The sequence below is a fragment of the Nannobrachium achirus genome (assembly GCF_963921795.1).
Source record: "Nannobrachium achirus genome assembly, chromosome: 8".
NCBI classification, from domain to species: domain Eukaryota; kingdom Metazoa; phylum Chordata; class Actinopteri; order Myctophiformes; family Myctophidae; genus Nannobrachium; species Nannobrachium achirus.
In genome coordinates this window covers 35608961-35679723 of record NC_137817.1, presented here as the reverse complement: position 1 = coordinate 35679723, position 70763 = coordinate 35608961, and the positions used below count along the sequence as shown (strand labels likewise).

The window sequence follows — 70763 nt, the reverse complement described above, 5'->3', positions numbered from 1 at the left end:
GTTATGCAGGGATTGTGTAGAACTATAGGAAATGCCAAAGGAAGAAAGAAAAAACATGTTCGATTTTGGCACGACAAGTACTGCTGGGAATGTAGATTGGAATGTCAGACCACCTTGAGGTTTGTAATCAAGGGTCTCCTCTCCTAAGGCAGAGGCTCCCAAACCTTTCCATGTTAATGACCCCCAAATAGACATAGCCTCAGGCTGTGGCCCCTTTATTCTGCACCAAAAACACGTGCTGCGCTGCAAGACATTGTGAGCATGCAGTGTATATGGTGCCCCCTGGTGTATGGTCCCAATGGGTGCACAATGCAAACAGGCCCCCACTTTGAAAAACTTGCAGGAGATATAGGTGTTCTGTATTACACTAGCCCTTACCCGTTCAAAGATATGAGCTCCGAAATGATGTACAGTGTGCAGGGTTATGGGGTGTGCACTGTGCACACAGTATGAGGGATGGAAAGTAACTTTAACTGGTGCTTGCATGATAATTTGTAGGAGCATCAATGTAAGAAATACCCGTTTTGTTTAATGGCTACAGAGATACTGTGTACCGATCTGCATGATTTTTGGACAACATCTGTAACAGGGCCAGACACCCCCCCCCCACCCGTGTGTGCACACACACACACACACACACACACACACACACACACACACACACACACACACACACACACACACACACACACACACACACACACACACACACACACACACACACACACACACACACACACACACACAGCTGGTTAAACATGTTGCCTCATGCTAGATGCAGAATGGATAAGCCTCATGCTAGATGCAGAATAGATAGTAGATACACATAAAAATGCTAATATACAGCATACGATTTGTGAAAGTGACAAACGGGCTTCACAGTTATGTTAGGTGTGTTCATATGCTAATGGTGATGCGATTTCAGATCAATTGCTCCAGCCACTGAGGAGAAACGCTGTTACAGACACTCAGACAGACAGACAGACAGACAGACAGACAGACTTTTGGAAAATTATATGTTTGATGTTGTGCCACCAGGATAGAAGCTAAGGACCCACACCATGCCCGCCACCACACACAACACACAATTCCTCTATTAACTCATTACCAAGGACAAAGTTCTGCAATGCTTTTACTAGGCATAGTTTCCCATTCATTAAGGCTGAATGGTCAGGGAGAATTTTGAAATGTATATTTTATGTATATTAACGCATATTTGCAACATGATACAGATATCTGAGCTGTAACCACAGTTCAAAGCAGCTACTCTATATGTATGCACGCATACCACATACCTATGTTCTACTCAGGCTGGACTGTCCCTATAGACCTTTACACCAGCTGGAATAATTTTACATATGCTACCACCACTTATAGGACAAGAACAGCACTCTGTCTCCTATAATCCATTTTGGATAATTGCCCTTCTATCCACTTAACTGCTGGACACAAATATCCTAGCTAGCTACATTCATGGAACAACTCACAGCTGATACACGTTGAAATCTGGGGTGCCAATTATAAACATAACCTAGTGGTAAACTGCCGGGCAAAGCCTCCAGCCTCCAGGCCTATGCAGCCTGAAATAGAGGATAAATTGGGTTTTCTGACATTGCCGGCAGCTGTGGGAATTGAATCACACCATTAATTTCACAGTGCTGAGATATGTTTTTATTTTGGGGCAAATTGAAGTTTGATGATCCTCTATCATTTCACACTTTAGTGTGTCTTCATTGTAAATTACTGTTCCAGCTGCGAAGACAGAACTGCAAGCAGAAAAGAATAAATAAATGCTTCCACCATACTGTGTGTGGGTGAATGCGTGTGTTTATAATTCATTGGTACGGTGACGCATAAATAAATGATCTAGTATGTTTTGATGTATCTGCTCAATGCTGACTACAAAATATAACATTAGGAGATTGACATTTGATACATCCTTCACTGTTGTGTTATGTTCTTCTTGTAGTTTGCTATGAATGTGTCATTGAGGTTCAAAGACATCTATCATTGAATTCTGCTTGTAGATTACATCTGGTGGAAAGTGGGACCCTTCCTCCAACATGGACACAGCCACATACTGTACACACAGGTACACACACACACACGCGCACACACACACGCGCGCGCGCCCACACACACACACACACACACACACACACACACACACACACACACACACACACACACACACACACACACACACACACACACACACACACACACACACACACACACACACACACACACACACACACACACACACACACACACACACCCTGAGAAGTAACAGCAACATGTCAACCTGATACAGGGATAATGAGGGTTACCAGTCCTAGAACCAGGACATAGGCTCAACGAACACCAGCTTCCTGGGTCTTCACATACTTGGCAGCTACAGTATCTGAGAACCATTTGAAATTCATTGTTGTGGGGTCAAATCTTGCAAAATGATTAGCCATGAAATACCGGTAAGTGTGAAATAATACAAACATAATTTCCAGAATAGGTGCAACATCAAGCTCTAACACCACTAATATACATTACAACAAACATGTTGTTTCTATGATCAATATAATCTCTCTTTGGATTATCTATTTGAGACACCCATCTTATTCCTTAGCTGGAAATGCTCTTGATAATTGCCTCCCTTGACTTTAATGTTTGTCCGAGACGAGTGTTGCTGAAGTCACTCCGTTGTAACAATTGGTTGTGCTTATCGGGTCTATTTCTGCTGGTAGTTGCTCCCCAGGGACAATGCAAGCAAGGCCTCACAGATCTCATTAGGGCTATTTTTGGTCATTACTTCTCTGTCTGGAACTTTTCTTTGATGGTTGACTGCCTAAACTCTGCAAAGTACAGTATATTCTGCAACCAAAAACAGCACCGTTCTCACCCAATGGAGGGTGATATGTATAAGCATATTGTTCCAAAATAACTTTGTTCCCTGTAGGGGGGTACCATTGTTCCCTACAGGGATCAATAAAGGTTTATCTTACAAATGTTATTCCATAACGAACCTTCATTTACAGGATATTCAGATGTCCTGAAATATTCGTAGTCTATGGCGTATTGTTTACTTGAGCTGTTCAGGCTCTAACTAAATTAAACCAAATACTTAAACATAAAGCATACAATCATCTAAAAGACATTATGTACACATAATGTACTGTATGTGATTGGAATCTAACCCCAAAAACTTTAGAAGTCAACACAGAAAGCACAATATTCTTTTGTTACGTCATGAAAGATTCTATAAAAGAATATATATTACAAAAAAAAAAGAAGACATTATTCAAAACAGTGCTTTATGAGCTTGAAGATTAGCTATTTATGCTGTGTGACACCATTGTACAATGAAGCATAATTCAAGTTTAAATTGTTAAATATTGAACTGCTTCGGTTCCTGCTGGAGTGTGGTTACCTGCAGGTTACAGGTCATAATTTAATCCGGTTTCTGGCAAATGGTCTGCAGGTTGCATTCTTAAGGTTAGTTTTAAACCTGAGGCACTTAAACTGTCAGACCACTTCAGTCTCCAAATAAAAGAGAGGGAAATCCCAGCTACAAGTTGACACCTCATCAGGAAAGAGAAATTGGATTGACAGATTTCATTTTTTAATTATCTTCACACAATAGTGTGAATTGTGTATATTCACACTATACGATATGACTTAGTTTTTAGTTTCTTTCTTTCCTTTTTTTATTTGCACTACCCAACAAATCTAAAGCAATGAAATGATGATGAATAATCTTCAATAATCTTCAAATAACAGGACTGTTTTAAAATCACAAACACTCAGAAACCAAGTACGGTACAATTCCTGCCGAGGGCTATGGTAATCTTTGTGCAAAAATGGATCAACTCAAATGAAGTAAATTGTACCTCAATGGATGTGGATTTATCTGAGGAGGTGCCACAGGGGAGGTGGAGAATTGCCTCTTTTTGAAATATGGCTTGTTATTTCAAACAGCCACACAATGCAGCCCAACATCTATACCTACATTTTAGAACTGCAGCCAGCGGTTTTTGTCAGTTTGTGGATGTGGATCACTCAGACACGACCAAATGCAGCACTCCAATTGGCTAGGACTGATCACGTGGCACACGGAGTTCTAAACCGGAAGTGCGTCCGGCGATCAAATGGGTCCGACCGGAAACGATTTTTTTTTTTTTTTTAACTTTTTTTTTTTTTTTTTTTTTTAAACTAGATGGGAGCGGCCCGAAGGGCCGTGACCCTCTAGTTAGATACATTAGATACAACAATTTTAAACAATATGCTGTGTGGGATAAGAACCTGTATACCCTTGGGTTCCCTGTGAGTTACAAACCCCTCTTCAATAGAAATTGAGGCAATTAAAGGATGTTTATGGAACATGATTGCGCAAGGAAATCTGTGGCTTGGAGATTGGAATAGCACAATACAGGATTTGCAGCACAACTAGAGCATTAAAAGTTTGGTCATTATCATGGTCAGCATTGCAGATCATTTTCTATTATTGGCGATGCTGCCCAAGGGAACAGGATTACCCTAGCAACCTCCATACAACAGCAATTATTTCAACAGAGTGACGGCAGTCTATACAGTATTGTTCCAATAGTTTGTGGAATACCTCAAATATTTCTAAGACCCCCTGCATGGTTATAATTAACTTAATCTTAATCTTTCCATTAACCTCAATGGCCAAAGTCATCTGTCATCTATTAGTTAACTGCTGTAATGAGGTAGGGTTTTTTTCTACGCTTCGTGATGGATGCGTTTTCAGTGTGACTGCAGTGTGTTGTAACCTTCCTACTGTGTCCTCGCCTGCTGACCGCTCTAATAAGTGTCAGTACATGATCTGGCAAGCATTTGCTAATGTTTCTTGACAATTGAACCATAACAAGTGATGAGGGGTTGTTGGTCTTATTGAGTTCTGGAAATTATCCTGCAGACACAAACAGAACCTATAACCTCTACTTATCATCACCCATCTGTGGCGTTAGCACAATAAATTAAACAAATCCCCCATAAGAGCTTACAGATCAATAATACATTTGACATGTAATTGAATAGTAGAGTTTCATTGATATTGATATGTGTTGTTTCTTGTTTGAACAGACTGTGAAGACAAATTTCCCTTCGGGGACAATAAAGATTATTATTATTATTTTCATTCAAGTAAATGCATTTTCTTTTCTTTTTTGTATAACTCGAGTTAGTACTGTATGCATTGTACTGTACAATTCTTTTTTCGTAATTAAAATGTTTTTGTTTTATTTTTAATGTACATTACTTTATGTAAGTGTGTGAGTGTGGTTTGGCATCTATATGTTGCATTTTGTCTGAAACATTAACGATATGAAGTGTGTGTAGCCTGCTTTATTTACACTTCTCAAGTACTACCAGAAGGTGGCAATATGACATAGTACATTTGGATAATATTAGGGTATCTTAGAACAGAAAATACAGTAAATGACCAGACCACACAATTACTGAATGAAGGATAAAAGTCAATATGTAAAAGAAGATATGCTTAATAATTGATATCTTGCATTAAGAGCTGGCAATAAGAGCAGTGAATAATCATAATTTCTTCTACAGAAAGGAACAATGCCAGATAAGAACTGTCTGTTCTTATTAGAGTGGCACTAAAACACAAGTTAAACTTATGATCCAACATTGTTCCTTTGCGTTTCATACAGTATGAGTTGAGTGGGGATTTCATCCCACGGAAAGATTATGAGGTATAATCATGTCAAGACCAAACCCAGAAAATAAAATTACAGGACAAATCCCAGGATGATGGATCATACATAATTGACATATTACAAAACCTAACAGTATTCCTAAATGTTTTCCAGACTCATGTGCATGGCAAGCAGGGACGTGCTGGGCCCCTGATTCAGCCCGGGAAAAAGAGTTGGAGAGGCCCTCATTGCGTGCTATAGAGAGATCTCTCTCTCTATAGCGCTGCTGCTACTCAAAGATTTGTGACAAAGTGACAAGCCAGTGGGCCAATTACATCAGTTATATTTCGACGTTGTTGGGTGGAAACCTTCTATTTATCATTTTAAAAATGAATTAAACTAGTGAAAACAGCAGATCTACAAGCACACAACGCCTCGCGGTGAGAGGCGTTGGCCGGGAATGATCCGGCCGTTCGGGAGTTGTTCCGCTTTTCCCAATGGCCAGCACGTCCCTGTTTGGCAAGAATATAAAAAGTCCCTGTGATGTAAGTGCAGGTGAAGATAATTTACAAGGAAGAGTTTTCCATGGGCACTGATCTCATCATTACCCGACTCTGCTTAGAAGCTGTAACCATAACAGTATTATGCTTGATCATCCAGTGAATCAGCCTGTAAAGTTCAGCACAGTCTCCAAAAGGGGTTAATGCTACCGTACTGTAAATGCCCTGTGTATGGGAACAGAAGAGGTTTGGTCTCCCTGTGTTCAGGTCGGTTCATTTCTTCCCAAACCAAAAGATGCTAGAATGTATCTTGCATGTACTGTATGTATGAATGTAGCTAACATACTCCTGACGGCCCACTGATCCTCCAAACTGGCATAGGTGGAATGCAGAGGATAAACACACTCAACAAATGAGGCAGAGAGCAAACATTTATACTAGTTTTCCATGCCCAAATCCCTACATACAGAGAAAGTCTTACTCAGCCCCATTATCCAATCCAAAATATATTTGGGGGAAACTGCCTAGAAAAGACAGTATTCATGTATGCTGATCAACTGTTCCTATACGACAGGCTCAGGTTAGCAACGTATAATTACACTGTATTTGTTTAATGACAGTAAAATGTTTAAGACTTATATAATATAACTACAGTAATAGGACACAAACTCCATTAACCATAAAAGCTAAAATCTGCAACTTCTGCTCTGTGCAGCGTATTTACTCATAATAACATAATAACACCCCAAAACAAATACTAAGTGGCTAGACCCTATGGAAAAATGTACCCACAGCACGGAGAAGGCTGCAATTGTGCTGAATGTGATTATTCTTTTATCTATGAAAAATGATTACACATTTTCATTTAGGGTGCAGTCAGGGGTGCGGGTGCCATCAAGAATATTAGTCCCCAGTGCTATTAATCAGCCCATATAAGTCTGCATATAGCCTTTGTTATTTTTATGCCATCTATTCAAAAACCCTAGCACTTTGTGTTTGCAAAAATGTAAAGTGTGTTATAAATAAATTGTATTTTGTACAAGCTGTTAAGAGTGAAGAGTTGAAGTACTGTCTCTCTCCCCCCCCCCCCCCCAACAGATTCGATCCCCTCTCCATCATCTGACTCTGCAACCTCTTCCCTTCTCTGCACACAATTTAATCTGTCTTTGACAATCCCTCCCCCCTCTCTTCCATGCCTCCTCAGTCGTCTCCACCAATTCTTTGCTTATCCAATTTCCAAAGCTGAGTGAGCATGTATGTCATAGCGCAACCAAAAAAGGAATTGCAGCAAATCTGGCCAGATGAACTCGCCAACAGTCACTTCCTCTGCTCTCTCCCTGCTCTCTCCCTCTCATTATCCCGCAGCTAAGTCAATTCAGCCCTCTGCCTCTAAACTAGGGGTCTTCAACAGGCGGTCCTCGACCCCGGGTTCCTCAGAGTTACTACAGGGGGTCCACCAAATCCTTGTGTGGTAGGATCATTCTTTTTAATTAACAACTTGAACCCTCGCATCACTATTCTGAGGAGAACTTTAGCCAAAAATAGCAGATCTGAGGCGTTGAGAGCTTGTAGATCGGCTATTTTTATCAAATAGTTTTGGTGTAGAGGTAAATAATCACACCCAATGTGAAGTGAGCGGTGGTCGTGCTTGCATAACGTCTTCAGACTAGAATTTGAGTCTAGGATGTACAGGCTATGCTACACACACACGTTTTGCTATGGCAAAACGCTGAGGAAAAAGGCTACAGACACTGGGTGTGTGTCTGTAGCCTTTTTCCTCAGCGTCCGCTCAAAAAAGAGCAGACCAAGTACATGGTGAAAGGTCAAGTTTACAAAATATTTGACGATTTAAGTGATGGTTAAATGTCTGAAAATACACATTAACATGAATCCAACATAGACTGATTACAGTGCTGTCAAACAAGTCTATGAATCTATCTATGAAATCGATGAAAATCTGCATCACACATTTATACAATATGTAGAGGGGGTCCCTGCTTCATCTCTCTCTCAGCTAAGGGGTCCTTGAAAACGTTGAAGACCCCTGCTCTAAACCAAGGAAGCTCGTCTCCATTTTCTCCTCCCTTCTCCACTGGTTTCCCCCTCATCCCTCTCTGCTGAAGCTTTCATCACATACACAAGATTCTTCTCCCAGCTTCCCACTATTCAATTGATTAACGTACACTGTAATGCTAACCCACATAAAGTATCTCATGCTCTTAAATGAGTCGTTTCTAACCAGCTCTCTCTTCAACTCTCACAGAATAACCTTTTGTGTCCCAGGATCCAAGCAGGCCCACTCCACTGAAACAGCACTTTCAGTGGCTGAGGCACACCATCTTGTCTCCCACTTCTCAGTCCTCATGCTTCACATTCAACCAGCTAGCTTCTCCTGGACACCCTTTCTGACCTTCACTAGGACAGCACCCTATAAGCCATTAACACCTTTAAACTACTACAGAAGGGCGGCACAGTGAGGGATCTGTAATCCAAGATAATTTAATTTCATTAATTTTAATTAATTAATTAATTCAATTATGTATTTAATTATTAGTGATGCATTTCACAGGTCACATTTATCCCAGAAACTTGTATAGATATGTTTCTGTGTGGAGCTTACTAGGTGTGTGGTAGCACCAAAGCCACTACTGCTGAAATGTGATATGTGAAATACGTGAAACCTATCACAACAAATAAATAAAACAAAACATTGACATTTGGTGTCTTACCCAACAACAGGCTTACATTTCTTGAAGAGTAGGTATAGACCACCTCCAACCACTGCAAAATAGGTAGATATTTACACTACAATTTTTGCTATGTGCATTTAGTTATATTATCTCACAGCTTGAATAGACTACAGGTATTTCCCGATGGAAGGAATTTTGCATTCTGTGAGATATATATATATATATATATATATATATATATATATATGTATAGAATAGAAAATGTACAATAGTAGGTACTATGTGTCCTCCAAGTCATACACACAATCATGCTATAGTTGTGTTTGGTTTGCAATCAAAATCACATGATTCACAGTATTCTTAGAGTTAAGATGTTATCTCTGCAATACACTGTCTGTGTCTGTTTCCAGATGCCACCGTATCATAGTCTCCCATCTTCAGCCTCAAGCTTTCAACCGTTATGTTCAAATGTTGGCAGTGTAGGGATGGGACGATAATAGTTATTATCGTTTATCGTGATAAAAAACACTCAGAATAATCGTATCGTGGAGATTTACATTTATTGTGAAATTATCCTCCGCCATGCACTGGGATCAATTCACCTTTTATTTGCAGAGCTGTGCATCATTCTAAAACCCTCTATTGGTAAAAATGTACCTGGAAATAACGTACTTGAAAGTCTTTTTTCCACTCTCTACCAAAAGTCTTTGCTCACAACGCGTAGCAAAGTGAATGTTCCGCCCAGGATAATGGATATTTGGGATAATTTTATTATCGCAATAATATCGTAAATCGCAATTCTTTGGACACAATAATTGTGACATAATGACATTTTCATATCGTCCCATCCCTATGGCAGAGAGTGTAATGGTCTAAGTACTTGGCCCTGTTTATCATGTGTATACTACATTTAACCAATGCTCCCCGAATCATTATCTCTGCCATTTGGGATGGCTGAAGGCTGTCCGTCTGTTTGTGCAACTGTGAAGAGTTAAACTCCGGCATTGGGGGACAGATTGGTGTGAACTTTCCACTTACTAGCTAGCAGGAGATTTTCAAATTTCATGGTGGTGTTGTAACTGTCTGCTTCACATTTGGCCTATAATTCTTGAGCTGTAGGTAGTAAAAGCAAAAAACATATCATAGTTAGAGCTGCAGTTGCAGCTCTAACTAACATTTCCTAATCCTAATATAAACACAACGTTTCACCATCTGTCTACTTCCTTGCAGTACTGATACAGTCCTGGGTAGGCAACCCTGCCAGGTGAAGATTTGTGCTGGTAGAGTAGGCTATGTATCTAGACACATTTGTTGATCTGGCATCCAGTCAGTGTTGGGGAATTTACTTTGAAAGCGTAACTTGTACAGTTACAAGTAACTCACCATGGCAGTAACTTGATCAAGTTAAAGTTATACCCCTGGAGAAATGTAACTTATAAAGTGTCAAGTTACATAGTAAAAGTAACTTGAGTAACTTGAGTTACTTTTTTCAGCATTCAATTCAGAATGTACATTTGATGTACATGAAACAAAATATAATATCCTACAAAAAAAGTCACATGCCAGCAGAAATATGCCTCTCAACTGAGTTTTATGTTTTATTAAAAAAAGGGTGATATTTTCTTTAGTAAACATCTGTGTTCCTAAAATAAAGTTAAAAAATAAGAAAATTATGAAACTTAAATGTAAAATTATAACTTCGCTTGTAACTTCTTGTAACTTGTAACTAGCCAAAAATGTACCAAAAAGTATCTCAGTTACTTGACGAGTTACAGAAATATGAATACAACTCAGTTACCAGCAAGTTACAACTTATAGTTACGTAACTCAGTTACATGCAACTTTAACTTCCCCAACACTGCATCCAGTTTGTATTGTTTCATATACAAAGATTGTTTATTTTATATTATACTGTTTAGACTGATGGGGTTCTTTAATATGATCATTATGATTCTATACAACTAGATTACTATTTTTTATGTAGGCCTCTCCTGTTACCTTGCTGTAAATCGCTCTAGACAGCATCTGCTAAAATTCCTGTTGCTTTGAGGATCGCACTATTACACTTGCTACTCATACACAAGGGCAAGGCTGCTTGAACATGATCCTGGTCTGACTCTGGGCTTGGAGCGGACCTGTATGCCAAAATTGCCAAATGAATGGCTGTTCCATTCTGTGGACATAATAATAATAATAATAATAAAGCTTTATTTGTATAGCACCTTTCATGACATGAAATGCAGCTCAAAGTGCTTTACAGAGCAGAAAATGAAGCACAGTTACTTAACAGAAAAAATAAAATACACATGAATACAATAAAGCAGAACAATAAAAACATAAAACATTGAAGAACAATTTCAGAACAGTGTGGACGTCAATAGCATCAAAGAGATAAAAAAATAATTCAGCTAAAAGCAAGAGTAAAGAAATAGGTCTTGAGCTGTGCTTTAAAGCTATCCACAGAGGCTGCCTGTCTTAGGTGTAGTGGGAGTTTATTCCAAACTGTCGGTCCGTAGAAGCAGAAAGCTGCTTCACCATATTTTTTATATTTCATTTTAGGCACATCGAGTAGGTCAGCACTAGAAGACCTGAGTGGGCGGTTTGGAACGTATCTATGCAGGCAGTCATAGAGGTACGAAGGTGCCAGACCATTTAGAGCTTTATAAACAAGTAAAATAATTTTAAAATCAATCCTAAAAACAACCGGGAGCCAGTGTAGCGACGCTAAGACTGGAGTAATATGTTCTCTCATCTTAGCTTTAGTTAAAACTCTGGCTGCCGCATTTTGAACAAGTTGCAAACTGTCAGTTGTTTTCTTTGGCAGACCAGAGAGAAGTGCGTTGCAGTAATCAAGCCGAGAGAAAACAAAAGCGTGGATCAGCGTTTTTGCATCGTCCAATGTTGGACATGCGGCCGTTGTGTTCTGTTGTGTGACTGTGTTTGTGTTTTCTGTGTCCAGCTGTAGTGTAGCCTACAGATGGACACAGCGCATAATGATTAGCCTGCCCTCCAGGCTACAGCCTAATTAGCCAGAAGGCTAATCATTATATGCGCGCGGTTGTGCATGTGTGCGCGCAATCCATTCATATGCATGCGTGCGTCTCCAATCTTTCTCACAACAAGGCACAATGTTTGAGCATCGACTGGACTGGCAGTGGCACAGATAGTGAGATCTCTGAGTGGGAATACGCATCGTTCCAGTGAAAGGGCAACACGTTTGGAAGGTAGTAGCCTACAATATTCTTAATTTGATTTTCTACAGTTTTTATTACTTTTATTTGTATTTTTATAACGATTCGAACAGAAAATAAAGATATTTAAAATCCGAAAGAATAAATAAGGTGGGTGGTAGGCTAGTCATTAATGCAGCAATGTAATAAAACTGTCTAGTCTGGGACCATAAAATAGATAGTAGTAGCCAGGCCTGTTACCTAATTTTCTTAAAGGAGTATCACCTTCACCCCCAAAATGACTTTTTAGTTCCCTATTAGGCCTACTCATGCCAAGCATGGAGACTTGAGTTAAAAATATACCACAAGAAGACTTTTGGGCTTATTTAAATTGGGGTCCATTTTTTTCCTCAATTCATACATAAATGTTGATTGCGTTCTTGTTTTTTCAAATTACAAATCTAATTGTCCTGACCAAAGGTGTGTGAAACTGAAAACATATTTCAAACAACTTTAAACCACTGTCTCTGACGTCTTTATTTCTCTTTCTTACTATTTTCCATCTATTTCTTCTTCAAACGGTCTATCAGAAAATGTCACAGCTGTATTACCGCAAGGCGAACAACACCGCCTTCAGGGACCGGATTCCCCTGAGGATCGTACGAGCCGAGTCGGAGCTCTCCTCCATGGAGAAGGCCTACCTGAGCGCGGTGGAGAAGGGCGACTATGGCAGCGTCACGCAGGCCCTGGAGGAGGCTGAGATCTACTTCAGGATCAACATCAACTGCATTGACCCCCTGGGCCGCACGGCGCTGCTCATCGCCATTGAGAACGAGAACCTGGAGATCATTGAGCTGCTGCTCAGCTTCAATGTGTACGTGGGGGACGCGCTGCTTCACGCCATCCGCAAAGAGGTTGTGGGTGCAGTGGAACTGCTGCTCAACCACAAGAAGCCCAGCAGAGAGAAGCAGGTAAACATCATTATTCTTAATTATTATAAATAGGTCTATATTATAAACATTATTATTTTTAATTAGGCCTATATCTTTTTTTTAAGTATTATATACAGGCTATATATATATATATATATATATATATATATATATATATATATATATATATATATTTCTTTTTTTTTTGAGCCTACAACTGTCTCCTATACACTTGAGTGTGTCCGTGTGCTATTTATCTATTTAAGTTACTATATGCAATACCGCTGGTGACAAGTTGCACTGTTGCCACACACACACACACACACACACACACACACACACACACACACACACACACACACACACACACACACACACACACACACACACACACACACACACACACACACACACACAGAGGCAGGGAGCACGACCCAACTGTGCTTGAATTTTTCCACAATCAAGATAGGCCTATAATTAATTTTATTTGTATTTGTATAATGATTCCGGCAAAAAATATAGAAATATAATATTGAGAGGTGTCCCTCAGGACTCTATGCTAGTGTAATTTCTGTTTTCTGTTATTGTGGGGAAAGCTTTTGCTGAAAATAGTTGATCTGTTTTCACCAAAAGCTTCCCCCACAATACAGATGCTGCTTTATGAGTGGTTAAATCTGATAAAGATCCAGAAGAAGATGTGATTATCTTCTATGCACAGCACAAGGCTATATCTATTTTGGTTACCCAACTCTGAGATTACGGTATTTTGCCTGTCTGTTTGTTGTTTTCAATTCTAAGCCTTTTTGCAAAAGATTTTGGAACAAGAATGCTTTCTCCGCATGTTTGAAAAAGGACAGCTTAACAAGCCCTTGTGGTGCTGTTGATCTAGAGTTTTATTTGACACTGCTGGATTCACGCTGTAATGGACTTCAGACATAGTAAAATCCTCTGTGTGAATAACTAATTGACTAAAACGGACCCCATTCTGACTCTCACGCTGAGATTTAAACTAAATTACACTGAGGATTTCTCTCTGCATAATATAGTGTTCTTCTGTGGGAAAGGAAAAAGGAATTGCTTCCACCTTATAGAATATTCTGCCAATGGCAGAACCACAAGCCATTTATTTAGTGTTAGACTTGCTGTCTGAGGGTACAGTCACACCCAACTTTGATTCTGCCTACAGTATGTGGTCTTCTTTTTGCAATGGTTTTCAATGGGAACAGAGCGTTTTGTTGCTGACAACAAAATGCTCTGTTTCCATTGAAAACCATTGCAAACATACGGATACCGGTACATAAGCAGAATCAAAGTTAGGTGTGACACAGTTAGATTCATTCTTCACCAACTTGTAGTTACTGAAGTAGAGGTTCTTCTAATGTGACTTTAGCCAAGAGTAAGGTGCATGAAAAAAGTCAGGAAAACCTCAGACGAATTTCAAAAAAATGGGGGGGAACTATTGTGGCGGAACTATTGTGCCGCAGCGCACGTTTCCGGTCGGACATATTTGACCGGCGGACTATTTTATACAGAGGCAAAATATGAGGGTAATAACGAATACAACTGTATACAGAGGTTTGGAAACGACATCTTGCAAAGGTGACATGGGTGTTTGAATTTTTAAGCTATATTTAGTACATATGTAGTACATCTTGGCCAAGTGGTTTGGTATTTAAGTTAGCGATACATGACCCGGAAGTAGATCACTTACTCTTTTGTAATATAAAGATAGCTATATTTAGAAGAGACGTATTTCAGCCTATAGCTTTCATCGGGGTGAATTGCACTAATTCTAGTTACTGTGTATGTTTGGCAAAGGCTCTGTGTATTGTCTGAGTTTTGACAAAACAACAGCGTCGCATTATGTTCATTGTTTTTCAGGACAGTGTAATTTTGTGGTCTTCTTTTGTTTGTAGGTACCACCGATTCTCCTGGACAGGCAGTTTTCAGATTTCACCCCGGACATCACTCCAATCATCCTCGCAGCCCACACCAACAACTATGAGATCATCAAACTGCTTGTGCAGCGAGGTGTCTCCATACCTCAGCCACATGCCGTGCGCTGCAACTGCGGAGAGTGCGGGGTCAGTTCAGACGTGGACGGACTGCGGCACTCGCGCTCTCGCATCAACATCTACAAGGCCCTCTCCAGCCCCTCTCTCATCGCCCTCTCCAGTGAGGACCCTTTCCTCACCGCTTTTCAACTCAGCTGGGAGCTGCACGAGCTCAGCGTGGTGGAGAACGAGTTCAAGTCCGAATACCAGGGGCTGTCCCGGCTGTGCAAACAGTTTGCAAAAGATCTGTTGGACCAGACCCGCAGCTCCAAAGAGCTGGAGATAATCCTCAACTACCGCGATGACATCAACCCTCTGCTGGACGAGACCGTGAACGATCTGGCCCGGCTGAAGCTGGCCATCAAATATCATCAGAAAGAGGTAAGCGCATCTATGACATCACGTACTTTTTTGTTAATTTGTTGCTTTTTTACCCACTTTTCTCCAAATTGTTTATCATTATGCCAATTGATTTCTCCCCACACACATTTATTTGTGTTGTCACTGCTGTTGTATCTTACTGGCTCACCTACCAGTGAGGAGCCCCCACCAGGAGGATGTGGGCCGGTACATTACCACTGCTCCACCTGAGTGCCCGACATCAGCTACTTTTGGGTCAATTTTTACACACATACAGTAGTTAAATGAACACTGAGGATTTTACTTTGTTAGGTTCAAATACCACCGAAGTGGAAAAAGCGGCACTAAAACATAAAGGATGCAAGACTCAGATAAACATTCTTATTTATTGGGAACACTGACACGTTTTGGCTTCAGCCTTCCTCAGAGCAGCTTTAAAAAAGGTTTTACTCTGTTGTGGTGTACTGCAGAGTGCACACTGCAGTACAGCGGTGATGGAGACAAAACAGATTCAGTATCATGTCATGTCCCATTCCCATCTATATATTTATTTATCTTTCACTGTACACTCATCATGAGACACACACACACACACACACACACACACACACACACACACACACACACACACACACACACACACACACACACTATAATGAATACATACTGTACAGTGATGGTTTGTAGAAAAGCATTGTGGAAATGAGCTGAAAGTGGACTGAGATGGGTGGAGACGTCCTGTGGGACTTCAGAACAGCAAGTAATTGCCAAGACGTCTCTTCCCAATGCATTATAGGAGCCCTCTCAGGCCCATGGTAATAGGATAATTAGGGATAATGATGCAATGGTAAACTGATGTAGCATTTGCCTGAAATGTAAACCTCGTAATAGTTTAATAAGGGCGTTCCGGGGAAGCTTTTAATGCTCTTTAACATCTTTACTGGAACGTTTTTCTCCTGGATTTGATGCCAACTTTGTATCCCTGATATGAAAGAAATCTAATTGTGGCACATAATTCTTTCATGCAGAATGAGTGGCAAAATGACCCCATATCGTGTGTGTGTGTGTGTGTGTGTGTGTGTGTGTGTGTGTGTGTGTGTGTGTGTGTGTGTGTGTGTGTGTGTGTGTGTGTGTGTGTGTGTGTGTGTGTGTGTGTGTGTGTGTGTGTGTGTGTGTGTGTGTGTGTGTGTGTGTGTGTGTGGTATGGCTGGTCCTATTGTTGTTTGTTTTTGTAGTCAAAACTTTTCGTGCCAAGGACCCCCAAATTTATACAGTATCCACAACTTTCCAACATCCCATCGTACATTGCGCAGAAGGCGAGCGGCGTGAGCTTATATGTCTGCTGTTAACTGCAGATTCAGGTTCAGGTTCAGGTTTATTAGTCACATGCATATCCATACAGGTACAGACATACAATGAAATGCTTGTGCCAGGAGCACTCTCAGCCTTATTACACACAAAAACATCAACCCACAACAACAAGACAACAACAAGTCACCCAAGACAACCCAAAAACAACAAAAACCATACAGTGTAACAGTGTACAGTTTAAAAACTGCGTACAGTGCACATGATAATGCTACAGTAAAGTCTTGCGGAAAAGGATGGATATATCTGGCTGCGAACACTTTAAAAAATGTTCAAAAATAGTAGATGTACAAGCTCGCAGTGCGGCACGAAGTGATGCGCTGTGAGCTATCTGCTATTTTTGAATAGCCAATGCTAAAATAAAAAAGGACACAGTTGCTTTCCTGGTTTTAATGGCTTAATGTCCATTCACTTTGGACTCAGTTTGAGTGCCCTTCATACAGTTCAGAGTGCAGAGTTTTGCCAATGCATGTACTGTACCAAAACTAATTTACTGTAGCCTAATACAGTACATCTTGGTTGAAATCATACACATGTACACTTCCCAAACAAGAATTCTGCATTTGACAATAACATGTCAAATGCATAATAGGCTGGCTTGGTCTGCCACCTTTGTTTGTATACCGTGGTAGCCAGTTGACTTTGTCCTCTGAGGTACCTATAGGTTTTGTTTTGCCAGAGGTACTGTTTTTTACTCCACCCCTTTGTTTTTTCAAAGGGTGGAGTTTAGGCTAAAACACACCTCTGGAGGCCTTCCATTGTGTCATAAGATTGGTGGACACTAGGTGTCAGGGCTGATCAACTATTTACTGGCTGGCTGCCTCTAGAGATGACATTAAATTGTAGTGTGTTGAGATTGCTTGATAAGTTTAGATAAGTTTGATAGTGTGCTCACTTTAAATAATCAGCTATTTTATTTTATTAAACATTTTAATAGATTAATGTCTATTTTTTACACTCACTGTAGGCAATTCTAATTTGCTTTCTAAAACCAAACCTAAGGTTTCAGAAAACCTTCAAATACTCTTTTCAAAAATGTAAAATAAACTATGTTGTTATATGTATAGCAAATACTAATGAGACACAGGGGTAGCTCCTGGCTTCAAAGGTATAACAAGGTATAAATAACAATCTGTGGATTTAGTGTGTGCATGTAACGGAGGTGATGTGAACCTCCCCACCCGGGCTTTGGCTCTTAAAGGAGCTATAGTCAACTTTTTCTTGAAAAACGGATGCTAAAATAAAAATAATGTTTCGAAAATATTTTATAAAAAAATAAGCTTCATATATGTGTTTCAATTAAAAAATGACCACAAAAAGCGTAAAATAATGATAAAATAATCATTTTGGCCCTTTGTTTACATTTACAGGGCCCGTACTTTGTTTACATCCTAGTCTGTAGACTAGGATGTACACCTACAATGAAAAAGTTGACTATAGCTCCTTTAACTATCACTCCAAATCTTTATGGGGTGAAGGAGATACTAGACTTTTGAGGTTTCAAGGCTTAGGGCTGCAACTCTCTCCGCCACACTCACCCCCCTTTAGACCAGCTCCTACAGTATGTGGAAGCCCGCATTTGGGTCAAGGCACCATTGTAACGGAGGTGATGCGAAACGTCCCCACCTGGGCTTTGAACCCGGGCCTCCCGCGTGAAAGTCCAATATCTTAACCATCACTCCAATAGGGATAACTTTATGGAGCGGGGGAGATACTAGACTTTTGAGGTTTCAAGGCTAGGAACTACAACTCTTTCCACCACATGTAATGTAAACTGAGAGACTGATTTTGTCTTAATGTCTCAAGTGTTTTTGCTACTTCAAAAGGGTAGATGTTGATGGAACCAAATGGACCCTTAAAGAGTTTTTTTTTCTTAAATTATTATCTATGTTTTTGATGTATTTATGTATTACCTTGCTTAGAGAGAGAGATTCAATACTTTATTGCCATTTCAGTGCTTCAGTTCAAGACAATAACATGGAGATTAAAAAGTCCAGTCTGTGCAAACCACTGCTACATTATAAAATATTTATTTATGCAGTGACTGAGACAGACAGCCGATCTACAAGCTCACAACAAATAAAACAACCAGCAACTATCAATATAGGCTATACAAGCAGCTTTATGGAAATCAAGCCCAGAGTCGCTTATAATTAGCCGACATGGCATTCCTAAAACTGTCTTAGGAATGCGGCAAATACAAAAAAAATATATTCATTAAATTCAAGTCTCCATGGTGTGACTAATCAATAGGGGGAAAAAACTATTTCGGGGTGAACTACTCCTTTAATATTGGCTACATTTGAATGCAATAGGCTATGGATTCTAACCTAATAATAATCCCCTTGTGCAGGGCTACATTTGAATGCAATAGGCTATGGATTCTAACCTAATAATAATCCCCTTATGCAGGGTGAAGAGAGTAGTGGTGGGAAAAGTACTCAGATCTTTACTCAAGTAAAATTATCAATACTATAATGCAGAAATATTTGTTACTAGTAAATGTCTGGTATTCAGAAACAGATTTCCATCAAAATGTACTTAAAGTAAAAATAGCAAAAGTATGCCTACTCATGAAGTAGGCATCTCATGTTTTCAAAATGTATAAAATATTACTTTGAAAATACCAGATCTACAAGCGTACTGTGTAATGGAGTAAAAGTATTGGAAACTGGAAATACTAAGTAATAACAAATAACTCAAAATTATAGGCCTACTTAACACATTGGCCGCCATTTTAACATTGACTGTATGGCTCTCCTGCCATTTTGTTTAATAAAAAAATTGATATATTTTTTTTATATTGACATTTTTCCTAAATTCTGTATTTTTTCGACAATGTCATACAGAACCTCAAATGAAACAGGACAAACTCTAGTCTCACCGAAAAATAAAATAAATAAATAAAAAGCTTTTTTTTCTATAGTTGCAGCCATCTCAAAATAGCCATTTTTGACCAAAATCCAGCTATAATTGAAAGAACTGGAGATATTGACCTTTTTGTGATTGATGGCTTTTCGAGCGAATAACTCAGTTGATATTTGTATTTATGGCGTCAGGCACTTATCAGATAAGTGTACTAATGTAATTATGTAATAGGAATTATTTTTAGAATTTTCTGTTTAGAAAAATGCAGAGAAAAATATTTTTATATGCTATGTCTGACCAAAAACAGCAAGTTCACATTGATATACTATTACTGCTACAGTATTCTACAAGTCTGCTACAAGTCACTTGGGGGCGCTGTCTCTCTGTTTCTGTGTGTAAATGCTAGTTGCGCTCTGTAGGCCTACAGGTGCACACACACACATTGACATCAAAGGGGGCATGAGTCTTTACAACCAGTAAGACTCCCTAATCGGGAGATGATCTCCACAAATATCACAACCTCCACCTCTCACGTCATACGGGTAGCCATAGTTACACCTGGAATGTTGAATCTCCATATATGGAGATAACCTACGCATCACACAAAGTCTGACCTCACCAGCCCATACTTGGGCATGGACGACTTATATCTCCATATACGGAGATGGCCATATATGGAGATACGATGACATCACAGAGTCCACAGCTGATGATGTGGCGTGATGTCATACAATACACAAACAAGCCCTATATAAAGGGGCAATTCTCACCAGGGAAGAGAGCATTGCCTGGAATGTTGAATCTCCATATATGGAGATAACCTACGCATCACACAAAGTCTGACCTCACCAGCCCATACTTGGGCATGGACGACTTATATCTCCATATACGGAGATGGCCATATATGGAGATACGATGACATCACAGAGTCCACAGCTGATGATGTGGCGTGATGTCATACAATAAACAAACAAGCCCTATATACTGATGCGATACGATGACATCACAGAGTCCACAGCTGATGATGTGGCGTGATGTCATACAATAAACAAACAAGCCCTATATACTGATGCGGAGATATGAGCAGGGCAAAGGTGTGACGTGTGACCGACCGACGGACGGCCGGTGGAGGTTTTCATAGTAAACTGCTCCCTGACGGTCGCAATAACACTTCTAGAATACACCTCTAGAATGGATTGCTATGACATTTGTTCAACAAGGTGATCAGCAATCTCTCAACACGTCGCTCTGCGACACTTTGAGAGCTTGTAGAGCTTGTAGATCTGCTATTTTCACATTCTAGCACATGTTAGAAAATGTCTCCCCCTGCCCCTAAAAAATCCTCTGCACTGCCCTGGCAAGAGCAGGGCAGACGCAGTTTGCTAACGAGGCGAGGCTGTAGTTGATCGATCGCTTGTTGGCTGTAGTTGATGCTTGTTTTGGTGGAGCGTGGGCCAGGGACCCCCACGCCCACCTGGTTCCCTAAGTGTTGGCTGGAGACCAGGGGACCCCCTTTGTGAGACCCCATCGACAGGGACCACTTGTCCCTGCAACTGGATCATGTGAACTTTATGTAACAAATGATCGGCTTATTGATTGATTTTACAATGTTATGTAACTCCGCACTGCTCTGGGAGGTCGGCGAAGCGTTGGACCCGCGGACCCCTTATTGGTTCCGTTAGAAAGGCGACCAGGGACCCCCACCTTTGCAAAGGCGATCATGGCTTGTTTGTGGACTAAAGTTTGTGGACTAAATACCATTATAAAACTAATATTATAGCCTGGATATATGGATTATAACCCAGGGTGTGGATTCAAATCAACCATCATCATTATCAGGTACGTTTTAGAAGCATTTATATGGCGAATTGGCGATAATTGTGTGTTTTGTGTCTTGAGAGAGAGAGAGAGAGAGAGAGAGGCAGATCTCACTGATAGCACTGTTTTTTTATGGGACTGAACACCATCAGGGGGTCCAACAGGGACCACTGAAACAGAGATATAGTGGTCCTGGAGGGAAGCACACACACACACACACACACACACACACACACACACACACACACACACACACACACACACACACACACACACACACACACACACACACACACACACACACACACACACACACACACACACACACACACACACACACACACACACACACACACACACACACACACACACACACAGCTGTTCTCACACTTTTTTTTCTTCTCTTTTTTTTTCCGGCAGCCAGCCTTTTGAGCTCAAATGCGTCTTTTGCCAGTTCACTGTGGGTTATGGGGAGATTTATACATTTGTATTGCAATTTATACATTATTACAGTATTTTTTTCAAACACACTTACTTTGATGTGTGATATTTTAGGTTCCCTTTAAGATAAAAGGCTCAGACTTTGTGACGGGCTGTGGAAGAATGTAATTAAACATTACATTATATAAAAGCAAATTCTCGGGACTATCGGGCCTGGCGGGGAACGACATTGGGATTTTCTCAGGACTATCGGGGGGGGGGGCGGGGAATGAGTTAAGTAGAGTATAAGTAAATATACTTAATTACTTTATACCAGTGGTTCTCAAACTGTAAGGTCCCCAAATTATTTTGTGGGGTCCCCAGATGATTAGCTTAATGTCATCCCCCCCCCCCCTCTCACTCAAACAGTGGGTGTCAAGTCACTCTCTAGTTTCGGCTCCAAAGGACTTCAAGGACAACTCAGATTTAAAACTCAGTTTATTTTCAAACTTTCTTTTCTCATCAGTTGGCTTCTTTGTTGACGGTTCTTCACAATCATCAGGTTGAAAACCTGAATACAGAAAGAAAGAAAGATTAACAACATTGTCAACAAGTTTCTTCAAATAATTAAATGCTTTTAAACATTAAGTCAATTTAAACATTGTAAACACTTTAAGCCCTTTAAAAGGAATAAATAAACATTTAAAGAATAGCTCTTTTCCACTTGGTATTTTAAACCTGTTAACGTGGCAATTTCATGAATTTCTAACATTTTTAGCAGCTTTTAAATTAACATTTGTGTTTTTGTACATTTTATACCTTTAAGTTAACGGCATTTTTACCTCAAAATGAACTTATGCTGAAACATGTTTCTTAATTAAATTAAGCAGCTAACATTAACAAATGTAAGCATTGCAAACCTGCAAAGTAAATCAAAACATTCACCAACCATTGGCGTCTTTGGGCTGAACTCGTTTGAGTGGAACTTGGATTTTCTTTCATGAAGCTTCTCCCTTCTGGAGCTTCTGCTCCCTGGAGATTGTTTGCTTGAGTGAATTCAGAACCTCCATTCCTTTTCAGGTGCTTCCAATCAGGTGGGCGGCCATTTTGCTGCTGCACTCTGGGAAGTGCAGTTCTCTTAAATCTGCTGAGTTCTGACTCAACAGTGGGACGGGACCCATTTGTGGCAATGAAAATAGAGGATCTACATTAATCGAGTAGTTTTTAAGCTGAAATCTTTCCGAGAATATTGTTTGAATCCATCATTCTGAGAATATTGTTTTACTTTTTATAGAGCTGATTAGTTTACTCCACATCTTTCCCTTGATTGATCAAATATGTTGGTCACCTGTTATGCAAAGCATGCTGGGAAAAGCATTTGTCTAGGTTTCCAGGGGCATTTTCTAAGCTTTCGGGAGCTAAAAATGCAAACTGTGTCATATCCATATGTCTGCCTTGGCAAACTGACTGTCATATGTCAGAATTTGATTTCTCAGTACTTGAGCCTAAACCATAACATTAACTGCTTTGCTGCTAGGTTAGGGTTGAGCTCCCTCCCCCTATTGTTCTGGAAGAGAATAATTCATGGTAACTCCAAGATTGCCATGTTCTCAACAGTAATACATACATATTGGATATATGTTCCATATTGTTTATATTGCTAATCTTGGAGCAATTCATATAGATTAGTATGGTCTGGAAAGTAAAACCTGAAACCAATCTGTTCTTATTTTAATGTCAGATAATATTAGCATGGTCATCCACCAGACCATGCAATTCATGACTGTATCGTTCCAATTTTGGCAACTTAGCTTCAGTTTGAATTTAGTCATATTAAATGTTTTGACCCAACTTTAATTGCATTAGTACTATTTACAGAGAACTATGCCAACTCAATTAGTCAATTAGTATGAACTCAATATTTGTTTTTAAGTGTTAATTAATTTAGTTAGTTTCAATTTAAATTACCCATTCTAAATGCATTACATTTAATGATATATGAGTTACATTTAATTAATTACAAGCAAATAATATTTATTCAATAAAATTGAGTGTAAATAGTTGCCATCATTTTATTTACGAGATCATGTGTATTGTTTTTAACAGTGTATATCCCTTTTTATCAGAGGGGGGAAAAGTACTAACATTTGTTACTTCAATATATATAGAATACTGAAAAGTAGAAATACTAGACTGTTACAAGTTAAACAGTTTAGTTTAACAGAAAAGGTACACATGGTATCTGGCTGCTGAGTAAACACATGAACCCCTGCTCACTATGAAAAAATTCCACCCCGTGGCTGAATGGAAACACTACACCTTGAAATAAATACATTATTTATGTGGGTGCGGCTAAGGAATCTGGGGGGCGTTCCTAATTTAGGTACCTATAGGTACCTATGGTAACTAGTTTGGCAAAGGGGACAAAGTCAACTGGCTACCACGGTACATCTCATTCTAGGTGCAGTTTCATGTAAAATTGTCTGTTAATTCTTCAATGTCAGTGACGTTACAGTGCTTACTCATGAGAATGGTACACACACACACACACACACGCACGCACGCACGCACGCACGCACGCACGCACGCACGCACACACACACACTATATACAGTATAACTGAATGTAATGGCAGTCCTATTATATGCCCGCTGATGGAGTTTTGCACTGTACAGAGTGCACCTATAAACTTTAGTTATTGATTTTTGCTTGAAAACATCTAGCCTACACACAATAGTGACAATACCCAATCATAATATTCTTATGGACTGTATTATTGGCACAATAATTGATTATTTGTTTATAATGGTATATGTATCCCTTTATACCTAACCATAATAGATATTAATTGCACAATGTCAAAGGTAGCAGTCAAAATGTTTTAAATTTAAACTATAGTTTTAGTGATGAAAGAATGTTCTATACATTTCCCATGTCAGTGTCTGGTAAGGTTGCGCATAAGACAAGTTGAGGATTTTAGGTGGAATAACATTGCCCCCTTTGGAGTGCCAGAAAAACTGCATTTATTTTACAGTCTGTCTGTCTGTCTGTCAGTCTGTCCGTCACGTCACACTTTTCCCCTACTCAAATCTCTGCCACCATTGCCCCTATCCATGCCAAACCTTCCACACACACTCAGCCAAACCACAACCTCCACTCCTCATCTCTCACATGGCCCTCTTCTAGCGACACCATGAGGCCTATTCTTGCAAATTTTTGGACACTGCTCCTACAGATTTTGCCCTAAAAGCACACACAGCGGTACACCGTATCTCTACAGTCATGTCATCAACATGCATCTGTCCCATCTAGTGCCACCATCAGGCCGACTTTTGCTAAACTAATTTTTGGACACTGCTCCTACAGATTTTGCCCTAAAATCACACAAAGCGGTACACAGTATCTCTAAAGTCATGTCATCAACATGGATCTGTCCCATTTCCCAGAAATGGACAATCTACAAGTTAAACCCACTTTATTTATAGAGCGAAAACATTGAACCAAAGTGCTGTTCACTGAGTAGAGTGCTGTACACTCAGTAAACAAGTGCATGAGAGCTTATAGATCTGCTATTTTCGGCGTGCCACGCCGTCGTACAGTGAAGCAAGCTCCATGTGAGGTTCAAAGGCTGCTTGCTCATGATGAATATATGAACAATATTTTAAATATTGAATATATTTAAAACATAATTATTATTTTTATTTACCAGATATTATATCTATCTTAGTAGTTTAGATATTCTTTTTCACAGGTAAAATCCTTGTGGACTTGAATGGCATGCGGTCTCTAAAAATGTTCCAGACTGTGAAAAGAATGTATAGGCTGTTCCATCATAAACCCCTTAATAACTTACTGAGTGGATTTTATTGTCCTTTCACTGTGAATTACGATGCTATAAATGTATGTGTTTTTATTTTATTTTATATTCTTACATCTTCATCCAAAACAGTGTTGGCATTCATGTTGATAATGCAACAATTTTACCAGCACGACTACAGATTCAACAAATCCTGTAAAACATGTCAACCTAGAGCTACTGTGTGAGCAGGGCTTCCTAAACTTTTCCATGCACACTTTCCCCTCAAATAGCCCTAGCCTCAGGCTGTGGCACCCTTATTTTGAAATGGCTTAAAACAGGAGTCTTCAACGTTTTCAGGCCAAGGGCCCCTTGGCTGAGAGACAGATGAAGCAGGGGCCCCCACTAAATAACGTAAAAAATTGTGTTGCAGATTTAAAATGTTCATGGATTTCTTATACAGCATAGACTTGTTTGACAGCACTATCATCTGTTGAATTATTATATTTAACCACTTGAACTGTCAATACCTACTAGTCTGCTCTTCTTTTCTCTCTACACCAAACCTGAGCTAAAAAATTGCCGATCTACAAGCTCACAAGTCAATGCCTTGTGCTGCAAGGTGTTGTGAGCTTGTAGATCTGCTATTTTTTGGCTAATGTTCCACTAAGAATAGGGATGCTAGGGTTCAAGTGACTAATGTAAAAAACATGATCCTATCACAAAAAGATTTGGCGGCCCCCCTGTGGTAGCTCTGAGGACCCCCTAGGGGTCAGACCCCCTTTTGAAGACCTCTGGCTTAAAAAAATCAAACCCAAGTTTGAAGTGTGTGTGTGTGTGTGTGTGTGTGTGTGTGTGTGTGTGTGTGTGTGTGTGTGTGTGTGTGTGTGTGTGTGTGTGTGTGTGTGTGTGTGTGTGTGTGTGTGTGTGTGTGTGTGTGTGTGTGTGTGTGTGTGTGTGTGTGTGTGTGTGTGTGTGTGTGTGTGTGTGAGTGTGAGCCATACTTGCTCACTCAGGCCACCACTGCTATAGACCATATTCACACCGCGGCCATCTTGGATCACATGACTTCCTGGAGTAGCAGCCTGCATTACAAACCATTGTGAACAATGGAGCGATGGTCCCAAAATATGAATTCTATTGAACCAATTTCTTTTTACCAAATTGACAGGCAGATGACAACATCAACATCCCCAAAATGATTAAATAGAAGGGTATATCCACAATATTCATGGTAGTTAGGTTGCAGTGTTACTCTGTACAAAGACTTGCTACAGTATGCAGCTAGTCTGCATTGCTCTGCCATCATATAGTTAATAATACTGTATCGTGATTTTTGCATATTAATCAGAAACAATCTAACAACAAATAGTTAATTTGATAGTGGAGCAAGCACTGCACAGATAGCAAGTCTTTTTACACAGTAAGGTTGCAAACTAACTACCATGAATATTGTGGATGTACCCAGCTTCTATTTAATCCTTTTGGGGATGTTGATGTTGTCATCTGCCCATTTGTCCATTTGGTCAAAAGAAATTGGTTGAATAGAACTCATATTTTGGGACCATCGCTCCATTGTTCACAATGGTTTGTAATGCAGGCTGCTACTCCAGGAAGTCATGTGATCCAAGATGGCCGCGGTGTGAATATGGTCTATTGCACTCTGGCTTCACTTACATTAATCGTTTTATTGAGTACACTTTCATCAGGCACACCTGATGAAGTTCAGTTGGACCGAAACATTGTGCCATACTGAATTTAAAGAAACTCTTTGAAAACCTTAAAAACCTGTGGCATAAACAGTACAAGTTGCAGCCATCCAAGGTATCTGATTGTCTGTTTGATGAATGACCCAATTCAGTGCTCTCTACCCTACTACAATGTGGATCCATTTGGCCATAACAAAATTAGGCAGACATTAAGTCCCATCACCAACTGCAGATGTCCAGCAGATGTTTATATCAAATCTCAGAGGGTAAAGAACATGGAGGATGGAAACAGACAGTCCACGCAGCGGAACAAGGAGTTCTTTTGAACTCCTTGTTCCACTCAGTAGCTTTGTATTGTGTGCCAAGGATATTTTACTTTTATATTGTCAAGAAAGGTACAGTATACAGGCCAATCTGTAGTTTGTATACCTCTGGAAGATTGGTGCTTAAGTTATTTGGCACGCACAATAATATAGTTGCAATTGAATATATAGTTAACAATATAACCTATATAATAAATGAAAATGACCACCAAACACCATAACTATCCACCTCTTTCTGTCTGTCTATGTTGGCCAATGGCCATCCTCCCTCTCATTCTCTGTCTGTTTCTTCCCATCTCTTGCTTTCATTCAGTTTGTTGCACAGCCCAACTGTCAGCAGCTTCTGGCGTCTCGCTGGTATGATGAGTTTCCAGGCTGGAGGAGGCGCCACTGGGCAGTGAAGTTCATCATGTGTGTGTTCATTGGCCTCCTCTTCCCGCTCTTCTGCTTTTTTTACCTGATTTCTCCAAAGAGCCGCCTTGGCCTGTTCATCCGGAAGCCCTTCATTAAGTTCATCTGTCACACAGCGTCCTATCTGACGTTCCTCTTGCTGCTCCTGTTGGCCTCGCAGCACGTGGTCTCAAACAACTCCAACCGGCAAGGCCCAGCTCCCAGCACTGTGGAGTGGATGATCCTCCCCTGGGTCATTGGTAATATGCACGCACGCACGCACCCTGTCCAGGATAATCAGTGGTACTCTTACAGCTACGTGCAAGGACACCTAAACACTACTTGGTCATAATGTGCGTACTAACCCTTTATCTCATCTTTATCACAGGCTTCATATGGACAGAAATCAAACAGATGTGGGATGGTGGTTTCAAAGACTACATACATGACTGGTGGAACTTAATGGACTTTATTATGAACTCTTTGTACCTTGCAACCATTTCTATGAAGATTGTTGCCTTTTGCAAAGTATGATCTAAATGCATATTTCTATTTCTTTCATTATGTTCTTCATTACATTTTGGACATTTTGCCACAGTCCTCAGGGCCAATAAAATGACTTGCAGTATGTTGCTGCATCATCATCACATACTGTAGGTAGAGTGAATGTTGAGTGAATCTTCTCCTTCTTTCCAACAGTTTAGTGGTGAAAAACCAAGAGAGAAATGGGAAATGTGGCACCCGACGTTGGTGGCTGAGGCGCTGTTTGCCATCGCCAACATTTTCAGCTCCTTGCGCCTCATCTGCCTCTTCACTGCCAACTCACATCTGGGACCACTGCAGATCTCACTGGGTCGTATGCTTCTGGACATCCTCAAGTTCCTCTTCATCTACTGTCTGGTGCTTGTAGCCTTTGCCAACGGCCTCAACCAGCTGTACTTTTACTATGATACAGCAGAGGAACTAAGGAAGGAAGAGGAATGTGTTGGCATCCGTTGTCAAAACCAAAACAATGCCTTCTCAACGTACGCTTTTTCTTTTCATAAGACACATCTGCCCATAAATATGTATCAGTGCCTGAGCCACAAATAATTGTATTGCATTTTGTTTGCTTTTTAGGTTGTTTGAGACTCTGCAATCTTTATTCTGGTCTGTCTTTGGCCTGATCAGCCTGTATGTGACCAATGTGAAGGCACCCCATGAGTTCACTGAGTTTGTGGGCGCTACCATGTTTGGGACCTATAATATAATCTCCCTTGTAGTTCTTCTCAACATGCTGATTGCAATGATGAACAACTCATACCAGCACATTGCTGTAAGTGGCACATCCATCACCCACAAAGGTCACACTCAGAAAGGTTAATTGTTTTAACTGTCCATTTTATGCCATTCCAAACCACAGAATGTTTTCGGCCATCCGGCCTTCATCTGTGTGTGTGTGTGTGTGTGTGTGTGTGTGTGTGTGTGTGTGTGTGTGTGTGTGTGTGTGTGTGTGTGTGTGTGTGTGTGTGTGTGTGTGTGTGTGTGTGTGTGTGTGTGTGTGTGTGTGTGTGTGTGTGTGTGTGTGTGTGTGTGTGTGTGTGTGTGTGTGTGTGTGTGTGTGTGTGTGTGTGTGTGTGTGTGTTCCGCCAGATGGACAAAACCTCTGTGGTTTAAAATGGCATAATGTGGACAATTAAAACAAGTAAATGGATCCTTTCTGAGTGCTACCCTCTTTTTTCACTACAGTTTACTAAGACAATGCACCAACCGGTCAGCGCATGGTGAAAAACAAATCGACATTAATAATAATACTGCTACAAGATATACATTTTGTTCCTATTGCAAAAATGTTATTGTTCAATGTTTTTTCTACCTTTAGGACCATGCTGATATAGAGTGGAAATTTGCAAGAACAAAATTATGGATGAGTTACTTTGAAGAGAGTGGGACTGTTCCTTCTCCATTCAATATCATCCCTAGTCCAAAGTCTGTTTTATATCTATTTAGATGGATGAAGACACACACGATGAAGAGAACACGCACAAAAAGGAGACAAACATTTGGAACCTTAGGGGTAAGGTCCGAGTTGTGTCCGTGGATATGTCCTAGGTTTTGAAATTGTGACAATGAAATCAAACAAGATAGCTCAGAAAGAGTATCCTAAATGAGTTTACTCATTCTTTCTCAAAATGATTATAGACATCAAGTTAACATACTGTATATCAGGACCTCCAAAAGACGCTATTTACTGAAGGCAAATAATAGAGAATGTGAAATGCACTGTTACAGTAAGTGCAGAAATAACACCATATCTTTTGCAGAGACGTGCTGCTGAAAATGTACGAATAAACCATCAGTATCAGGTATTGATTTGCTTGTTTTTCAATAGCAGTATTTGTCTTAGCTTAAAGGGATATTTCACTTTAAAAAATAAATTGGTAATTTTATCGTCTGCTCAGGCTTTTGTGAACACCTCAGACAGTTTTTAGATATTCAGTATTTAGATATTTGATACTCATTTTATCAGACAAACCCCTTCCTATACAAATCCATTGTAACTCCATTTTAACCATGATAGATTCATGATAGATCTATACAATGGGTTAGTATAGGAAGGGGGTGTGTCTGACACAATGAATATCAAATATCTAAATACTGAATCAAGCAACTTATAAACTGTCCCTGGTGCTCTCAAAAGCTTGTGAAAGTGAAATATCCCTTTAACATCTAGAGTTCAGGTCTTCACACCTAGTCACACCTCTGATCTGACCACTATGACCATACAGTATATGGCAATCTCTGTTTCTGTCATTTGATCTTGTCCCTTTAATGCCCATATACATGTATGGAGATCGCTGATGCCACCAGAATGCCCATATATGGACATGCACCCTTTTGCGCTCATATTATGGAGCTGGGCAGATTTTATTTTTTTGCGCCTGATGCCCGTGATGACACATTGAAGTTGGACAACACACTATATTTGGGCATAGATGCATTGGGATGTGTATTGCCAACACTTGGCAGTCTAAAGTAGATAGTTATTGATCCAATCTGATCAAATGCTCTACCTGTTTTGTCTGAATCTATATCTTTTTCAGGAGGTGTTGAGGAACCTAGTAAAGAGATATGTGGCTGCAATGATCAGAGATGCCAAAACAGCGGAAGGACTGACAGAGGAGAATTTCAAGGTAATCTACAGTTATTAATGTACAGGATAGACCCTTAGTACCTCAAGTACAGTAGTTGCATCAATTATTGTGGTTGTAACGTTTTATCTTTTAATGACTGTCAGGAGTTGAAGCAAGATATTTCCAGCTTCCGCTATGAAGTACTGGGAATGATGAAGAGCAAACATCATGCTGGCCTAGCAGGTAAAGTTGCTAGCTCCAGCTTGGTTTACCCTGACCATTCATTCAGATATTCACCCAAATTCGCCCCTGCACAACCACAAAAAAAGCTCCACCTGTATGATGTCACCACCTCCATTCTGGAGCAGAGTGTGGCCAAAAGCTCACATGTGGCGCCCACCAGGCTGGCCAATGGCTCAGTGGTCCCATCCTACGTAGGAACGCAGACCCATAATGACATCAAGGGTGTCTCAGGCAATGGGATCCGGAAACTAAGTATGGGCAAATGTCCCTCTCAAGAATGTGATGAAATACATTCTTTGTCTGATGAGCCTCAGGAGTCTGAGAATGAGGAGTTTTTAGACCGCGAGGGACCAAAGCAGGAGCAGCTAGAGGTCAGGGAGCTGTTGGTGGAGGTTGTGGAGGAAGAGGAGGAAGAGGAGGAGGAGGAATCCGAGAATGATGCCATTCAGAAAGCAGAACATTCTCCGGAGGAAGATCCTGCTCATGGAGTGACTAATCATTAGTCAGTGGCTCAATGAAAGACTTGTATTATGAGAATATTGGACTGGGACATGGAAACATCTTGATCTACATGTACACTATATCCTGGAAAGCAGACATGTTAATGTGTAAGGCAAGTGATTTGCCTTAACACCACATCAGTTCACCTGTGGCCAATACAAATGTATAAAGGTCATGGACATTTGCCAACCAACAACAGTGTAAGTGGTTGAGGAATTAGTGTGCTAAGAAAACAAGTATGTTCAACAAAGTACCTTTAGAAAGTAAGCAACAAACCTGGCACTGATCTAAACAATGTTTGTAGCATCAGTAAATACACCCTCCCTACATTGGTAACAAAAAAAACATGTTATCAATTATTGATCACTTGACAATGATTGTTAGATTCTATGCTAAGGGAATAGTGGAATCAACAAGTGCACTTACATTAAAAGATTGTATTGTATTTTATTGATAACATCTATTTCCAAAGAGCCCTGAACACTGCTGCCTATCATCTTTTGTTGCACTTGCGTTACCTTGTTATCTATCTATATTAAAGGAAATTCTTCATGAACAGATAATGCACTAATGTCTTGAATGCAGGCTACTGTATATTCACGTACTGCTTACTGTATTCCGTAGAAAATGTTACTGAGTAATGCATTAATGTTTCTCTAAATGTTGTATGCTTGGAACCATTGAGCATTCTGCAAGCAGGTTATGATCTCATAACAAACCTCAGAAAAATTATTATCATTCATCTTTTTTATTACCTTTTTTAGGTTGAGGATTCCTCACATACTGTATAGTGCTAACACTTGCACTGATATGATATTCTTGACAAATTCATAACTCAAAGCTGCAAGCAAAACGGGGTCACTGGGTTTATGATACATGTTTCAGATTCCTTATCACTGTATTTTCTGGAACTTCTACTACTTCTGTATGTCACAGACCATGGATAAACGTTTCCCCAATGATAAATGTTAACTGTCTTTGTTCCCATTTTAAGTGTAAATAACTATTTTATTATGTGTTTGGGTTTGGGCGGAGTTCTAGTTCAAAGCGTCAGAATTGGCTGGCACTTTGAAATTCCTCAATTCTACACTTAATTAAATACAGCCAGATAGATTTCAGATTGTAGAAGAAATTTTAGGGGTAAAGAAAACAGTCCTAGATATGTTCGGGGCTTTTCTTTTGGTCTTTGATTAATCGTGTTCCAAAGATCACAATGAGCATAATTAAACAGTTGTATCCAGTCAACTCTTATTTCTGCTAAACATTTCTCAGCATAAGATCAGTTTGAAGATACTTTCAACAAGTCATTATAAAACAGAACATGTGGAGGGCTGGGGAAAACATATTCTTTCTGTTCAGCCAAATTGTGAGAGCACAGCTTATCCGTATTATGAGTTTGTTTTCTTCTCGAGGTATTTACAGTCAAATTCCCCAGTTCATCTTTTTCCCCTTAACCATGCTACTGCCACTGGAGCCATGACCTTGAATTCCTTCACGACAGCTATAAATTGTGTGTGAATGACTGTGTACTGGTGCTTGTATGATTTCACGCATTTCTGAATGCATAGACCTATGTTTTTTTAAATGCTAGTTCAAGTCGAGTAAGTAGCCGACAAAGAACAATCCTCTTTGTATATGATGTTTACTGTATATGCTGTGGACAAAACTTATCAAGCTAGCTAGTTTAGCCTGTCATTTATCGTCTCAGCCGGGCTGTTTATGAAGATACAAGGTGGTTTATGCCTTAGACTTTAGCAACACAGTTTGCTGTGTTTTCTCTACTGGCATGAAAGACATCCAGCCTTCTTTTATGCTCCATGGAATTGGAGTAGTTGGATGGGAAATGACTTTCATGCTCACATATGGTGGCCTTGGCCAGAGACTAGAACATCATGTGGGCAGACCAAAGTGATGGAAAAGGTGATGCTGTTGTGTGCCCTCCAAATGCCTGATTTATACATGGCTGTGTGCTGGTGTCGCGCACCAAAAACAGCAGATCTACAAGTTCCCACAAAGTATAAATCACTCTAAGATCTGCAGTACTTTATATTTAATTGTATGACTGTGTCCCTTGCAGAAAATAACTGTATTATTTAGATCAGAGGATGCGTTAAAGTGCACTATTGAACCTCAAATAACCTTTTGAAACCTGTTTCACACATGTTTATACTCATTTGGTTTATTCCTTTCCCTTTCCTCTTGTTCGTGACTCCTATCGTACAAACATTTTCCCAAATGTCTGTATTCTCAGTATTCTCAGCCAATATATTAATTAAAACCCACAGAAATACAATTATGGATGGCAAAGTAAATGTTTCTACCGTAATTGCCGGACTATAAGCCGCGGCTTTTTTCCTATGTTTTGAACCCTGCGGCTTATACAACGGTGCGGCTTATATAAAGACTTTTACAGCTAACGGCCAGGTAGTTAGTTTTACAATGGTCTTTAACAATGATTTATATATAGATTTATACAGCTAACAGCCACCAGGGGTGCTCTAGCGGGAAGCAGGAGGGACACCTGCGGCTTATAGTCAGGTGCGGCTTATATATGTAAACATTTGTTTTTTGTTCTAAATTTAGCTGGTGCGGCTTATATTCAGGTGCGGCTTATAGTCCAGCAATTACGGTAACTAAGAGCCTTGTTATATAAGACACTTACATTTTCTCAAATCTTTAAAATAGTAATGCCGTATCATTCCACGTGGCTCCATGTTATACGGGAAACATCATTCAATTGATGTTTTCTATTATGTTATGAAAAATATTCAGAATCAGAATTTGTCATTTTCAGAAAAAAAGGGGGAGAGATGTGTTGTTGTTTTTCCCACCCGTTTTTTTTTTTATAATTTTTATTTTTTTTTTATTTTTCCTAATTCCATAAGATTATTTGGGAAGTCTTTACACTTTTGGCTTTTAGCTTTGCCATGGAATTATATCCAAGGTTGCAGATAATGGGTTCAGAAGATGCATGCTGCAATTCTGAATGCCTGATTTAATTAATTAAATCCTTTATTCAAAGATCTTCAAAACTGTTCAAAATCTAAACATTCCACAAAATTATAGATCTACAAACACATCGTAAAATGTGAGCTTATATCTGTAATTATTATTATTATTTTAATAGTGGTTAATGTGCAGTAGGCTCCCACTCCCCACACTGCCACTAGGTGGGGTGCAGTGCATTATAGACAGAATGTTGGAATTTGATGGGAAATTATGTGATATTCCTTTATTTTGGGGCCAAATAATAGAAATCATCACAGAGAAGCTACAGCAGGGCTCTTCAGTTACACATATTCCATCTGCTCTGTATTTATTCATCATGAATCTGAAATAATTTCTCTGCTGTTAAAATGATTTACAGTTAATTGTTCACAAAGGCAAAACTGCATTATCAGGATAACAAATCTCAAACTTTATTTCTGAAATCTGCCACAATCCTCTCTTTATCTCACGCACGCGCACGCACGCACGCACACACACAGTAAAAACACAGAATTCAAAATTTACCTTAGTAAAAGGTATTAGTATAAAAATGTACTTAAAGTACCAAAAGTAGAAAGTACTCATTATGCAGAAGGTCCAATTTCACAAGTTTTCAAATGTATAACAATCTTTTAAATATAGCAGATCTACAAGCTCACAATGTGTCACATTGTGACACATTGTAAGCTTGTAGATCGGCTAATTTCAAATGGCCGAAATGTACAGTATATAGGGTTGAAGTGGTGTTGTGACGATAATCTACAAAGTAACTGGTAACTAAAACTGTCAAATAATTGTAGTGGAGTAAAAGTATAATATTTGCCTCTGAGATGTAGTGGAGTCGAAGTAATACTGGAAATTGGAAATACTGCAATAAAGTAAAGAAATACTTCAAAATTGTACTTAGGTATGGTAATTTTGAGAATAAAATGAAAACTTATACCCAAGAAATGTACATTTGTAATTATATTACATTAACAAGTACATGAAGGTACCATATGAGAGTGCCCAAAACTTGGAGAGAAATACAGCATATGTTGAAGGGTCTTTGGGTGGTCCAGTGGACTAGTCATGAGTGTGAAATGTTGCCATCCTCCTTGTTTGGAGGGGTGGTACTGTATATAAACTCCCAGTCTGAGATCCTGCTCCCGTAGTTCTGGGTTTGGAGGGGCCAGCTAAGGAAAAGCAAGGATGAAGCTCCTTTTTGTTGCTGCCTTTTCAATCTTTGTGCTCTCAGCCTTTGATAAGGCTGACTCCTCAGCTTATGACAAAATAGTGACGCACAGTCGCATCAGGGCAAGAAAAGAGGGGTAAGTGTTAAGGCTTTATACTTTGTCATAGAAGTTTTTTTCCCCCCTTTATACAGTGTTGGCATGTTTTGCTTTATTTTAAGTCTGTGCATGATTTTATCCCTCAAAATGCAATAGAAAATTATGAAAGACATTTGCTGGACATGTATTAATTGTATTTATTTTTAATTAACGTATTCAGTATAAACCTAGTGTTAATATGTTCAAACCAGCAGAATTAGCTGACAAATAATTAGTTGCATTTCACTAAGTGGCCCATTAATTTTCATAATTTACTGGAATCATTACATTTTCTGCAAGTATCCAGGACTAAATGAACCTAAAGTTACCTGAAGTAAGCATTTCATGTCTTTATACATTCTGTGTTCATCAGACCTAATGTCTGCGCTCTCCAGCAAGTCATGGGGACCAAGAAAAAGTACTTCAGCACTTGTCGTAATTGGTACCAAGGGGCCATCTGTGGAAAAAAAGCGTAAGTGTGTTACTTTATTGTTCCAACAGGATAAGTTGTTTCCCATATTAAAGCAGAGGTTCTCACACACTTTCATGTGAAGGACCCCTGAATTGATATGATTTAGCGGTGATACTCAAACTCAGGCCCGCAGGCCAGTTCCGGCCCGTGGCACAATTTTGACTGGCCCACCCATCAATGAATGAATGAATCAATCAATCAATAAAAAAAAATAAAGATTTCTTCTTAGACAGAATTAATATCTTATCTTTAGCCTAATTACATTAGTATAACATGAATAATCAGCCGGGAGGGGGAAACTGTGTGCACTCATTCAGAGCAGCAGCAAAGATGAGCCTCAGCAAGGGCCAAAAGGTTGATGCAGAGAACCGGCACTTTAACCCAAAATGGATGGATGCCATCCCTTTAAATTTACCATCTCATGCAAAAATTCAACTGGCCCCTGGCCCCTTGCCATTTTTATTATGTGGCCCAAACGTCCCACTCTTTGAGTATCAGTTTACAGTTTACAGTTTACAGTTTAGGCATTTAACAGACCCTTTTAATCCAAAGCGACTTACAATAAGCAGATAATACAACAAAATAACATCTTTAGCCCACGGCAGCCTGATCGCTATGGAAAACATTGTCACTGTAGGTTTCTGCAATGTGCAAAAAGCGTTGAAACTGGATATTTTCTAATCCCCAAAATGTTGCTAGTCAATGTGTCCGGATCCAGATCATGTTCACTCATGCGAAGGACTTCAAACTAAGTAACCCTAAACCAAAACCTAAACCTCACCCTAACGCTAAACTTAAACCTAACATGTGGCCGCAACGTGTCAGTGTTGACATGCAATGTGTGAGTGGTTTGCAGAAATGTGGTAATGTATCTTCTCTGGTGATTGGGTTGCCCACAAATATTTTGTGTGAGAGAGTGAAACCTATGATCTGAATAGTCATTCTTATAAATTCTCTCATTGGCCTCACTTCTAGCCTGGAATTCCCCAAGGACCCTTGGGGGTCCCCTGATCCAACTTTGAGAACCACTATATTAAATAATGAACATTTCAGTTCAATTTAAGTGTGAAGGATTGACAGCTAATCTTCCCAATAAGTTTGAAAATCCACATTTCCATCAGTGTCTAGGTTCTGGTAAATGCTTTATTTTTTTACAAGGTCTGGAAACTTGGATGGTTCCATAGATACAGAAATCTGGTATCTTACTTTTAATAAAGCTGCCATTTATATGCAATTAAAAACACATTCATACTGCTGCCCTAAACTCTTTGCTTCGAAGAAAAGAGTCCTATCACTGCCATAAATATTATGTATGTTATACATCAGGACTTCTGGTCTCTGTTGGATATCATACCACTGCGGTGAACCACTGATTCCAGGATTGCAAATTGTTAAGCATATTCATGAATGGAAAAGTGAGTTCATCTCAGACACACTGTATTGTACGACAAATAATCTGTCTAATCTGTCTCTTATTGTTCCAGCCATCTCAGCGCTTTTATGTTTAAACATGGCTTCAATCCATGCCCACACTTCCATTAACACACACTGTCTACTATTGCGCTTGAGCTCGTGCTTTGCACTCTCAGAAGCTGAGAAGCCCATGATGAGTAAAGGCTGTTCACTACTAGACATAGCAACGATTATAATGGAAAACAAAACAAAATACAAATGTCCAGAAATCCCCATTCATGGCACTATGAAATTAACCAGACGATAACTCCAGAGCTAGATAAATACATTGGTGTATAGTAAACGGTCTTGTAGGACATTTTATGACATGACATAATTGGATTACATGTGCATGCATGGGAATTTACTGTATGGATTTAGAATGACAGCTCAGATCATTAGCAACAGGTTTTATTGGGATAAGCACGTTTTTGGCAACGCTAGAGTAATCCACAGTGAGAAAAAACATGTTTTATAAAGATGCTGACCAATCAGAAGTTTCCATAGCCAGAAGGAGTCTGGGTTTCCTCTGTGTGGGAGAGCATGTTGAGGGGGATTTGCTGACTCCGAGTGATCTCATCCCAGTCTACCCCCAACTCCATTTAACTGTGGTTCAAAGGCATCTGTAGTGTGTCTGTAGAGTGAGTGGCAGTGAGCCATGACCTAGGAGCCTTTGCTCGGATTACAAGTCTCGATCTGTTTCCATCTCTGCTGTCTGGCCCTTCTGACATGTGAGCTGGAAATGACAGCTACAGTCTAATGATCATCCCACCTCGACCTTGTCTCATTTATCATTCTCAAAGGCACAAGGCCGAAGCCTTTTTTCTTTACACCAGACCATTATCAGCCATAGATACTGTAGCTTACTTAATGTACAGATTATCTATAATTAATTAGTATGCATCATTTGATAATCAAGGTTATCTACATTACGTTGTAGTTTAAGTTGAAGCTGTTTGTGTCTATAATCCAGTTAAGAGGTATGAGTGATCTGATTATTATGATATACAGTAATCGTGATTCTGCAACAAATCAGATTTAAATTCCCAGCCCTATACAAACAGAGACGCTGTTAATGCAATGAATTGTGAGTTTGCTGTTTACGACGCAGGACACTCTTGTAAGATGGAGTAGCTTATAAATTAAGTAGATGCTCCTTTCACAAATCTAAATCGCGTTGCCTTATTAATGTCTAGAAATAATAATACCACAGTTATTCTTAATGATATGTTGAGTTGGAAATATGAATCAGGATTTTCCTGTAGATGAAATTTAATGTGAACTTCACATGAAATTTTGCTTAAAAATTTTGTACGACTCTCCATCTCATCTTGTACGCCAACTGTATAGTCATGGCATTCTTTGCACTATTCCAAGTCCAATGAATACCACCGGGAAGTGCATGTAAATCTAAGAATATTTGTATTGTTTTCAATGGATTCTATTGAGTTGTGTCAGAGTTATAGTTCTAACATGCTCAGACATGAGCTGACCCTAGAGATACGGTTGTTTTTATATCTATAGCAGCTGTGAGTTGGATTTTTCCATCTTCCTTGAAAGCTGTGTCTGATTTATGGCAACTGTGTCCAGTCCTGTTCAAATTGTCTCTCACTACAAAAACATCTCTCTCTCTCTCTCTCTCTCTCTCTCTCTCCCCCGCTATCTCTCTTGCATCAAATTGTCTTACTATTCATTATATACAGTGCAATTATATGTATACTCAATTATACAAAAGTCTCACTCATAGGTGACTAGAATGCTAAAGTTGTTTTACAGTATATTCAAAAGTAACACTGTTCCTGTTCAACAGGAAAATTACAACTGGATATGACTGTCTGTTTCCACATAGACCATCAAACTGTTTATGGCAGCGGTTGAAAAGTTCCATATTCTAACCAAAATTTCCGATACTTTGATTACTCTGCACCATTTCAAAACCCAAAAGTTATGTCTCTGAGGTTAACCAAACCAGGAGCAGGGGCCAAACTAATTGTTTACCATCAAAGACAACTTCATGGTAGTATAAACCCTCTACTGTAATGGTAGCGTAATCCAAGGGGCACCCTTTCCACTGGATCTGGCCCAAGCCATCAGACCACATGCTTCGGCAGTGAAACAATAATGAGGAACATGTGGAAACAGAAAACGTGGGATCATGAAACAGTCAAGTCAGCAGTAAATTTAGATTTGGCTTCAAAAATGGTAGCCAGAGAAAATATTTATCGCACGGCTGTATTGTACACGTAAGCTGCTTGTATGTTTGTAAACAATTATAATATCACAAGCATATTGAGTGATCGGAACTCCTTTGTCATGATGTTTGTGGTTTGGTTGCAGGACTGTGCTTTACGAGTGCTGCCCCGGGTACATGAAGTTGGATGGCATGCGTGGCTGCCCTGCAGGTAAAGCATGCAATGTGTTCAGACAATCTGGTAAAGGTTAAACAAGGACATAAACTTCAGCTGAAGAGCAGACACTTAATAACTGAACTTAGACTGACTAAACTCCATGACTACACACCTCCATATATTGCTTACATGTGAATATTATTCCGTTGTAAAGGGCTGTCTCCGACCACCAAACTTTACGTCTGAAACGTCCGGTTCAACTACAAAATGACACTCGCATCTGAAAAGCATTACCCCGAATTTGAGTTCGGAAAGCTGCACGTGTTCAGTAGTCGGAGACAGTATGGAATGGATAGCACTTAATAAGTCATAAAGTCTGAATGCAATAATTCTTATAGTACACTTACTCCTCAGTGGCGCCTATTGACAATGTGTATGGCACCTTGGGACCGGTGAAGGCTACCTCAACCCAGAATTATGCAAACATCTCCAAGCTGAGGCCCGAGATTGAGGGTCATGGGTCATACACTTTCTTCGCCCCCAGCAATGACGCCTGGGAACTTTTAGATGACGTAAGCCATTAAAGCCAAAGTCTAAGAATTGTGTATAGCAGCTCAGTGTCAGAACAAAATGTATTGACTTATTCTCTGGTCTTACAGGAGGTGAGGCAAGCGTTGGTCAGCAATGTGAACATTGAGCTGTACAACGCTCTGCATTATCACATGTCTAACAAACGGTTCTTGACCAAGGACCTGAAGAACGGCATGAGTATCACTTCAATGTACAGCGACCTGGGCCTCTTAATCAACCACTACTCCAATGGGGTGAGTATTTCTACATGACAGAATATGTGTGTGGCGGTAATCTAACTTCAGGGTTCAATTTGACTATGGGCATGGACACCTTTTCTAACACTGGGACAGTGAATTTCAACAGAATGTGTTGTGTGTGTGTGTGTGTGTGTGTGTGTGTGTGTGTGTGTGTGTGTGTGTGTGTGTGTGTGTGTGTGTGCGCAGATTGTGACTGTGAACTGTGCCAGGATCATTCATGGTAACCAGGTGGCCACCAATGGCGTGGTGCATGTCATCGACCGTGTCATCAGTGCCGTGGGAAACACCATCCAGGATGTCATTGAGGTTGACGATGACCTGTCCACTCTGATGGTGAGTGGGATTCTGTTCTGTTCTTTTGATTCATTTACTACCAGGAGGCGGATGTTATGTTTTTACTCCTGTTCGTGTGTGTGTGTGTGTGTGTGTGTGTGTGTGTGTGTGTGTGTGTGTGTGTGTTTGTGTGTGTGTGTGTGTGTGTGTGTGTGTGTGTGTGTGTGTGTGTGTCCGTCCGTCTGTGCGCAGCTAATCTCAGACACCACTGGACCAATCAGCATCAAACTTTGCATGCACACTCGCCCCAGTAAGCCAAAGGAAGACATAAAGTTGGTGCTATAACAGGCCGGTTTATGTTGTGGCCTATTGACCTATTAGGTCATACAATAAAAAGAAATCCCCTGTATTCCTTAGATCATCAGACTTTTTTTCACCAAATTACCGTATGCACAAATGATCGTGTCTTTTGACAATGAAGGTCAAATAGGATTTAGATTTTCCATACCGTTTGCCTGCATTGTGGGCATGGCCTTTTTCTTACAAAAAAAGGCATAAAGTCCCGTAAAGTTGCACTGTATGTTATAGATATGTTAATCCTCCTGGCTGAGAAAAGCCCTCCGAAGAGCACACTAGTATTGGAAAATAGCCAATCCACAAGCTTGGCACAAACCCTGGCACAAAATCTTTTCAGTCGGGGGTCTGCGGCCAAATAGGCCTACACATGCATTTTGGGGTCTTTGACATGAAAAAGATTGAGAACCACTGATCTATATCGTTGTTGTCGGGTGGAAACTTTGTACTGTATGTCCAAAAACTGTTCGTATTGGATTTATCATTTTCAAAACGATTTAAAATAGTGAAAATCGCCGATCTACGAGCACACAACGCCTCGGAATTACGAAAAAAAAGTACATATTTGAAAATTGGAGATACAAGGTTTCTGCCCAACAGTGACGATATGACATCTCCCTCTAGGATGTGGCTACTGCCGCTGGCTTGATTGACAAGCTGGGTCAACCAGGGCAGTACACCTTGTTCGCCCCCACAAATGAAGCCTTTGAGACGCTGGGATCGGGCGTCCTGGAAAGACTTATGGCTGACAAGGAAGTCCTCCAAGGTAAACCATGGGCTGGTGTCCGAGAATCACCTCTCTGGAATGCATGTTACTCATTCAGGATCAAGCTCATGCTATAGTTTAAACAGTGAAGGTTGGAGTATTTAGATTAGCTCCTGGGCGATGCCCAAACTAGGACCACGGTTATGTTTAACAAGATAACGGGACAGTTGGCATATATTTAGGTCCTTGTAACCAACATGTTGGGGTTTTATTTTTTTCACATTCCAGATTTTCCCATTCAAACTATTACAGACCATGTTATGGATTTGGCAAACTGTACATACAAAAGTGGGTGTGATAAAACAAATGGAAAGTCAGAAAAAGCAGACAAATTGTTTGTAAAATTTTGATGTTTGTCAAATGTTTATGACAAATCATTTGGTTTACTGGAAAATATGTACAGTGTGTGCAGGTCACAAAATAAGGTCATATTTGCTAAATCAGGACAAGTTGGTGCACGCACACGCACACGCACACGCACACGCACACACACACACACACACACACACACACACACACACACACACACACAATCAGAAAATAAAGTAAAAAGCAAACATTAATATAATTTAGGATTGTGTGACATTGAGAAGCAGGAAACAGCTGCATTATTCACCACGCCAGACAGAATGGCACCAGTACAAGTCTAACATTTTTATTAGCCCCAAGATTGCCCTATACGATAAGATCAAACCAGTTCACTAAAAGGCTGTGAGTTTTCTCATGCAAGGGCCCAAGGGATCCAAAGGGCCTTCAGGTGGTTGGTGGTTCATATCATCCACACATGCACTTGAACACTGGAAGCTCCAACAGGCCTTCACTGACTGACAATCACATTTAATAATAATAACAATTTACAAAGATCATTACAGGCTCTGAAAACAAGAACACCAAGTCATCAAATGGAAGTAAAAAGAAATGGGGAGTTTCCCCGAACACATAAAAGAATGAATAAAACCGTCAATGAAACACTGGAGTAAAGAATTATTACAGAAAATAGCCAATACATAATTCTTCCACAACTCACCCAGTCAAAACCCAACTTCTTTTTCTATGTGTATGGTCCAAATTCCTGCAGAGGCTTAAAGACGAGATTACACTTTTATTTCTCTTTTTTTCCGTAGCTCTGCTGAACTTCCACCTCCTGAACTCAGTCCAGTGCTCCGAGGGCATCATGGCTGGCACCTCCCATGAGACCATGGAGGGGAACAACATTGAGATCGGATGCGATGGAGACAGTCTCACCGTCAACGGCATCAAGATGGTGTTGAAGAAGGACATCGTCACTACCAATGGTGTCATCCACCTCATTGACCAAGTGCTCATGCCTGACTCAGGTTAGGATTGTGTATTCCTTTCCCGGACCTTAGGGTGTTAAGTTAATGGGTAATGTATGTACAGCATTTTGTTGGGCATATAGGAATCGTGCTGTTTTTTTGTTTAAAGCTAAAAAAAAATAAAAAAAATCATGCTGCATGGAACAATCAGATATTAATAGTTTCTGGGTTTCCTGTGCCTTCAAAGCTAAACAGGTGATGGAGCTGATCGGCAGTGCCCAGTCCACCTTCGGTGACATGGTATCAGAGTTGGGCCTGGCTGGTGATATGCAGGCAGATATGGAGTACACTCTGCTGGCTCCCTTGAACTCTGTCTTCACGGGTGAGTCAGACAGCCATATCTGTCTAATGTGAGAATATACATTGCATACACGGTACAGTACATGCAATACAGCTTTGCTGAAGCTTTACGACTTGGAAGAGTGAATACACACGTACCCACTCCCCCAGGGAACATACCTACGGTACCATCCAAAAGAAGTGAGTCAAGAACTCCCAACACATGCAATTAATTGAAGGGGAAAACATTTATCATCAGCGGCATACATTTCAATAGTGAGTGAGGAACGCCAAAAGCAGTTAAATGTATTGGTGCAACAGTTAAAAGCCTCCCTATCCTGAAACAAGATTTGTGGGCTGCAGACCATGTTCCATGTACAGGACAGTACAGTAAATCAGATTGCTCAAAAGCAGCGAAGTCTGCCCCAAAGGTCTGTTCTCTGCCTGCCACTGCTGTTTTTCTAAGCTTCCTTTAATCGTTTCCCAAAAGATGACGAAAGACGTTTGAAGAGGGTAGGAAAGGCATTTTGGTCCAAAAGAAAGAGGAACTGTGTCATCCAAGATTTCTTGTTCTAATATAATTAGTAGTATTAGTAGTCGAGCTATTATGAATATTAGCCTATTATTATTGTATGATTATTATTGTTGTTGTTATTGGAATTAGCAAGAGCAAACATGTAAGGTATTCAATTGTGTCTTTTTTCAGATGAAGTAATGTCCATGGATCAGAGGCTGCTAAGGCTCATTTTGGAGAACCACGTCCTGAAGAACAAGGTTGTTCTAGGCCAACTGTACAATGGCCAGCGTCTGGAGACCCTCGGGGGAAAGTTCCTGAGGGTCTTCATCTACCGCACTGTAAGCCCTCTTCATTACTCTGAAGTGATGCCCAAATATAGTTGCAGCTCACCACTAAAACAAAGCACACAGAACATCCCTTTCAGATAGCTGTACATGAAAAAGCGCTCAGTTGATGCAGCGTGACACCTCATTTTACAGTAAAAAAAGATTTCAGGTCACAAAATTACAACTAACTAGTAAGACGCCTCATATATGGGCATAAAATGGATTCTGTTAAGAGTGGTTCCCATGACATCATTCACAACATACAATCCATTTTATGCCCATACGAGATCCCAGTCTGAACTAGCCACACCACTGTGATGTCACTTTTTATACCCATATGTGGAGATCCCTGCTCTGAGTATCTGACATCACTGTGATGTCACCTGTGATGTCACAGTGATGTGTCAGGGGAACCACAGTATCAGGCATTATCCCTGCTCTGAGCCTGTGATGTCACAGTGATGTGTTAGGGGAACCATAGTGTCAGGCGTGACTGACAGAGATACAGACAAGATGTGCCGGTTTCCATAGTTAACTGCGACCTACGGTTGCAATAGCATTGTGTATAATAATTACTTTACCTTGAAGAGAAATATATGCCTTTTCTCCTGAAATTATTTAAAACTAATGTTTACTTTACTTGTTTCTGCAGGCCGTATGCATTGAGAATTCCTGTCTGATAAGAGGCAGCAAAGAGGGCAGCAATGGAGCCCTTCACCTCATGAAGATGTTCATGAAACCGTCAGAGAAAAGTATGTACCAGATTCTGACGGAACACGGTGGCTTCAAGTAAGTATGGGGGAGGGGAGGGGGGTGTGACGATAAAAATGGGCAGGATTATTAAAACATAGCAAGGGTCTTCAACAGGGGGTCCGGGACCCCTAGGGGATCCTCAGAGTTACTACAGGGGGTCCTCCAAATCTTTGTATGACAGAAACTTTGTTTCTCCTTTTTACAGTAGATTAACCACTTGAACCCTAGCCTCCATATTCTGAGAACTTTAGCCAAAAATAGCAGATCTACAAGCTGCGAGGCGTTGTGAGCGTGTAGGTCGACTATTTTCGGCAAAGAGGTTTGGTGTAGAGAGGAAAAAGAGCAGACTAAGTACAGAGCGAAAGGTCAAGTTTATTAAGTATTGACGGTTCAAGTGCATGGTTACATATCTGATAACACAAATTGACATGAATCCAAAATACACTGATGATTGTGCTGTCAAACAGTGAAACTATATGGAATCTATGGAAAGGTCCCTGCTTCATCTCTCTCTCAACTAAGGGGTCCTTGGCCTGAAAACGTTGAAGACCCCTGCATTATACTCAAACCATATGCTCTCTCATTTCATATAATACGTGCAGCTTAAAATTGGATTAGAAAAGTGCTGGTCTCAGCCCTCAGTGGTTTCTGTGACAGCCAAGGAACTGTTTTCTTCTCTGTGCTGTAGGATCTTTCTGTCCCTGATGGAAGCTGCTGGCTTGACTGACCTGCTGAAACAGGAAGGAGAGTTTACCCTGTTTGCTCCCAGTGACAAAGCTTTCGCTGGTGTGAGAGAGAGGGATTTGGACTTATTGAGAGGTTAGTTTCCCGGACTCTTTACAGTTCTTCGTTGATTTAGTATTGTGTTCTATTTTATTTATGTATTGTATTTATTTTTTACGGCGTGGCTCTGCGGGAGTCTGGCCGTCTATAAGAGGGTTGGACCTTTTTTCAATCAATCAAAAAGGACTGTGTGTCTGGATCTTAAATAAAAAGCTGCTGGACCAATCAGCGCCAGATTTCTTGTGCACAATGCCAGTAGGCCACATAAGTACCTCCATTATTTATTTATTTTTATGAATATTTAATTTTATGATGAAGTCGTTGAGGCTCTGCCTCTGACCTGAAGCCTAGCCCAAATTTGGAATGATACATCATGTCATAGAGTTGAGTGACATATAGACGAATGACGTCATAGATGACTGGGCAAAATAAATGATCCACATTGGGGTCAAGTAATTCTCATGTGGATCCAGAGATCCATATGATTTAATTTTTATCATTTACTTTACAGTTGGTGTTTATGTACTGATTTGTGAATTGTTAACAATTACAATTTTCAGGTGACGTCAATGCCCTTAGAACTATCTTGCTGTATCACTTCAGCAATGGCATCTTCATTGGTGGAGGTCTAGAGACAGGAGTCACAAACCTTCTCAAGTCTCTCCAAGGCAGTAACCTCAGATTGTTGTTTGTAAGTATTTACTGTTTTATCTCTCAACTACAGCTTATGTCTTGCCCTATTACTTGTTTAAGTCAAACTGTACATGTGAAGTTGTAAATAGCTATGAATTGTAAACCTCAAGAGGACACGTTTTAAATTTTCTTCCACAATATCGAAAGTGATTGTTAAAAATACAAATAAGATACATACTATTATGATATATAAGAATAATAAAATGCAATGAATCTATTGCCAATAACTGTAAATGAGTGAAGGTTACCTGGTGGTGCAGCCAGTTAGTGCACTGACCACATGTTCTTTGCAGGATGTGAGGTTGAGAGTATAATTCCGTTTCCTGTCATGTCTTGTAGTTCTAATCCATGTTTAATCATAATCAAGCAATTCAATACCCATTTTCTTGTCGATAATTATTTTAATTATCTCCCTCAGGCAAACAGCAGCATGCTGGTGAATTCTGTCCAAGTCCCTGAATCTGATATCATGGCGACAAATGGAGTCGTACACTTCGTCAACAGTCTTTTGTATCCCGGAGGTAAGATTTTCACTTGGAACGTTTTCTTTCCTTCTTTCCTTTGCAAACCTGCTTTGGGAGCTGTTTTTAATTACTGGCTTAAAGGATGATTATACTTGGTTGTGTGCCAGTGTCACACACTGTATGACTCAATGTATGACTATTTTTTACCATTTTCAGTGCAATACATCATGGCACACAACCAAATATAAATCAGACAGTAGTGTGGTTAACGTCAACGCTCTTAAATATGCTTTAATCTAGATATCCCTGTTGGAAGCCAGGATCTTCTTGGGCTATTCAAGAAGCTCATCACGTACATCCAGATCAAGGTAATATTTAACAAAATGTATAGTGGTTAAAGAGGTTGCTGGTAATGGACAAAGACATGAGTTCTTTATCATTTCCCATATACAGTATCCCGTGATTACATCTGCCATACAATTAAAGATAATGCTTAAATAATGTTCAATTTTAGAAACTGTGCTATAGACTATTACATTGGTTTGCCTTATAGTGCTAGTTGAGGAGTCCATTGAGATACAATAAAGTACAAGCAATTCTTACTATAGTAGCTCCCATTGCTTTTGGGCAGTTGTCCAACAATATTTATGTGCATAATTTGCTATCCAGACATAATAAAACTTGAATTTATTAGAATTGTGAACTATGTTCCAAAGAATCCTGCCATAATGAATTCTTATGTTTTATTTACAGTACATTTCAGGATTCAGATATCAGGAAATCCCCCTTACATTTTTGAGTAAGCAACAATATACTATATTTATAGAGATATTATAGAGACTTTGCACATATACAATGGACTTGTGTTTAACTGGGCATACAGTACATACTATACCATAATAGCCATTAACTCTTTTATATCTCTTATTATTAGAAAGGACCGTCACTCGTGTCGTCCAGTCAGGTACAGTAATGATGATTAATGAACATCATCATTATGTGATTCATCATCAATTAGTTTCTTCAAATAATGTGTTTGCGTGTGTGAGAAAGGCTTAATGTTTGGCCGAAAACAAATATAGAGTGACATTTGAGTTACTTTTGTGTTGAAACAGGCATTAATCACTTATAACACATGCAGCCATGTGCATGCAAAGACACACACAAGGCTCATAATATAAAGCTGAAGTATACAAAAAAAAAAAAAAAACAACAACCTCAAAGGAGTCCTTCCATTCGGGAATGAATGGGAGGATATATATCAAATGTTTTGGCAACCTATCAATATATACTGGGAGAAGCTCCAAACTGCAAAACAAAGAGATTTGTAGACATAAGATGTGAATGATCTGATTATAAATCACATTGTTGTCTTTGAAAGGTGTAGATATAAATTATTTGATTATGAATCACATCGTTTGTCTTTGAAAGGTTTAGATTTAAATGATTTGATTTATTATGAGTCACATCGTCATGTAGTCATGTCGTCATGTAGTATGCGTTCAAAGCCAGTGAAAGGTCTGCATGTCATTTTACTGGCATAAAATGAACACGAGCCTAGGGCTGTCACGATATGACATTTTACATGACGATTAATTGTCACTCAAATAATTGGCGATTAACGATTTAATTGTGTTTTTGTCGTTGACAATTACATTTCTGTTTGGCTTTTAGGCTTTGAAGTTGTACATGGTCATGGTAGATATGACACATAACCTAAATATACAAAGGAATTACTGACATATTTGACAACTTACTACTTAAAAAATAACTTTGATAGTGGAAATAGCCGATCTACAAGCTTAGCTTGTAGATCTGCTATTTCCACTATTTCGGACATTTTTCAACGATTATGACGATTATGACAAAATAATTGCGATAATGTCAAATAATCACGATTAGACGATTATGTAATAATTGTGACAGCCCTACATCAATCATCTTCTTTCTCCTCGTAGTTCCTGACAAGACAAAGGTAACTAGGGTAATCCAGACACAACCCACCCTCAAAAAGGTTACCAGGGTCATTGAGGCGGCACCAGCTATCACCAAAGTCACCAGGGTCATCGAGGGCGATCCCGTTTACACATCCGTGTCCAGGGTTTCAGGAGGTAAATAAAGTTTACTTGAACTTATACAATGTTAGAGCCGTTACAGTAAGTACTGAGAGTAATGTTATTCAATGCTGTCTTCCCCAGGCCCTCAATATTCTGTCGGCAGTAGCAGTAGCACTAGTACCAACATCGATGTGAATGGTTAGTAAAAGTAACCATTGCTGATATGTCTTTAGATTTAAAAACATAAGCATTTGGCTTGTTTGTTGTAGTTGAACAATACATAATTATTACTTCTCTCCATAAGGAGTTAGCCTCTCCCATATCGAGGGGGACTCTGAGTCGTATGGACATGAGGACTCCTCAAAACTTACCAAACTCATCCAAGCAGGTGAGAATATTATCTTCATGCACAATCTTGTTGATTGGACAAAATGAGGCATGATATGACTGATATGTCTGTTTGCCTATAGGAGGTAACCCAAGAAGGGTGACTGGTCGAAGACCAGGTAAAAAAAAAAAAGAAAAGAAAAGAAAAAAAAAAAGAAACAGTTGTTGTCAAACCTCAAGAATTGTTAATGTCATCGGAAAAGATAACGGTATATTTTTTTTACTATTCTCTCTATAACTAGCTGGTGTCCGGAGGAGAACAAGACTGGCTGATGACAGGAGAGAGCAGTGAACATGGATACACCGGAAGACAAGGATAGACTGACTCTATACAACCCAGATGTTCACAGTGATCCTACAAATTGAGAAGTTTAGTTTTTCAAATATGAAAAAATAAGTTGACATACGTACATAATTTTTCATAAACAATTCAATGGTGCTTTCTAATACATACATAATAATATTATGTATGTATGTAATATGTATGTGTCAAATTATGAGGGTGCAATGATGATGAAAGAGAGTATTATGATCTGTCAGTACCTGTAAATAGTGTTCAAATGAGGGATTTTGCAAGACAAAAAACAAAAAGCAAGTCAGGGTAGAAATAAAATATTTCAAATCCAAGCAGTTATGGTGGCAATTAATTATTTTAAGTTCTAAGCCATTATTTTGCCTTTGCTAGAGGTGAATATTTTTACAAGCTGTTTTGGAATATTTTATACTTTTGTCAGAATGATTTTGTGTTGCACACACTGCAAAACAAGGTCACTGTTGTTTTCAGACTATAACAATTAGGGCTGGGATGCGATTAAAACTTTTAATCTAATTAATTACAGGCTCTGTGATTAATTAATCGCAATTAATCGCATTTTAATCGCACATCGATATTTGACCCGAAAAGCATTTTTTTTTCAAGTAAAACACATTTTGTTGTTCGAGTGAATCAACGAGTGAGTTTTTTAATCAAAATTTTGCATCCACTGGGCCAAGCAAAGCGCTCTGATCGGCTACTTCTCCCTTTGTCCCTTTGCGTTTGTAGGCTCTTCTTGGTTGGTGCATCGCTATGATCAGTACGCCCGAAACTGAAGGTTCTGTGGTGCAAAAACTAAGTGCGATTAAAATGCGTAATTTTTTTTAATCGCGTTAATTTTCTGTAATTAATTAATCGCAATTAATCAGTTAAAGTCCCAGCCTTAATAACAATACATTTCTTTCTTTGTGTTTAATGTTAATTTCAACATTTTAATCTTAAATGTTGGTATTTTGTCGGATTTTTGATTTGTTTTGTTAACCCAGTCTTGCCGTAGTTCTACATTTAGTTCTATGTATCCAAATGCAATTGGATTCAATTCTTTATATTTCCAAAAGATTTTCCAACAAAGTTTATTATTTTATATAAAAATGCCAACATGAGAGGAACTTTTAAGGGACATAGTTTAGGAGTACTTTCCAGTAAGGCTGAACACAATTCAGCTGTTATTCAGTTAAGTGAAAATGTATTGTGATTCTTCAAGGCAGTCAATATGCAGAGCAGTTGGTGTCTTTAATTGAGTTTGGTGTATATACGATGTTGCAAAATCCTTTACATAGCAAGGGAGAGTTTAGGTCAAATGTGTTTGAAAGAATGAAATGAAATGTCAGTCCTTGCCTTATTTACACTAAACAATACAAAATGTCTGTGTTTTACATTTTTAAATAAAAGCTCTGTCAAACAGCCAGCAGTGTAATCTATCACTCCTTTTAACCCATTTAGGCCTAACCTATAGAATAGGGCTAAATCAGAAATTAGCCTACAAAACAAATATGTTGCTACATACTGTACATGTACTGTAAGCCCCTCCCAAACAGCAAAATGTGTTCCCGGCCTGAATGGGTTAAAATTGCCGGTCTCTATTTGTTAAATATATGTTAAATCTAAAGCAAATGTTTTAATGGTCTGACTCCCTTCACATTCTTTGAGTATGAAGCACCTCTAAATGATGGTCAATGAAGCCTTAATAATAGTACCGATAATATTTATCAGCGTTTATGAAGCGTTAAAGCACAACTTTAACTTTCATGTACATCTCCAAATACCTTTAGTGATGTGAGCAAAAGACAATAGTTCCTGAGGTATTTTCTGTTGTGGATGCAGATCTCAGTACATGAACACTAGTCTAATGTTTAAATTATGCTACATTCTACGACGGTGTCAAACACAAGAAACCACCAGTTTACAAGCTCACGACAAGTCACAGAAGCGACGTGTTGTGAGCTTGTAGATCGGCTATGGTGAACGCCGTCAGGGGATGAAGTATACCGTAAATTGGGCTTACTGTAGAAGTACATTTGTCAGCCTACTGTATAGTGAGTCGAAATGCTGGTCCTAAGGTTGTAGGGAGATTTACTGTGTTGGCATGTGTAGACAAGGTTCTAGCTGGGGACTGGCTTCAACCACTTACTGATGGAGCCCATGTGTAGAACAGTGCATTGCAAAGTTTATGGCCCTTTGGATGGGTTAAATGGGGTGAACGTATCAGTGATGAAATAAGCCTGCAATGTAAGACACAATATAACGCAACACCAGTTATTATACATTTGACTGTAAAACTATTTTAGAAATCGTTGATATTTTTCCAGAATATTCTGTTGGCTTTACTTGCTTAGGATGGCTGCAAAAACGACTTCCTTACCAAAATTACGTTAAGATCCAGTGATCATCATCACTCACTTCATCATTTTAATCTACACTGTGTGCCTCAGTTGTAATGCAGATGCGTGTTTTCCATATGTGGAAAGTGTCTGTTTATAAAATCAGTAGCCTGTGGAAACTCTTGTAAGTGAACAAAAAGGGAACACTGTGAGGGAAAAGCAACTGCAGGAACAAAATACATGAAAAATTGCATGCAAGGTTCTATTAAAACCTAATAACATGCTATAACAAAAGCAGAATTGTATTTGCACCTTATTGCAATTGCTTCGATACCAAACATCTGTTATTTCAACTATCACAAAGGTAGGTCACAAAGTAGTCACTAAAAGGGTTATTGTTATTAAAGGGTGCCTTGGAGTTCACTCTATGCAAATCTTTCAAAAGCTTGAGGGCTTCACTAGCTGGCAACCTACATGAAGGGCTTTCTTTGCATGTCACTGCAAAGAAAATCTGCTTTGTGCAATTTGGCATTTTACCAATGAAAATAAATCTGCATTTGTATCACATGACATCTACTTTCTATACTACACAACACTATTCAGGTTCTTCTTCAGTTTCTCAAATGGGACACGGTTGGAGACTTGGTGGAGTGAATAGAGACATATACAGTAGCTAGGGAAAAGGGGAATTGAAGTGGTCAAATGCCTATAGATTTGGGATGGCAAAACGCAAATCTGACAAAGTTTAGGTGACCATTTTTGCATCTGAACTCTCTCTCACCCAAACATGAAATGATCATTAAAAGGTCCCATCCCAAGTACAGAATTGTATAAAATAAATATTTTCCCCAATGGCATTCCTCACCTATACTTTGGTCATGCTATTTTTTCAATCATGCAAATGTTAACAGAAAACTTGAAGTCCTCAGATCATATTACTTGGGGTCAAATTCAACTCTTCTTAAATCTCAATAAACCATTCAGATATATTTTCATCCATGCCCTTATCCCTAAACTTCTTTGTCTTTTTTTTACTATATTGAAAAACATTTTAAAATACTTCAAATAGCCAATCTACATTCAAACGTTGTGGGCTTGTAGATCAGCTATTTGAACTATTTAAAATAGTAAAGACAAAGACGTTTAGGGATAAGGGGTAAGGCATGGATGAAAATAAGGCCCTTTGTCTCAAAATACAGAAAACGTCTGTGTACTTCAATGTGATATTTTACTTATTATTATCAGGCATTTCATTAACTCTATTCAGCACTATTATCCACCATGAGTGCCTTCAACAGTGATAAAAAGAGAAATTTTGCTGTTCCCAGTATATGGTTTTTACTTTGGTAACGTTTCGAGCCAGATGGCTCTTCTTCAGACCTGGTCTCTCCATCCTTCAGGTCTGAAGAAGAGCCATCTGGCTCGAAACGTTACCAAAGTAAAAACCATATACTGGGAACAGCAAAATTGGTGTGCAGATTTCTTTCCTCTTTTAATTGTTGATAACCTTTAGTCTAGCACCCAGCCTGTATGGCTCTGGATGTGCATGGCCTTTATGGCTGTTTATCAGCTTATGTTTCCATGCCTTCAACAGTGAACCATGAAGAAAAGCTGCCATGGGAACTGTGTTTGTCACATCCAAAGCGTGTTTCATGATCAACTTTGATTGATAAAATACATCATTAGTACCTAGACAAACCTACTTTTAAATATGTGCGCAGATTCCCCCTAAAATTCAAAAATAATGATTTCATGTTGATACATTTTGTTGAATAATTCCCTTCTGTTGTATGTATTTCTGTACATTATCATGTTAATGACACACCTCATGTACAATGTAAACATCATAAATATGGTTTTGATGATGGAATAGATGTGAGATGTGAGACTGCATGCTGCATAGTTTCCCCTGCTGGAAATGGGTTTAACATCACCTAAAATTCACTGCAACTTCACCTTGTGGGCATGGTCTCTCTCTCTCTCACGCGCACACGCACGCACGCACGCACACGCACACACACACACACACACACACACACACACACACACACACACACACACACACACACACACACACACACACACACACACACACACAGCTGTTTGTGACAGGTTCAATCAAGGTCATGCAGTATTTCTCACTTCATTGCTTGGGTTTGAGATAGGCTTGGGATCAAAAATGTGGGGTGAGGTCACAGGAATCTGTGCCCATAGGGCTCAGCTCAGGTTGAGACAATTGATATGATCTGTTTTCATTTTACTTCAGGTTTTCAGGCTTAAATCAAGCCATACACAGAGTATACAATTTGGCTTTTAACCATGTTTTTTTTATGTTTATTTTATGTTATTATGGAGCACTACGGTATAAAGGAATTTCACAATGAGTGTGCATCCAAAGTGACAATAAACTCTCTGAACTCTGAACTCTCTGAGGATTTCAGTAGTGTGCACCAGGCCTTACCAGTCAAACCACATTAGTTTCTAAGGCCTCATAAAAGAAGTTTTCCTGTTATTCATTTAAGCTGTGCCCTCACCGATGTGACCTAGGAAGCCTAACAGATCTCAGATGGGATTCTTACAATGCAAATTCATACCACTGATCAGCGGATACCTTTTACAGAATATGAAAAACACAAAATCACTGGTGTTAAAAAGTACTCACATATAAGTAAAAGTATCAATTACTGCAATATCCACCTCTTTCCGCAGGAATTTACTGGAGAATGTTTTGCACCACACTGCACCACACTTCCGGTTAACAGCAGACATACAAGCTCACGTCGCGTCGCAGATGCAGCCGTTGTGAGCTTGTAGATCACACTCGGCTGCGGCGCCGGAAGCGCCGTCCAATTTCTGTGCAATGCACGATGGGATTTTGGAAACTTGTGGATAGAAATACTCTGATACAAGTTTTAGTACTTGAGTGTTGGCATCAAAATGTACTTTAGAGTGGTATAAAATAGGGTTAAAGTGATTTATGTATGTTTTATAATATTATAATGTATATCTGCAAAGCAACTAGTAACTAAAGTTTCAAATACATGTAATGGAGTAAAGGTACAATATTTGGATCCAAGATGTAGTGGAGTAGAAGTAAAAGTATTGGAAATTGGAAATACTCAAGTAAAATTACAAATACCTAAAACTTGCACTTAAGTACATTACTTAAGTAAATGTACTTAGTTACTTTAGACCACAGCACAAAATGAATGTTCTAACATTTGCACAATATGCAAAACACGGCACCATTCAATATAGTAATAAATGGTCCCATTATTTGTGGAAAGAACTTCTCAAGGTTGTTAAGAACATAATAAGAATCAAACATAAATACTTTGTCAGAGTGGAAGATCGCCACTCATCCACTCTGGGAATCCATTTACTGTAGTTTAAAAAATAAATGTGAACATTTGTCTTGAGAGATTACTTTAAGACTTGGAAGTGTGTGGAAGCCACTTCATCGTCAGTTTTCAATAGAGCAGGAGACTCTACAAGTCTGCCAAGGTTAAACAATGGTAATTCTTAAATTGTTGGGTATAAAAGCCATCAGCTGGTATTTCTGTTCATACGCTCAATAGACTGACAAAGCACCAGATAATCTTAAGATTGTGGTCACGACCAGCGATTATTTAAGTAAAATAAGCTGAAATATATTGTAGCTTCCTAGAAATCCAACCATAATGGGACTAACGGCAGTGCATGCTTCTGCTAAAAAATACTGATGGCAATATGTTTGAACATTTACAACCTTCTCTGATGAATGTACAAAAACACATTTGTTAGAGGATCTATCCCCATGGCTATGATTTTTTGTTTAGCTTTTTCTTCAACTATTGGCAATGAGCATCAATTATTGTCATTTATGAGACAGATGAGATCACCAACATTGCCTTAGTTCAAACTAACTTTTGTAAACGACTGCTTGGCAATTTCCTATGGTCATCAACTTACCAACTTTGGTACAGTTTAACAAAGTTTGTTTGTCTTTGAATAATTGCTGTATTATGATATATTTATTTATTTTTAGGGCTGGCATTCTCAGTGAGATCAGTTGCTTTATAAAAATGCCTCATTGCTACTTTTTTGTAAGTGTGGTCAAAATAGGCTTAGAGATGAGGAATTATCAGGGCTGCCTGGTGGCTCAGCTATGTTAGAGCACTGACCACATGCTCCTTGTGAGTCGTGAGGACCCAAGTTTGAATCCAACTCCCTGTCTTGCATGTATTATCCATCCAGTTGGCAAAGGGGTTTGAATGCAAAAAGTCACGCCTTACTGGTTTACATGCTATATTATCAGCGCGGTTGTGTTTTAGTTTTTTTAGTTTTTTAGCAGCTAAATTATTTATCTATTGAAAGATATCGTACTTTCAACCGAAATTAAAGCTATGTTAAGATTATGGATATACCATAATAATATAATGTACTTTTCATTATATTGTTGGCTATTTGGGATGGTCTGTTTGTGTCTCGACTCTCCCACAGCCTACAAGAATGGGACTCAAGGATAAGCTCACACTCTTAAGCTCTTAATTAGTCCCACATGAACCATATTGGCAAATTGGAGGGACTCATTGGCGCAAGAAATGTAGTATTCGTGTTTTATAGATGACACAGGGGTTGCCTCACTGAATATCTTCGAAGCAGCTGTGAAAATGTAATTAGGTAGCTGCAACGTTTACTCTCCAAGCATGCTCCTGGTTCAAAACTCACTGTTGGATGAGGTTCTACAGCGGTTTCATGTAATACCTCAGCATCACAAAAACATGGAATCCAGTGAATGAATAGTATTAACCATTTAAGCTCTATTTCATACTTTGGAGTCTTGGGACAAAAATAAAAGCTCCGGCTACTGTATATTCGTATATGCAATGGATAATGTGATACACTTCATATTCAGGTATACACAACTGAACACACTCCCACTGAATAAAGGCACAGCTGTTATATCTGACTAATTAAATGCTTTTTTTGCTCAATCTGATGCCTTTTGTTTTTGGGATAAGTACCTTGTATGTATCTATATATTATCCATGAATACCACATATTTTGCAGTCTTTGATTTTCAGAAATGCATTGTTTTCCATAGGCCTGTATTCCTAGTTAGTATTGCGATACACAATGCTATACCGAATGTTTATTCATCATATGACAATTTCAGTTGGGAAGGACTACAAAAGAAGAATTCAAGGTTTTCACATCTGATAAGAATTTATAGCATTGTTACTTGAATGTTCCGTTCCTGTGGCATGTGTCATTGGCTACAGAGAAACAGATTCATGAGTTGCACAACCTATCATGGTCCGACACATGGCCAGGAACAATGGCCAGAGCAACATAAATGGAACCTAATAAATAACCCTCTCTTAACCTCAAGCCTAAGCGATTACTGTCTGATTCCGAGGAGGTCATTTACCCTGTTGCTACGTGGCTTAAAATGTGGTCATAATCTTTCGTCCTCAAATCTCACGTGACCATGATTTATTGTATTTACATTTCATTTTGTTATGACTAATGTTTTCAGTAAGTGAATGTTTATTCTACACGTCTGCGTCTGCCCTTAAAAATATCATCAAAATAATCTCGAATCACAATGTTTTAACTGAATCTGATATTCAAACACACGGTAGCTCATACAGTAATACACCAAACACATGTGGACTTAAAGTTGTGTCACAGAGAAAAGCTATTTTTTTCTTAATTCACGTTGACAGTCTCCACCGGTGAATGCCAAAATGTTACATAATATTCAGTCTGCTAAAGTTGTGTGAGCCACTGAGATGATATTGTAACAGTGGGTTCAATCAGACAACTTCTTGCAAAAGCATTGTGGCTGTCAAGCACACAACATTTACCAAACTAATTCACACTTAACAACAAAATGTAGGGGGGTTACCCCTGGCCGCCATAGTTTTCCCTAAAATACACACATACAGTATAAAATAAATGATTAAATGAACATACTGTACATCAACACACAACAACCCTCCCCCCCATACATTCCTCATGGCAAATGAAGAATAACATATAACAGAACAATAGCACACCCCAATGTATGCTGGGAAGTCTCTCCTTAGCCACAAATCACCAAATAAATCATGACTGGATTATGGACTGAGTCAGTGGGGCCAGGACCTAAGGGCCCTGGACTTGGGCCATGAGGCCCAGATGAGGCAATCTAAAACGTATGTACCTCGTCCTCAAACTATGTGGACCCCCAGGCTACAGTACAAGACCCCTCAATCTATACAGTACAAGAGCCCTCCATCTAAACAGTACAAACCGGATTTCCCTCGTGCCAACTCTTAATTTTTCACTCTTTGTTCATTAGTATTATCATGGCTCGAGCAATGGACCTGTGCAAAGCCCTATTGAAATGCAAGTGTTTCTTCATTTAACAAATTAATTGTGTTTTGAGGGCCTAAAAACTTACTCAAAAAGTTGCACAACTTTAGACACATAATGTATCACAAGTGGCAAATCTCAAAAAGGTGCATGGCCTAATGACTCAATAATAGCTCCCACTACAAAACGTCAAAGTTTAAGCCTCATAACAGTCTTATGCCTCATTCACACTACAGATATATAGTTGAACGTTTTGCTTGGTAATTCAATGTAATCTCAATGGAAACCAGCTTTAAAGGCTGGGCATGTCGGCTGTCCTTGGAATCCAGCCTTTAAAGCTGGTTTCCATTGAGATTACATTGAATTACCAAGCAAAACGTTCAACTATATATCTGTAGTGTGAATGAGGCATAAGTCCATATTTTAAAATTTTGAGTAGGCTATAGATATGTTTTTGATTTACAAGACTGTAAACCACAAACTAGAAGTTTTTAATCTGTTAAATTCTTAATGCACTCCCCCCTCATTTAGTTGAAATAGATTGTTTTACTTAAACTCATATATATTAGGAATTATAAGACATAATACTTATGGAAAGTGGAAAAACAGTATATCTCCAACAGTTTGTGGAACATCAGTATAAGGCCGTACAAGCAATATTCAGCAGACAAAGGGAGCTGATAATATTAAAACAGACAATTTAAGAAAATGAGGGGGGTGTGCATTAACAATTTAAAAGATTAAAAATTACTAGTTTGTGGTTTACAGTCTGGTAAATCAAAACATATCTATATTTAAAAAAAATCAAATATGGACTTAGACTGTTATTCGTCTCAGGTCCTCAATTGATGACATAGTGTAGTGTTTTTCTAAAGTGTTTTTTTTGGAGCTGTGTGGAACACAAGCTCCCTATACGTGGCGGTGTGTGTCTGTCTGTCTGTCTGTAGCCTCTGGTGTAGCCTGAGTACCCTGGGTGACCAGAGAGGTGCTGTTGAGTCTAGCCTGCCCTGAGCATCAACTGCAATACACACACACACACACACACACACACACACACACACACACACACACACACACACACACACACACACACACACACACACACACACACACACACACACACACACACACACACACACACACACAGCTCCACTTCGAACAGAGGTTCGATTTTTTTTTAACATTGGATGACAGTGTAGCATGGAGAGACAGCTGGAGGTAGTAGGAGCTGCTGTATGCCCCCATCGTTCTGACAAGTTTTTGTACCACCTGTGATACAGCAATCCATTGATGAAAGCGAGAATGGTCCACTGCAATGAGTACACCTTGCAGTCTTCATCCAAAGCAGCTAAATCTATATAATTCAGCACTATCCAGCTTTGGTTGAGGACCATATCGTTGTCCTGCTCTCGGGGCAGCTTGTGTGGGTCGAGGGGTTCGGGAGCAGCGGGACTATTGCCTTTCCTGTCAGTCACAATAACCAATATAGCTGTACTCTGATACTGCTAACCCCTTGACATCTGCTGCATGAGCAACAAGGTCCTTGAAGTAGACCACACAGTGGTGTTTTCCGATGGACAGTGGCCAGGACCTTCTCCCATAGCCACTCGAATGTGACGGGTAAGATTCCTTACGTGTTACAGCATTTAGCCATCTGTAGTCCGAGCAAACACTCCAGTTGTTGTCCTTTTTGCACACAAGGATGATAGGGCAGCCAAGGATGGTTTGATTATTCCTGCTGCCCCATCTCCTGCACTTTCTGCTCTGCAGCTGCCCTTTTGGCTAATGGTAATCAGTGTGGGCAAAGATGGGGTGAGAATCTCTAATGTCAATTTCACACTGGACCAGCTTGGTCTGAGTCCTTGTTGTGGGCAACGAAGATGTCGAGAGACTCCTCAGATAATTAATATAATTGTTAATTCAGGAAGACTAGTGTTGATGTTTACCGAGTCACTAACTCAACAGAGGACTAGTGTTGATGTAATGTTTACTGAGTCATTAACACATCAGAAAACGTGTTGATGTTTACTCTGATAGGAAGATCATGATGTCCTTCAATTGCTATAACACTTCAACATCTACAGCATGGGTCTTCAAGAGTGTGTCCGGGACCCCTAGGGGGTCCTCAGAGTTACTACAGGGGGTTGTCCAAATCTTTGAGTGATAGAACGTTTTTTTTTCTCCTTTTTTAATTAACCACTTGAACCCTAGTGTCCATATTCTGAGAACACCAAAAAATAGTGTTGTGAGCTTGTAGATCGGCTATTTTTAGCAAAGAGCTTTGGTGTAGAGGGGTAAAAGAGCAGACTAAGTACAGAGTGAAAGGTCAAGTTTATTACGTTTTGACGGTTCAAGTGGTTAAATATATGAAAACACAAATTGACATGAATCCAAAATATATTGTGCTGTCAAACAATGAAACTATATGAAATCTATGATAAGGTTGTGCGGGACCCTGCTTCATCTCTCTTTCAACTAAGGGGTCCTTGGCCTGAAAACGTTGAAGACCCCTGATCTACAGTACTGATCTCAGCTGCATCTACGGTATGCATTCATACAGCTGTGGAGTACTGGACGTGGTCTGGTGGAAGAGCTCTCTCTCTCTCTACTCTGTCTCTGTGTCTCGCTCTCTCTTCCACACGCACGCGCACACACACACACACACACACACACACACACACACACACACACACACACACACACACACACACACACACACACACACACACACACACACACACACACACACACACACACACACACACACACACACACACAATTAATTGATATGATTATGTGTAGAGATTTTCTTAAACAAAATAAATACATACAGTGGTATAGCTCACTATGGCCATGGAAGCAATGACTAAACATGTCTTTTGTATCCCTGGTGATTGAAGATTTGTTTGAAGATACAGTACATTACAAGTTTCTGCAGGACAGTCGATTGGAGCAGAACATTCTACATGAATGCCTGCACGCATAGCAGGTGGGGCTGATCTTTATCTCTGGCAGGCAGAAGGCCAGGGCCAGTGATGATGGGCACTTACTTATTGGCATTTGGCGCAGCACAATTATCACCCACGTTCTATAATTACCAAATGTAATATAGGTTCTGATGGGTGTTGTTGTTCTTAAAATGAGGTGTGGTCTGGTACAATGCTGGCTCGTTGCTTAGGGACAGTGAGAAGAGTAAAAAAGAAATTGCACCTTATTCACAGACAGACAGACAGACAGACAGACAGCAGCACAGCAGTTAAGTTACAGCCACAGGGTAAGATAAGTATACAAGATACTGCTGTGTAGAAACAAGAATTGACACAGTCAATATATGAGCTGGTCGCATGTGGGTTAAAAAGGCGGGGAGATTTAACGGTATGCATTCATACAGCTGTGGAGTACTGGACGTGGTCTGGTGGAAGAGCTCTCTCTCTCTCCCTGGAGCTGCGGGGGTCCCTGGAAGGGTGGAGGTTGTGGATTGGCAGACAAGGATTGTGTGTGGAAAATTTCACATGGATAGGGGCAAAAAAGTGTGATGTGACGTGACAGACAGACAGACAGACAGACAGACAGACAGACAGACAGACAGACAGACAGACAGACAGACAGACAGACAGACAGACAGACAGACAGACAGACAGACAGACAGACAGACAGACAGACAGAGGTTTTCATAGTAACTGTGAACTGACGGTCGCAATTATAATCATTAGTTTTGTTTATTTTTATTATTATTATTAAGGAACTCTAGAAATCTCAGTTGGAACTGTTACCCCAGTGACCCGATGCTGGATAAGCGGTTGAAGATGGATGGATGGATGGATTGTGCTGCTGGTGTGTGTGTGTGTGTGTGTGTGTGTGTGTGTGTGTGTGTGTGTGTGTGTGTGTGTGTGTGTGTGTGTGATACACTGTATTGGCTAAATGGCCCACCATGACGACACCAACACCTTATTTGTTATGTTAAATAGCTACTGATTATCCCCCTTGGGATAATAAAGATATCTATCTATCTATCTATATATCTATTAAGTAGCCTGCCTAACAGCCATAAGCATACCAACATCATCATCATCAGCACAGACTTTATTTGTTTAGATCGATTCATATTATTGTCTTGACCTGGGCGGAATGTGAGTTACTTTCATCAAGTCTTGTCATGAGACAAGATGAGAAAATATGTGTAGGCTACGACTCATTTTATACCAACACAACACATTGTATGTGTTTGTATCAAGAAGCACCAAGGAATAGGCTACTTCATCTGATATAAAGCAACTTATCACTGGACTGGACAGTTGTGTACATACGGTAAGAAAGACAACAACCTAATAAATATACCTACAAGAGAATTTGCGTGTTAATGTATTCATTTGATCTGTGATGATGGTGTTTAAACAGCCTATAGCGACGAATGAGGTAGACAGTAGCCTACAGCTGTCTATTTCTCTCTATTTCAAAACAACCAGAATAAACTGCTTCAAATGTAGGCTAGGCCTACGTGTTTCTTATCATGCCGATTGCTTATAAATCTACAACATGTGATATATCTGGCGTTAAAACGTCTCGAATCCGAAAAGTTTTAGCCGCTCCGAGTCGCAAATACACAAGAGTGTCGTCGCACCAAATTCTGGGCCCTGGGTACAAGGATTCACTGCGGGCCCACATGAATGTTCTTCATCTGGGGATTTAAAAAATTGCAGATATACAAGCTCGCAGCGCGGCACTCTCGAGTTTATATATCTGCTATTTTTCAATAGCTAAAGTATAAAATAATTAAGGCCCTTCCACCTTGGGCCTTAGTAACTCTCCCCCCCCCCCCCCCCCCCCTTTTGTGACGCACCTGCAGTCCTCCACACATGTCAACACTTCGCGTTTTTCATTCATCATTAGGCTACTTTATCAGTAGCTATTTTACATTACAAATAAGGTGTTGTAGTCATGGGTCAATGGCCTTTAGCCAACACAGTGTATTCATATTTAAATCGACTTTTTTAAATAAAAAACGGCGATCTGTGGTCCAACAGACAGGGGCTTCCTCATTCCTTTTTTCCCCAAATATTCCTCTGCGGTTTTGTTCCATAGTTTTGTTCTATTAGCCGTGTAGGCTACTACACCTGTTTGAAGGTGTATGATTCTCTCTGTATAATAAACATTTGGTTGCATAACACAAAGAATGATAGCCGATCTGCTGCAGAGTCTTTTCTCTCTGGTTCCCTTCAATCCCGTTGCCGTTTTTAACTAGAGATGGGACGTTCGTGAACGAATCGAGTCATTTGAACGGCTCTTTGAAATGAACGATGGGATCCGGTTCACAGTAGGGAGCCGTTCCTTTCTAAATAAACAGTTGTGGAAAAAGTACAAGCACATTCACATAGTAGAAGTTTGCAATTAAAATGCACTTGAGTAAAAGTACAAAATTATTAATCAAAATGCAATTAAACCAATGCATAAAGTAGCCTACTTATTATGCAAAATGTCCCATTTTAAAAGTTTTCCAATGAATACGTAGGAAAAAATAATAAAAAGTATTAAAACATTTGAAAATAGCAGATCTACAAGCTCGTAGCTTGTAGATCGGCAAAATGTATATGGCCGAAATGTAAATAGGGTTGAAATCATGTGTAATTATGAACACAATCTACAAAGTAGGCCTAACTAGTAACTAAAATGAGCCAGTCTTTTGAACGGCTCTTTGAAAGGAACGAATTCCAGAGATCCGGTTCACTTCAAAGAACCATAAATCCCATCTCTTTTTAACCCATAGTCTGGAGGAGCGTCGCCTGCGATTGGCCCTAATCAATGCAGTTCTTCCCCCCCCCCATCGTCTGGCGGGCCGCGACAGCCAATAGGCAAAAGGTGCCCTGTATGTCGCGCCACAAACTCACCTAAATGTTGGAGTTGGTCTGACCAACTCAAAAACACAACACACAAAGAAACATCATCAATAATGACAAAAAGTATGCAACAGTATACACCCAATGAAATAAAAAATATGAATACACACAGTAACCTTGTCTACAGAACTGTATTGTATTTTACTTTGGGGCTTATTAGTTTATTGACCAAGAAGAGCAACCATTGTGTGCCTCGTTGTAGATCTTCATGGTTACCAGCACAAAAGACAGACCAAGTCCACTGTAGTTCCTCTTAGGGTAGATAGATCTATCATCCATCCTGTTCAGGTGCCCCACAATCTCCATGTGGGTGGGATGGGTTGGACACAAGGAACCTTCCAGCTTCCTCGCTGTTCATTCATACCTAAGCACCTCCTCCACCCCCTCCAGTGAGTCCCTAACAACGGAGCCAGCCATTCCTCACCAGCCTTCCTTGCGAGCCTGTTTGTGTTTGTGGAGCGCTGTTGTAACCCCCTTGGCAGGCAATCTGAAGCGATCCTATTGCACCCACCAATGAACCTGAGCCTCCTCAGGAACAATATGCACCTGCTCCACCTCAGCCCTAACCTAAGCTGGTCTCAAATACAGACAAGTCGCGGCAAAGGTATTTCCTTACTATTTAGAGAACGCATTAAGATGTTGTGATTCAAGCAGCGTGCGTGCATTGCATGCACAATGCATGAATTCAACTCATCCTTTACGTTCAACGTGGTCGATTATATTTCTGAGACAAACATTGAGGTTGAAAGGTATGCTTCCTTCAGAGCATAGCTATACTGTATATGTATTATAGAAGAGGGGAGCGTGTGTCAAATAGCCAAAATGTACTCAAAATAATTAATACCAATGTCATATGGGACTATCACCCAAGGTCTTTACACACCGGGAATGAAAATGAAAATCTAGGGGAAAAACTGTTGCATCAACTGTTTTGAAATGAACCACATCACAAATTCAGATGATATTTGAAAGATGTTTCTATGATATTTCAATGCTAGACCAGCTGATGCGTGCACCATTAATCATGAGGACAGAACCGCATGCTGAGACAAGACTTTTGCACCTTTGAGAGGAAACTGTTGCATGGACCACCACAGTCTCATCATTGAAACAGTTCCATTTGTCTGTTCATAAATCACACTATCCGTCTCTTCAAGCCATAATTTCTTGATGATGTCATCGTGGGATTTTCTTCCCCCTCCATGTTACAGCATGGCTGTATGGCCACTGGCAGCTGCAGCTCTTTTCCCCACATTCCATGGAACAATCAATGCTCATGGGGATCAACAACATGTTGCAACGTCCAGAACATCTTGTGTGTAAGACACAGGTGGATAGCAGATTAGCAGTGTTTGTGTGAAATGTTTTATTACATACTATATAAATCCTTAAGGGGGACTGCCCATAAGTCTGAAGGTTCATTAGTCAGAAGGTTCATTAGTCCGAATTTAGTTAGGGTTACTGAGGTTAGGTTTAGGGTTATGGTTAGAGTTATAGGCATAGTATTCTTAACAAATTCGGACTAATGGCACCATATTTAAGATATCTCTCAAATTGGTAAGCTAAACGACATGCTGTCTAAAAATATTCTTAGTGACAGTAGTATTTGTGGAAAAAAGATCTTAATAGCCAAACGTAATATGCTGACACATTGACATGTTTTGTTGTTTAGATATATTATATTATATATACTTTAGAATAACCTGCATCTACCAAAATTGGCAACAATATTGTACTTTCTATCGCTATTCTTCCTTCCTTCCCTGAAAACGAATGATGCAGTTTGTTCAAAAACAAACATAAATAATAATAATTCACACACTTTTACACCGTTAACCTATGAAGTAACAATAAATTCTGATTCTGTCTGAGTGAATGATTGTGAATTCCTGTCTGCCGACAGGCGGTAGGTAAATGAAAGGGCATTTAAGGCAAGGGTTCAGGTCCATATTATTCTTGCTCATGCAGTCAATCACGCTCATGCTTAGCTGGTTTCAATCGCTGGGCCAATCCAAATACACTGTGAGTTGCATTACTTTTTATGAGCCCTGTCTTAGAAGAAAGTTTCGATGACACAAAGAGGAGTTTTCTTCATGCAAATAGACAGTCCTTGCATTAATATGACACAGATATTGTATGGATAGCCCTAAAGTGACCTCTAGAATGAAAAATGTCTGTCTGGGTATGCGAGACTGGATGCCGGGGCGCCCGCTGGCCTACTGGTCTAGGTGCATACCACATAGGCATTGCCACCGGCACCCAGGGGGTCCCCGGGGGCCCAGCCACCGCCGGGGCTCCCCCACCGGGAATAACTTATGGGAAAATAGTCAAAAGTAGCCGATCATACATGTGACCTGACGGTCGCTTATCTCCCGATTAGGGAGTCTTACTGGTATAATATGGTCAGTGTATTGACTAATAATCTACTGCCTCATATTCTTACAATAAATATACTGTATGGGACAGACCAACAGTAACATTGGAATCCTTCCCGATTTGCATCATTCTCAAGTAGACTGCGCCGGTCTAGTATGTTATAACAGAGTTTGCAGAGTAATTCCTAGAAGAATTTGGTCATTTTATTGTTAGTCAAGAGAGTCAAGTGTGATGTTCTTTGGAAGATTCCACGTTTCTCTGGAATTGGGTTGAACTCTCATATAACATTTAATTTACTGCATAGAGATATATTGGACTATTGAGACTTAACACACTTTAGTTTTACTGCATATTATGTACTGCTATTGGCTAAGGTGACAAAATGCACAATCCAGATAGATGAAACACACACCTGCTGTGATGAGATGCCAGCCCAAAAAGAACAAGCATAAAGATATATAAAAGTAGCTCCACACTTGTAGCTGCAAAGCAATGGCATTACAGAAAATGTGTCAGCATCATCTATGCTGCCTTCATTATGGTTGAACTATACAAATAAGTACAACCCTGATGGACCCTAACAGACAGACAGACAGACAGACAGACAGACAGACAGACAGACAGACAGACCCCTGACATATAAATAACATTCTGAATGAGGGGAAATACTAGCTTTAACAATAGAGAATATACGCAGTGGACTATATGTAGTACATGCAAAAAGAAAAAAAAAAGATTTGTATGCTGTTCTTGGTTTATTCATACCGGTCCTCAGGCGGAGATCATCCAAACATCTGGTGAGTTCATAAGGTGGCACAACAAGAGCCATATTCTGGCTAAACAAAAGTGAAATTTATGTGATTTAAAAGCAGCACAATAACATTACCTTTTGTGTTTGGATCACTATAAGGAGGTGGTGCAAACTAATGCTACCTTATATGGAATGTCTTCTGATTTAAGCTGCTCTAAGTTTACTGTCACTGCACTTAGTGAGCATAACTCTCCTGGCAACGTCTAACCACAGCCATTTAATTAACATGGCAGCTGTGATTTTATTAGAATGACATTTTAATTGACAAAGAATTTGACACTTTCTTCCTTTAGCTTACTTTTACACCATCTACTTTTCACTCCGCTTCAATGGAACCTGATTGCTTGTCTTTTGTTTAACCACATAAACCCTTGCATCCCTATTCTGGGCGAATATAAAAAATCTAATAAAAAGCAGATCTACAGTCTAGGCCACAGGGTAGTGGTCCAAGCACCTAGGCTGGCAATCCAGCCCTTGCAGCGTCGCAGGTTCGAGTCCCGATCCTGACGACCTTTGCTGTGTGTCACCCCCCCCTTCTCTCTCCCCGTTTCCTGTGAGCCTACTGTACGCCTATCAATAAAGGCAGAAAAAGCCCCAAAAATATCAAAAATAAAAAAAAATCACACCCGTGTGAACTGAGCGGTGGTCGTGGAGGCTGCGCAACAGCAAAACAAATATATAATAATTATAATTATAATAAAAAATATAAAAAAAATATAAAAAAAAATAATAATAATAAAATATATATATATATGGGGGGGGGGGGTGCTTGCTTGCGTGTGAGAGAGAGAGCCATCAATCCATCCATGTCACTCAGGCCACCACTGGTATTGCAGTTGATGCTCAGGGCAGACTAGACTCAACAGCACCTCTCTGGTCACCAGGGGTACTTAGGCTACATACGGACCCACATACATAGACGGATACACACACGGCCACGCTATGGAGACGGTGTGACCACCGCTCAAAAAAGAAAAAAAGCAGATCTACAAACAAAATGTTGCTAATGCATTTTGAGCTTATAGATATTTATGCGACCTGGCAGGCGCTTATCTCCCGATTAGGGAGTCTTACTAGTATAAAGCCCTGTGGGACTCCAGTCATCCAATTAGGCCTATAGGCTTTTTTAATGGTTAAAGAAAGGATTAGTATAGAATCTGCATGCTCACAACGCCTCGCGTTGCAAGGCGTTGTGAGCATGTAGATCTGTTATTTTCACAATAGAACCGTAGTGCTCATCAGGGTGGGGGTCCCCAGTTAAAATATGATTATTTTGGACTGAAAAGGTTGAGAACCACTGGTCTAATGGAGAAAGGAATAGAAAGAAGTACTAGTTCTTTTCCATCAAGAACCAACCAAGAACACTCCCCCTGTTCCCGAAGGTTCTGGAAACCATGAGCCACGTAGATGGGATTCCCTGTACAATCATGAGCCAGCTTTCCATTCCGGCTGCTTCCTGCCTGGCCAATCGATGTAGTAGTATGATGGACTACAGTTGAAGTGCTTGTTTCCCTGGCTACATACAGTACATAGGCTGGTTACAGTCAGACTCAGAACTGCCGGAAACTTGTCTGGCTGTAAAACGCAATGACATAATATTGTTAACCCAAAAAAACATAACACTTTTCCAGTAGTGGTGTCCAACAGGCCCTAATAACATTATTCATAGTTTTCTTCTCCAAATTGATGCATATTATGACATTTGTAATATGTAAGCTGTTAAACCTGATAATTAGTTATCAAGAGGCAGTTGTTTAATTGTTAAAAATCACACCCGTGTGAACTGAGCGGTGGTTTACCCCCCCCCCCCCCCCCTTCCCCCCTGTGTGTGTGTGTGTGTGTGTGTGTGTGTGTGTGTGTGTGTGTGTGTGTGTGTGTGTGTGTGTGTGTGTGCGTGTGTGTGTGTGTGTGCCTGGTCTGGCCTGGCCTGAACAACAGCGCCCCTCCCTTAACATGTGTGGTCATAAAAGGTACTGCAGGCCTGCAGGCTACATACAGACACACACGCACACACACACACACGCATACACACACGGCCACGTATAGGAGACGGTGTAACCACCGCTCAAAAACAAGAAAAGAAAAAACTTTAAAGGATCACATTACATATATTTCTCCTAAATCGTACTGCTATGTATTGTTCGGAGACGTGAACATTTGAAATAACACTCTCCAGAATACTCCCTGGATAATCTCCACTGGGAGGTTTGTCAGCCTGTGTACATCCCACACAATAAATATATCATGTGTGGGATTCAGAGCATTATTAAAATATTATGTCATGTTGGTCAGTACTTGGGGGGGGGGGTGATAACACTTAAAAAATATAACGAATACTTTTTTATTTAAATGCTGGAAAAGAAATGGGATTTTTACATGGCCCATAAAAATTG

The 70763-nt window shown here is 39.7% G+C and overlaps 2 protein-coding genes across 2 annotated transcripts; both read left to right on the top strand.

Annotated features, from left to right (window-relative positions):
* Positions 1 to 12622: 12622 nt before the first annotated feature.
* Positions 12623 to 31926, top strand: trpc4b (transient receptor potential cation channel, subfamily C, member 4b; the record flags this gene model as incomplete). Its single annotated transcript, XM_080731852.1, has 9 exons — positions 12623 to 13000; positions 14878 to 15396; positions 27991 to 28327; positions 28456 to 28595; positions 28767 to 29092; positions 29187 to 29382; positions 30371 to 30412; positions 31151 to 31240; positions 31345 to 31926. The coding sequence occupies 9 exons, from the start codon at positions 12623 to 12625 to the stop codon at positions 31924 to 31926; spliced, it is 2610 nt and encodes an 869-aa protein (XP_080587978.1).
* A 4177-nt stretch (positions 31927 to 36103) lies between these two features.
* Positions 36104 to 49988, top strand: postnb (periostin, osteoblast specific factor b; the record flags this gene model as incomplete). The annotated part of the gene is made up of 18 exons (XM_080731851.1): positions 36104 to 36222; positions 36596 to 36694; positions 40484 to 40548; positions 40909 to 41066; positions 41154 to 41318; positions 41511 to 41657; positions 42576 to 42717; positions 43842 to 44054; positions 44242 to 44376; positions 45040 to 45188; positions 45829 to 45965; positions 46618 to 46748; positions 47273 to 47403; positions 47824 to 47926; positions 48170 to 48237; positions 48623 to 48668; positions 48804 to 48833; positions 49828 to 49988. 18 exons carry the CDS (start codon positions 36104 to 36106, stop codon positions 49986 to 49988), a joined length of 2199 nt encoding a protein of 732 aa, XP_080587977.1.
* Between the last annotated feature and the right edge of the window lie 20775 nt (positions 49989 to 70763).